Below are 72,089 nucleotides of genomic sequence, written 5' to 3'. Positions count from 1 at the left end.
TTTGCTACAATGTAAAATAGTGAGTGTACACCTTATATAATAGTGTAAATTTACTGTTCCCTCAAAATAACTCAACACACAGTCATTAATGTCTAAACCGCTGGCAACAAAAGTGAGTACACCCCTAAGTGAAAATGTCCAAACTGGGACCAAAGTATCAATATTTAGGGTGGCCGTCATTATTTTCCAGCACTTCCTTAACCCTTTTGGGCATGGAGTTCACCAGAGCTTCACAGGTTGCCACTGGAGTCGTCTTCCACTCCTACAGTACATGACGACATCACGGAGCTGGTGGATGTTAGAGACCTTGCACTCCTCCACCTTCCGTTTGAAGATGCCCCACAGATGCTCAATAGTGTTTAGGTCTGGAGACATGCTTGGCCATTCCATCACCTTTAGCCTCAGCTTCTTTAGCAAGGCAGCGGTCGTCTTGGAGGTGTGTTTGGGGTTGTTATCATGTTGGAATACTGTCCTGCGGCCCAGTCATGCTTGGCCAGTCCATCGCCTTTACCCTCAGCTTCTTTAGCAAGGCAGCGGTCATCTTGGAGGTGTGTTTGGGGTCGTGTTGGAATACTGCCCTGCGGCCCAGTCTCCAAATGGAGGGGATCGTGCTCTGCTTCAGTATGTCACAGCACATAAACATAAGAAACTGCACTCACAAACCATATATCTAAGAATATTATGAAATTGGAATAGAGCTAGAGCACCTGACACATGAAGGAAGGCAGCAGAAGGACTGAGCAGACTTTCTGATTGAAGGATCAAGATACCTACCACTCCTTTTTCAATTCCTACGAAACACCAGACTGTGTTTATTGCTGAGTCAGAAAAGAAAGGTTTCAGGTCCAGATCACTGAGATTTTCCTACAATCTAAATCAGATTTGAATGTTCTACTGCTGGTCGAGGATAAACACCTTCAGTCTCTAGGAGTACCTGGCCTGATCGGCCATGAGAGGCGCTGGGAGGATAAAAAGCCCTGGCTGGGTACTAGCCACAGGCTCTAACGCTTGTGCAGCTGGTAAGCTTGCACTCTATGTGGTGGTGGATTCACATTGTCCCATAAAGTCACAGGAGACAGTCACCGTATTGTGTTGTTACAATCACTCACTTATTTGGAGGATTTTTGAGGACTGTTTATTTTACACATCATTCAATATAAAATATTTTTTGTTGTTTTATTTTTCATTTTTTTGTTTTGGACTGTTTTTGTCATATTTTTTCACTTTTTTGGTTTTCATTATTTCAGATATATGGTTTGTGGGTGCAGCTCCTTATGTTTATTTATTGTATTTGTGTGTATTTCACTTTGAGTTGCAGCTTCTGTGGTAAGTTAACAGCGCAGTTTTTTTTTTCTTTATATTTTTATTTTATTTATGTCACAGTAAATGTTGGCATTCATGGTTCCATCAATGAACTGTAGCTCCCCAGTGTCGGCAGCTCTCATGCAGCCCCAGACCATGACACTCCCACCACCATGCTTGACTGTGTATGCAAGACACACTTGTCTTTGTACTCCTCACCTGGTTGCTGCCACACACGCTTGATACCATTTGAACCAAATAAGTTTATCTTGGTCTCATCAGACCACAGGACATGGTTCCAGTAATAAATGTCCTTAGTCTGCTTGTCTTCAGCAAACTGTTTGCGGGCTTTCTTGTGCATTATCTTTAGAAGAGGCTTCCTTCTGGGACGACAGCCATGCAGACCAATTTGATGCAGTGTGTGGCGTAAGGTCTGAGCACTGACAGGCTGACCCCCTCACCCCTTCAACCTTTGCAGCAATGCTGGCAGCACTCATACGTCTATTTCCCAAAGACAACCTCTTCTTAGAGCCTAGGCCAGTGATGGCGAACCTTGGCACCTCAGATGTTTTGGAACTACATTTCCCATGATGCTCAACTACACTGCAGAGTGCATGAGCATCATGGGAAATGTAGTTCCAAAACATCTGGGGTGCCAAGGTTCACCATCACTGGCCTAGGCCATCTTTATGTAGAGCAACAATTCTTTTTTTCAGATCCTCAGAGTTCTTTGCCATGAGGTGCCATGTTGAACTTCCAGTGACCAGTATGAGAAAGTGAGAGCAATAACACCGAATTTAACAAACCTGCTCCCCATTCACACCTGAGACCTTGTAACACTAACGAGTCACATGACATCGGGGAGGGAAAATGGCTAATTGGGCCCAATTTGGACATTTTCACTTTGGGGTGTACTCACTTTTGTTGCCAGTAGTTTAGACATTAATGGCTGTGTGTTGAGTTATTTTGAGGGGACAGAAAATTTACACTGTAATGCTGCGTACAGATGATCGGACATTCCGACAATAAAATCCTGGATTTATTTCCGACGGATGTTGGCTCAAACTTGTCTTGCATACACACGGTCACACAAATGTTGTCAGAAATTACAATCGCCAAGAATGCAGTGACATACAACACATACGACGAGCCGAGAAAAATTAAGTTCAATAGCCAGTGCGGCTCTTCTGCTTGATTCCGAACATGCGTGGAATTTTGTGCTTCAGAATTGTGTACACACGGTTGGAATTTACGACAACGGATTTTGATGTTGGAAAATTTGAGATCCAGCTCTCAAATTTTTGTTGTCGGAAATTCCGACCATGTGTACAAATATATATATATATATATATATATATATATATATATATATATATACACACACACACACATATACATACATATATATATATATATATATATATATATATATATATATATATATATATATATATATATACATACATATATACATACATACATACACACACAGTGAGGGAAAAAAGTATTTGATCCCCTGCTGATTTTGTACATTTTCCCACTGACAAAGAAATGATCAGTCTATAATTTTAATGGTAGGTTTATTTTAACAATGAGAGACAGAATAACGACAAAAAAATCCAGAAAAACACATTTCAAAAAAGTTATAAATTGGTTTGTATTTTAATGAGTGAAATAAGTATTTGACTCCTTCGCAAAACATGACTTAGTACTTGGTGACAAAAAAAAGAAAGAGAAAACCTGCGCTATCAAGCAAAAAATTATTAATATAACTGCAGCTGCAACAAAACCACAAATATCAATGAGGTGAAAAATTACATACAAAGAAAAAATTGTGTGGTTGCATTAGATATTTAAATCTATATTACTACATGATTATCATAAGTAGATAAACAAATAAATAAAAAAAAAATAAAAAACACCATCAAAGTTAATCGTGAGTGATTTAGAAAGTCGCTATGCTACAGAGCAAACAGCAACATGTAAGTCAAATACTAATATTGACCATTGCATACATATAAACCAACAATAAAGTTATAAACTGGTGTGCAAAAAAGAAAAAACAAAAAAAACAAAGGTTATTCCACCCAAGTGCAAAGTCATAAGTGAAAAAGTTCAAAATTGCATCCTGAGTCGCAGGAAAAACGCATATCCAAAGTTCATAAATTGTATTCCTTAGTGTGTATAAAGGAATAAGGGGACGTGAAGGGACCTCCAACCACCAGTGGATCCGAAGGTTGATAATAGATGTATCCTTACCAGACACGTTGGACCTCCTTTATAGCAAGGTCTTAGAAGCATGCAGATTTAGCCCTCTGCAGGGACAGTAGATGTCAGCTCACCACATAGCTGGAGATGGTTCCGACTCTTCCGCATTGATGTAAACACTCCCTCGTTTGGACTCGTAGGTAAAGAAGGGGAGAAAGAAAAAACTCCAATGCTATAGTATGTAAAAAAAGGGGAATTTTATTGCCTCAGACAACTAGGCATCTTTAAAACATCTAAAACATAAAAACATAAAAGCCGGCAAAATATAAAAACAACAGAGACGCCCGTGCTAGGTTACATGGGGCTCTATGGCGATCTGGCGTACACTGCGTAGCCACGCCCTACATGTTTCGTGATAGGTCACGTCTTCAAAGGGTGACAAAAACCCTTGTTGGCAATCACAGAGGTCAGATGTTTCTTGTAGTTGGCCACCAGGTTTGCACATATCTCAGGAGGGATTTTTTTTCCCACTCCTCTTTGCAGATCCTCTCCAAGTCATTAAGTTTTTTAGGCTGACGTTTGGTAACTCGAACCTTCAGCTCCCTCCACATATTTTCTATGGGATTAAGGTCTGGAGACTGGCTAGGCCACTCCAGGACCCTAATGTGCTTCTTCTTGAGCCACTCCTTTGTTGCCTTGGCTGTTGGTTTTGGGTCATTGTCATGCTGGAATACCCATCCCTGGCCCATTTTCAATGCCCTGGCTGAGGGAAGGAGGTTCTCAACCAAGATTTGACAGTGCATGGCACCGTCCATCGTCTCTTTAAAGCAGGGAAGTTTTACTGTCCCCTTAGCAGAAAAACACTTCCAAAGCATAATGTTTCCACATCCATGTTTGACAGTGGGGATGGTATTCCTGGGGTCATAGGCAGCAGTTGATGCCAAAAAGCTTCACTTTGGTCTCACATGACCACAACACTGTCACACAGTTCTCCTCTGAATCATTCAGATGTTCATTAGCAAACTTCAGATGTGCTTTCTTGAGCAGGGGGACCTTGCGGGCGCTGCAGGATTTCAGTCCCTCACGACATAGTGTGTTGCCAATTTTCTTGGTGACTATGGTCCCAGCTGCCTTGAGATCATTGACAAGATTCTCCCATGTAGTTCTGGGCTGATTCCTCACCGTTCTCATGATCATTGGAACTCCATGAGGTGAGATCTTGCATGGAGCCCCAGACCGAGGGAGATTGACAGCTATTTTGTGTTTCTTCCATTTGCGAATATTCGCACCAACTGTTGTCACCCTCTCACCAAGCTGCTATCTTTTAGCCCATTCCAACCCATTCACACAGGGACGACTTGTCGCCTGACAAGTCGTCCCTGTGTGAATGGGCTCTTAAGGGAGTGCTTCTAATCTCAGCTCGTTACCTGTATAAAAGACACCTGGGAGCCAGAAATCTTGCTGATTGATAGGGAATCATATACTTATTTCACTCATTAAAATGCAAATCAATTTATAACTTTTTTTAAATTAGTTTTTCTGGATATTTTTGCTGTTGTTCTGTCTCTCACTGTTAAAATAAAGCTTCCATTAAAATTATAGACTGATCACTTTTTTGTCAGTGGGCATACAAAATCAGCAGGGGATCAAATACTTTTTTCCCTCACTGTATATATATGTGTGTGTGAAATATTGGAGGCAAAGATATAGGAAAGATATAGGAAAAAGTTAGGGCATTATGGATTTTAGTTGAGGGAGGATTAGAAGTCTGAATAGAGGTGCAGAGAGACAAGGTCGACGTTGTATTATTGCATATTACTGAATTGTTCCTTGGGTGGTGTATTAAAGATTGTCACTGACGTGGGGAGAGAGGGTATTAAACTGTAGGTTATAACGGGAGCGGGTTTTTATGGAGTAGAAAAGGTGGCAGTTACATTTTTGACCCCAAGGGCAAGCTAGATATACTTATTTATAGTAAGACACGTAAAGTGTCTAGCAAGCTACACAGGTTATTTGTTGTTCAACCTGCTCATTGTTTCAAGGTGCTATGGCAATGGAAATTGCTATTTGCTTCTTTTGTTTTCAGCACACTAATGCTATACATAACACCAGCCAAATATGCGGGCAGATCTTTATTGTGTCTGTTTTTTTCTTTTAATTATTACAGTTTTGACTTTAACAATTAGCTTCACAAATTTTATTGTTAAGGCCTCATGCACACTGGTTTTGCCACGTTTTGCAGTTTTTTTGCATTTGTGTTTTTTTTAGCAAAATTATACTCCCACAAAAGCTTATGGCACAAATACGCTCATGAGCGCTGAAATGCCACATTTTTCAGAGTTTACAGCTGAAAAACTCCTCTTCAAACCCACTAGTTCTGGGGTTTATTTCCAGCCAGAAAACGCTCCTGCTAAAAACTGCTGATAGCAGCCTGTGTGTATGGACACAGAGGATAACATGCTGGGGAGTTTACCGGCTGCACAAAAAAAAACGCCTAAAAACAGCAGTTCCAAAAACAGCAGCTGTAAAAACGTCCAGTGTGCATGAGACTTAAAATGTTTTGTGCACTGTAGTACCAGTACACTGCTTTGCCTGATCAGTATCTCTAGAATCTGCTGTACTACTTGCAGAAATCCATGGAAGCCCTGTGGATTTGAAGGTAGACCACATAAGCCATTGCATAGAGTGGCAGGTGCCAGGTGCACACTGCCTCCCTGGAGCCCAAAGCATTGTTGCTGCCCTCTTGGCCTCCAGAGAGACATTGTTAGTTGCTATCACAGCATTTAGAGTTTGCCTTCTCTGCTTCAGCACTGGCAAACCTACAAGCACACAGTTTGCAGAGAAGACTTCCAACTGCAGTTCAGTTCCAGCAATGAATGCTAAAGCTAGGGCTGGCCACGCATTATACAATTTTCCTTTAGATTTACCAAAACCATATAATATGAGGTCAAACCTAAATACTTTCAATTTGTATGCAATTAGGCAGGCCCTTGCACTACATAGTTGAAGGTAAATCTAAGGGAATGGCATAAGAAAATTGTATAATGTATGGCCAGCTTAAGTCATTGAATGGTGTCATGAGGCCTTGGCCTCCAGATGCTGCATTCTTTGTGAGGGACATTATTGTCTCAGTCAGTGTCGGGGTAGAAGTAACAGAACCCAAGAGGTCCATAACGTAGCCTAGGTGGCTACAGATATAGAGGACATGATTGTAACAGGACTGTTTCTGTTAGTTCATACATACATATGTATGTTAAATAAAGCAAATCCGATAAAACTTTCATAATGTGCATGGCAATACACAGCCCGACATATAGTGCCTTGAAAAAGTATTCATACCCCTTGAAATTTTCCAAATTTTGTCATGTTGCAGCCAGAACTTATTTTATTGGGATTTTATGTGATAGACCAACACAAAGTGGCACATAATTGTGAAGTGGATAGGAAATGATAAATGGTTTTCAAAATCTTTTACAAATAAATATTGGAAAAGTGTGGATTGCATTTGTATATAGAAACCCTTTACTCCGATACCCCTAACAAAAATCTAGTGGAGGCAATTGCCTTCAGTAGTCACCTAATTAGTAAATAGAGTCCACTTGTGTGTAATTTAGACATTTGTTAGAGAACCTTAGTGAACAAACAGCATTATTAAGGCCAAGGAACACACCAGACAGGTCAGGGATACATTTGTAGAGAAGTTTAAAGCAGGGTTAGGTTATAAAAAATATCCCAAGCTTTGGACATCTCACAGAGCATTGTTCAATCCATCATCCAAAAATGGAAAGAGTATGGACAACTGCACACCTACAAAGACATGGCTGTCCACCTAAACTGACAGGCCGGGCAAGGAGAGCATTATTCAGAGAAGCAGAAAGGAGGCCCATAGTAACTCTGGAGGAGCTGCAGAGATCCACAGCTCAGGTGGGAGAATCTGTCCACAGGACAACTATTAGTTGTGCACTCCACAAATCTGGCCTTTATGGAAGAGTGGCAAGAAGAAAGACATTGTTGGAAAAAAAGTCCCATTTGCAGTTTGGGAGAAGCCATGTGGGGTACACAGCAAAGAAGGTGCTCTGGTCGGATGAGACCAAAATTGAACTTTTTGGCCTAAATGCAAAACGCTGTGTGGCAGGAAAAAACTAACACTGCACATCACCCTGAACACACTATCCCCACCGTGAAACATGGTGGTGGCAGCATCATGTTGTGGGGATGCTTTTCTTCAGCAGGGACAGGGAAGCTGGTTAGAGTTGATGGGAAGATGGATGGAGCCAAATACAGGGCAATCTTAAAAGAAAACCTGCTAGAGTCTGCAAAAGACTTGAGACTGTTACGGAGGTTTACCTTCCAGCAGAACAATAACCCGTAAACATACAGCCAGAGATCCAATGAAATGGTTTAGATCAAAGCACATTTATGTGTTAGAATGGCCCAGTCAAAGTCCAGACCTAAATCCAATGGAGAATCTGTGGCAAGATAGACATCCTCCATCCAATCTTACAGAACTTGAGCTATTTTGCAAAGAAGAATGTGCAAAAATATCACTTTCTAGATGTGCAAAGCTGATAGAGACATCCCCAAAAAGACTTACAGCTTTAATTGCAGCAAAAGGTGGTTCTAAAAAGTATTGATTCGGGGGGGGCTAAATACAAATGCACGCCACACTTTTCAGATATTTATTTGTAAAAAAAATGTATCAATTCACTTCCACTTCTCAATTATGGGCCATTTTGTGTTGGTCTATCACATAAAATCCCCCCAAAAATACATTTATGTTTTTGGTTGTAAAATGACAAAATGTGGACAATTTCAAGGGGTATGAATACTTTTTCAAGGAACTTTGAAACCTTAAGGCCCCTTTCACACTGGGGCGGTGGGGGCGTCAGCGGTACAACAGCGCTATTTTTAGCGCTGCTGTACCGTCGTTCTTGCAGCGGTATTCGGCCGCTAGCGGTGCGGTTTTAACCCCCGCTGGCGGCCGAAAAAGGGTTAAAATCCCTCGTACAGTGCGGCTATAGCCGCGGTTTTGCCGTGGTATAGCCGCGCTGTCCCATTGATTTCAATGGGCAGGAGCGGTGAATACACCGCTCCTAAAAAGCGGTTTGCAGGACTTTTTTCACTGTCCTGCCTGCGCACCGCTTCAGTGTGAAAGCCCTCGGGCTTTCACACTGAACAAACAGCGGAGGCTGTTTAGGGGCGGTTTGCAGGCGGTATTTTTAGCGCAATACCGCCTGCAAACCGCCCCAGTGTGAAAGGGGTCTAAAGGAAATTACATGAATTAAAGTGATCAGGCAGGTCAAGACTGTTGCCCTGAATGGCATAAAGTATAACATCAGCCTTTCATAGGGTAATGCCAGTGTTTCATCTGATCATTCTGTAGATAGAAGATAGTAACCATAGCATGCAAATAGCAGCTGATGGACAAGTAAGAGTTATAACTTAAGTACCACCAACAGACGTCCAGCTGCTTGTAGGTGTCATTGCAGGTTTTTTATATGTGACTTACAACTGTGAGTTTCAATAATGGGACTCGAGAGTGATTTGCAGCTGTGAGTGTCAAACAAGTATGGTGAGGTCTTTATGGGGTTTCTCTGCCTATAAATAACATCACAGCATGAATGTAAGAGGAGTGCATTATGCATAAACTGCAGAAAAAAAAATAACAAACTACTATTTTTAGAACTAAAGATTCAGCTGTTTCTTTTCCGGACAAAAAATTCCTTTCTGGTAGAATGCCTCAAAACCTTTCACTACTTCCTGTTGCTGGCATTTATAGCCACTGTTTCTTGGGCCTTATTCCTTAGCCCATGTCATGAGACAGAAGGGTAGTATAGGAGCAGTTTGTGGTACACAAGTGGGCTTCCAGGTAGCCAGCTGTCACACTGAGGCTAGGTTCACATCACTGCGGGTAGGGAATGTAAACTTGTGCGTGGTCCCAACCTGCAGAGAAACGTGGTGCACTTTAGCAGACTAGCAGATGCACGGAGTTGCCATTAATTCTGGAACGTATTAACAGTCACACCTCACTATAAAACACTACTTACCATGACACTGTATGTGTCAAACTCTTCAAAACCTTATTGCCTTACTCAACATAGAGACAAATATCACAAAGTGTAGAATGTTTAAACCCTGTCATCAGAAGATTAATTTTACCAAAATCTTTCCATAAGTTTACATGTGTATTTAATCTATTTTTTGCGTGTTATTTATCTGTAAAAGTTGACCTTGTGTAAGACATCCAAAAGCCCTGAGACTGCTGCTGGGCACAACCAACTTGGATGTGATATCGGCAGCGCCAGCAGACTTTAGTATCCCCTTCACTAATCCCCATAAAAGATGATATAGCACCCTGGTGTTTAAGCAGGGTTGCTAGTAAAGTTAAGTTAGTTTGCCAGGTGGTTATTTTCCTGGATAATTGTTAGAGATCAATTGATTCCCCTCCAAATCTGGAAATGCTGCACCTTTTCTCTTCTGTCACTAGGTGGCACTGTGGCTGGTGACATTAGAATGACAAGGGGCTTTGCAAGGTCAGAGTTTGAATGGATGGGGTGTCTCAGCCAATTGGCAGGGGTTTCTTTAGTCCCTTAGCCTACTGGGAGAACCTATTTATTTGGTTGGAGTCAGGTGATCGGGGTTCTGTGCCACCTGGACGGCTGTCTAGGTGGACATGTGTTATGCTGCTGCTAGGCCGGAAACCTGAGGCCTATCCCGGGGACACCTGGCTGCTAGGCTGCCTGAGGCATATCCAGGAGCAGAAGCAGCGTAGGGCTGGAACTGCAGGATTGGAGTCCAACCAAGTTAAGAAGGTTCTGCCGAACGGGGAATCAGTTGTGGTCGGAAGTAGAAGGGAAGCTGTTGCCACTAAGAACCATCCATTTTCCTACCTGAGACTACAGTGAGTAAGCTTGAGCAAAGTACCAGAGCAGTCTTCTCGCCAACCAGGGACAGTGAAGAAGTGGGAAAGCTTCTGCAAGTGCCAAGCCAGGGACCCAGCAGGATAGCAGGGGTGGCGCTTGAGGAATATACAGCAGGATAGCGGGGGTGGCGCTTGAGGAATATACAGCAGGATAGCGGGGGTGACGCTTGAGGAATATACAGCAGGATAGCTGTGGAAGAGCTCAGAGGATCCAGTGATGACTGGAATCTAGAAGTCTAGTGAGAGACTGGGAGCTCCGTGAGTGAAGATCTACAGTGAGATAAGAAACGGACTGTTCTGCGTTACCAAGAGTTATGTACAACTACCTTCTATTGACTGTTGCAAGATTAGTTTCCATAGGAGACAGCGGTCCTACCTCTACAGAAGTGTTATCCGGCTGGAAGCCTTCCACTGTATAGCTGTCTACCTATAGAAGTCTCGGAGTCTGCCAATTTGCATTGCATCTACTCAAGGGTGTCCTGGCCCTAACCCTTTCTCCCCCAGTTCTTGTTAAGAGACAATAAATCTCTTTTGTTTGCATTTAAAAAGTGACTGGCGCCCAGCAATTCTTCTTGCATCTCACCCACCATGCCCACTCTACAAAGAAGGATGTCAGCTCTCCCTGACTCTGGAGTTCACTATTAGGCCTCTAGGGGTCAGGCCCTTGCTACAATTATGTATGATGGTGATATGGATGGGGGGATGGGGGGGGAGAGGAGTTGGGCCAGCACAGACAGTTATTAGACACTCCCAGAAGTAGAGACTGGTATGACATGCATGGAGGGAGGGGGCTGTGCTAGGAAATTGACTCTTCCCAAATTATTTAACATTCTCCCAAGTTCAAAGGCACATTGCAAGTGAATAACAGGTCTTTTATGAAAAGGAAAAACATTGCAAGCAAGTATTTGAGGGCCTAAATACAGAATATTCTAATGACATATTGTAACTACTGCTCTGTATAGTACTATCATCTCCTGTGACGCTGTGCAAAACAGAGATTATTAAGCACTTTCCGACCAGCCACCGTTGTTATACGGCGGCAGGTCGGATCTCCTGCGCAAATTACCTTAGCTGTATGGCAGCTCGTGCAGGGGCGATAGTGGGTGGGCTTGCACCCGCTGCAGGTCGGGCGGCCTCTATGTCTGCCGGTGACCCGCAATCGCCTATTACAGAGGCAGAACGGGTAACTGCCTTTGTAAACAAGGCGATTCGCCATTCTGACAGGTGACATGACAGAGCTCTACTGTTCCCAGTGATCTCTGTCATTTCCCTGGCAGCCCACCCCCCCTTCAGTTAGAACACACATGAGGGAACACAGTTAACCCCTTGAGCGCCCCCTAGTGTTAACCCCTTCTCTGCCAGTGACATTTACACAGTAATCAGCGATAATTTATAGCACTGATCGCTGTATAAATACCAATGGTCCCAAAAAAAGTGTCAAAAGTGTCCGATCTGTCCGCCGCAATGTCACAGTCCTGCTAAAAATTACAGAGCGCCACCATTACTAGTAAAAAAAAATTAAAATAATAAAAATTCTATAAATCTATCCCCTATTTTGTAGACGCTATAACTTTTGCACAAACCAATCAATATCCACCTATTGCGATTTTTTTTTTACCAAAAATATGTAGAATATATCGGCCTAAACGGATGAATAAATTTTGTTTTATATATTTTTTGGGGATATTTATTATAGCAAAAAGTAAAAAAAGTTTTTTTTTTCAAAATTGTCGCTTTGTTCACAGCGCAAAAAAAATAAAAACCTGTAGAGGTGTTCAAATACCACCAAAAGAAAGCTCTATTTGTGAGAAAAAAAGGACATCAATTTTGTTTGGGAACAATGTCGCATGCCCGCACAATTGTCAGTTAAAGCAACGCAGTGCTCTATCACAAAAAATGGCCTGGTCATTAAGTAGGCAAATCCTTCCGGGGCTGAAGTGGTTAATCCAGTTATTTATTCATAACAGTGATTACATTTCTTTTTTTTAATGTGCAACTGAACTAGCGTATGCTGCTGAATCTGTCTTGATATAAGCCTCATGTACATAGGTGTGGCTAGACCCCAGCACAAAGGGCATGTGCCACAGGTCTTCTGCCCAGCGTCCCAGGTCTAACAAGACATAACAGAGCAAAATACTAACTGCCAACTAGAATAACTTGCTATGTTCTATGCAGGCAGAGAAATATCCAATCTGTATGGTTATGGCCCATGGAGCAGGGAGCTGGAAGAAAGCTGTGTGGGGCCTCTGCAGCTTTTCTAAGGTAAGTAAATAGTAAAGCTCTTACTGACCACTAGGGATACGCGAATGTGTCTGGATTTCTCAAACCCATCGTTAAAGGGGTTGTAAAGGTAAAATTTTTTTTTTTTAAAATAACAAACATGTTATACTTACCTTCACTGTGAAGCTCGTTCTGCACAGAGTGGCCCCGAACCTGGTCTTCTGGGGTCCCTCGGCGGCTGTTTCAGCTCCTCCCCGCAAGCATTAACCACCTTAATGCGAGCTCCCTCGCATGGTGGTTAGTGCTTGCGGGCGCGCTCCCGTGATACAGCCGGCGGCTATAGCCGCTTACTGTATCAATCGGCCCAGCCCCCCAGCGCGCCGCATCATTGGATGTGATTGACAGCAGCGCGAGCCAATGGCTGCGCTGCTTCCAATCCATCCACTGTAGCCAATCAGCGGCCAGGGTGAGCGGAGGAATAGATGTCGGGAACGCGAAGCTGACTTTCGAGGCGTCAGGTAAGTAAAACGGGGGGGCTGGGGGCGGCGGTATTGTCAGAAGTGAAAATGCATTAATGCATTAAGGTGAAAAAATTTTTACCTTTACAACCCCTTTTAAGTCAGAAAAATATCAACTCAAATCTGAAACCGAATAGAAGTACAAAGGGGTGAATCTTGATACTCGTTTCTGGCCATTTTCAATGCTAATAGGCAAGGGATGGACAATCATAGGACATTGGGGAGTTGGGCACTGGCATAGGTGACATGTACCAATGTATTATGCAACTCTGAGTGTGACAGTGAAAAACCACCATATTTTGGCATCACAAATTTTACATCACTGCACTGCTTAAATACAGTAGCAGCATCCTAATCAGATTCATTACAACTTGGAAAAAAAGGCTTTTTTATGTAGTTTTGGATCCGATTTTTTTTTTTTTATCCAGTAGTAATTGACCTGTATTGACTGGTGGAAGTGCCAGCCATAACAGATGTAAAAGCTACAAAAAAAAAAAAGCTAAAATCCTTCAACTTCATATAAATTGACCAGTTGCTTGTCAGTTTAATAGTATAGCTTGTGTGCCTCTTTTTTTTTTTTTTACAGTACTACACTGTATTGCCCTAAAAGTTTAATAAAATGTAAAAAATATTTCAAACCTACAACTCCATATTCCCTTAATGCCCTCTTAACCCCATATTCCGAAATATTACAAAAAAGTAAAAATATGGCTTTCAGGTATGTGTTTGGTAGAAATACGCTAGAGTGAGGAAATTATGTGAGCACTTGAATAGGCAAAAAATTGAAAGAGCCCCGGCAGTGTCAAATATAAAATAAAGTACATCTCTCAAGTGGTAGCAGGTGATTCATTGAGACCCTAACACACCTCTCTTCTGACTTTAAGGCTGGGTTCACACTAGAACACACAACGGCTCACAGCAGGAGTCTGGTACGTCTCCATTCACCATTTCAGCCTGAATTTTGGGCTGAATTCGGACCTGAAGTGGACCAAAAGACGCACAATGCTCCTATGCAATTCGCAATGGAGCCACTGCAGAGATGTGTAAAGCAGCTGGTCACAATCTCCTGCTATGCGAATCCCTGCATCCAATTTGCATAAGTGTGAACCCAGCCTTAATGTTCCCACTTCATACTTTTTTCGGGATCTGCAGTTCTCCCATGCCTTTTCCAGCCAATTTCCACAGACCTCCCTCATAGTGACACAATTGGCCCATGAATGAGTGCTCAGGACTGTATGTACGTAGAAGCCCACCTCCCACTTATATGCCCATTTACTCTCAATATCCCTACCTACCCTAGATGATCTTAGGACCAAGTGGCAGTGTGACATCCAACACTTAAATGATGACTGGGATGCTATTTGGGACTTCCCCTTCCACACATTAGTCTCCCTGCAAAACAGGCTTATACAATTTAAGATAGGGCCTACTTTACTCCCCCTAGACTACATAAAATGAATCGTTCTCATTCCCCAGAGTGCCGGAGATGTGGTCTATCCCCAAAATATTTCTCCCATATTTTCTGAACTTGCCCTGTCTGCAGCTATGGAGATCTGCTTATTGGGCTTGGTGGGAGAACCTGATGGACACTTGTTCGGGCTCCCCCTCTTCTCCAGAGGCTCTAATAGGCTTCAAAATTGGGTGGCCTTGGGTAGCAGAGAATGCCACCAGAGCCCACCCAGGTGTGTTAAAACAGCCAATGATCATTCGCTGTTGAAAAACTGATCCTCAATCTGGCCAATCAGAAGTGGGTGCGAGACCCGTTTTTTGATTGGCCAAAAAAAGAATACTTGCATAGGAGGTAAAGAATGGAAGCCACTGCTGTGATGACCCATGGAAAGCAGGAGATCGAGAGGCCGTCGCTACACTGAGCGGGGGAAGCCGCCGGTGATGTAAGTAAGTGCTAACGACCGACCAACCCACCTGGGGGGGGGGGGGGAGCAGCATAGCGTTTTGCGCCCCCCCGAAAAAAAAAAATTCCATCAGCCGTCACTGCTATGGATCACTGATAGGTAAATATCACACCATATTCCGTGGTGTATAGAACAAAGCCCCGGGGACACTGCTTGTACACATTGGCTCCAATGTCACAGGATCACGTGCCCGGCACAGTGATATCACAGTAGACAGTGGAGATAAAACGGTCACTTTTTGGAATCCTTGTCCAATGTCCAGATGTGTTCTATTTTGAGAACTGATCTCTACAAATAACTGCTGGACCTGCGCGTGCCCCAGTAACGCCTATACGCCAAGCCAACAATTGTCACCAGAGGTGTCGTGGGCGCCTGGGATCCATCCGGGTAAACACACTGCAGTAGCCCCCCATACAATCATCACGCGCCTGTTGTTTATACCCCATCCGCGCGCACCCGCAGCCCCTCCTCCACGCCGCGTGCTACCCGAGCTCGCGCCTGTTGTTCAGAACCCAAACAACAGCCCAGACTCCCGCCTCCTCCTTCCCATTGGTCGCGGCGTACAACTGTCACAGACAGCAGCCAATGGTCAACGCGCCCCTATAGAGCATGTGCTGTGCTCCTAAACCATGCCTTCCCTCGCAGTCTCCTCCCCAACCGCAACCAAAACATCCTTTGTCTCGAGGCAGCCTAAGCTCGCTATTGGTGGAGGATCACAGATGATGAACGCTCATTGGTCGTGACGCACGAGCTTTCGGTTCTTGATAGGTTCTTGCTGCTGTAGTGTTCTGTGCTGTCGGTTGATTGGTTCCTAACTTTGCGATGGGTGACGGTAAGCACACCGTGATTGGCCAGCACGGGCAATGTTTTTACGTAGGCTCCCCCTCTGCTTCTAAACCGCCGTTGATCGTTCTCCAGTCAGAAACAAAACAAAAGCGGCGGGAGGAGGTGGGTGAGGAGGCGGTGGTGGTGGTGGTGGGTAGTGAAGGCCGCCCGGAGAATGAACTACACGGACACTGAAGAAGATAGAAGAGAGGAGGAGGGACGGGCCAGTGCCGAGTAAGGCGAAGGGGAAGCAGAAGGTATAGGAAATAGGGGAGACTATTGTGTCTGGACATGAGGGGGTCCAGCTATGTCTATGGAGCCTGCACACCACACTCACTAACACTGCAAGGGGAAGGCAGTACATAGGCTGAGCCTGTTATCCAGCAGTGCCAGTCAGTCCTTCCTTCCATACTCCTCACACTACTGCTGTCCCTGGGAGCCTGTGTGCTGCACTCCATGGACGAGGCTGGGGGGGATTTACTAAAACTGGAGCAGCTGTGTCTGGTAACCAATCAGCTTCTAGCTTCAGCTTGTTCAGTTCAGCTTTGAAAATGAAAGATAGAAGCTGATTGGCTGCCATGCACAGCTGGCTCCAGATTCTGTGTGCTCCAGTCCTTGTGCTGTATTCTGTCATCATCTCCCAGCACTGGACAGTCTCTCCATCTATGGCACTGTGACTGGCTGCTTGTAGTGTGAGCTGCTGATTTACATCATATTTTTTTTTCTACCTTTCCTCTTTGTTTAAGAAGAAACCATGTTCCTGGTCTGGAGGCTTTGATAGAACAACCTCTTTGCTTTCTAATTGACTATAGTATTAGATCCCCTATGGCTGCTGCTATTGACACAATACACGTCTCCTAATCTGCTGTGCTTTGTATCCACATCATGAACCCAAGTCTCCTGTTTTTTCTTTGTTACTTTTCTTCAGTTAGGCCTAAAACTCACATAAGCCATGTCATAGCCTTCCCTCGTGTTGGAGATTCTTTGTTTTCCTCTGCTGTAAGTATTTACTGTTCTCCTTGACTGGTAAAACTCAGGTAATGACAGGATGGAGCTGGCAGGATGTTTGTTACAAAAGGCAAGGTGTCTATCTTCCCTGCTGATTGGTAACACGCATAATAAGGTATTATCAGTAGTAAACACGGTGACAAACCAGCAGCTCATCCGTCTGTCCGATAGAGCAGCGGCACTGAAAAGGTTAAGCGATCTGTAGGTTCACTTGCATGTAACTGGAGTAATGCTTTGTTTACGTCACAGCCTGATTGGAGCTCTGTGTTTGTCAGCCATAGGGGACGTCGTCACTCGCTTGATTAACAATGTGTTTTTTGCCTGCAGATCATATTCTAGGAGTCTGTTTTTTTTTTGTTTTTGTTTTTTTTTTTTGTTTTTTTTTTTTGTTTTTTTTTTTTTTTCTCAGTAGGTAGCCAGCTGATTTCCTGTGACGCTACCAAGAAGAGATCCTCTGTCCAGTTCACTGGTCTAAAAGGGATTAAAGTGATATGATTAACCTCCTGCACTGCCAAGTAGTCTTAAATAGTTTGTGGTAAGGGCTGGAAGGTGTTAGCACAGCAGTGTTATTGTTTGCAGAGCTGTGCTCAGGATCCTTGTGTAGTATTGTGTCTGGATTACCCTGAGAATTTTATATACACACACACAATGTCCATATTCTAACCAGATCAGGGTTTTTATTTTACTGTTTGGATTGTATTCAGCCAAACAAAGCTAACCTTCCCATCTGCGTGTTCTTTCCACACTTCCTGTTTCTGCTGCTGGCCGTGTATATAGTTATTTGTCAGTCCCTTCCCTCCATACGCTTTGTTTCTTTTTTTTTTTCATCTCGCCTTTTTGGACAGAGCCTGTGCGCGCAATTCTTTTTAGGGTTGTGTGAATGTCGACTGTCCATGTATCATAGGATAATTACCCCCGAGCTGTCAGCGAGATTTGCCTCCCTGGCTGAACAGTTTCTATTTTTAGACTGAAGCCAACAGCGAGATTCTGAAACCAGTCGCTTTTGTCGACCGCGTGCCTCGATTGTTGTGTGTGCGCTCTCTGGCGTAGGAAAACAAAGGTCTCCATGGACTTTGTTCCAGAAATTCTGGCAAAATATATGGGGGACTGCTGTCGGGGAAACTCCATTGTGTTTATGTTCTGTTTTCTCTAACACTGCATGCTTGTTCCTGTAATCTTATGTAAACAAACTTGCAGTGGGTCATTTTTTTTTTTGCACTGTCCTATACTCAAGGACCTTCAAGTGTTTTCTGTTTATAATCCGTAGGTCAGTGAGTTAAAACAAAGGCTAAGGGCCCTTGCACATGGGCATCATAATTTAGTGATGTTTACGAAGGAACTTGTGATGCCCGTGTGCAAGGGGCAAAAAACAGTGTGTAAAGACATGAGTAATGTTGAGTAAAGGTGTGTAAGCGTATGGATGAGTAAAATTCTCTTTTTCATTGCCAGTATTGTAATATAGTCACTTATACTTGTGTAAACATTAAGCTCTCGTTCACACCAATGCGATTTGACAGTTCAAAATCACATGTCGAGTCGCACCTTATTTTCGGCAATGGAACCATTGAAATAGTTGCAACTCAAGTCGCAGCGACTTTGAAAAAGGTTCCTGTTCTACTTTTCTGCGATTTCATTATGACTTCATTATGACTTGTATTGACTTCTGTTAAATTATTATTATACAGGATTTATTTAGCGCCAACAGTTTATGCAGCACTTTACAATAAAAGGGGGATAGTACAATTTACATTACAGTTCAATACAGAAGGAATAGGAGGGCCCTGCTCATTGAGCTTACAATCTAAATGAAGTTGCTAGCTGCAGTGAAACTGCAGATCCAAATCGCACTGATCTTCGGCTTTAAAATCACGCTGAAGTAGTGATTTTAAAGCCATACTGGTGTGAACCAGGGCTAAATTTTTATTTATTTATTTATTTCAGGTACTTATATAGCGCCGTCAATTTACGCAGCGCTTTACATATATATATTATACATTCACATCAGTCCCTATACCCTCAAGGAGCTTACAATCTAAGGTCCCTAACTCACATTCATACCTATACTATTTAGACAGGATCCAATTAACCTACCAGCATGTCTAAATGAGTAAACACGTGAGTTAAAGTGATTGTAAAGCCTAAACATTTTTTACCTTGATGTATTCCTTACATTAAGGTAAAAAATGTTTAATTGTCAGCATCCCCCCCCACACTTACCTGAGCCCTTATTCTATCCAGCGTCATGCACACTTCCGCAGCTCTTCTCTCCCCTCACTTCCGGGTCTCGCTGGGGCATCGGGAGCCATTGGCGCTTAGTGCTGTCAATCAAAGCCAGTGACGAAGGAGCGGGAGGTAGGCCGAGTCCCACTGTCTGTGTCAATGGATGCAGCAGCAGGGCTCCGGAGTGAGCACGCACGTTTGCGCTAATGGGAAGCGGCTTCTTGTGTAATTTTTTTTTTTTTTAATTGCCTAGACAATCACTTTAATTACTGGATTCAAATGTAAATTTTTCCATATTTGTTTTACTGCTCTATACTCAATGCTGTATTACTGATCTTTACTCAGCTGTGTGCATGGCTCCGTAGACAACAATACATCTCATTTCAAATCAGTCAAAAACTCAGCATTTTTTACTCCTGTGTGCAACAGGCCTAACAGGTAATGTTACATAGTAGTTGAGGCTATCGATGCTCCCCACCGCCTGTGGAAGGGAATTCCACATCCTTGCTGCTCTTACAGTAAAGAACCCTCTACGCAGTTTAAGGTTAAACCTCCTTTTCTTCCAATTTTAATGAGTAACCACGTGTCTTATTGTAAGCCTAGGTTCACATATGTGCGATCTCAGACATCACGCGTGATTCACACCCGCACCGCAGAGTGCAATGTCTTTCAGTGTGAGTTCAGCCATACAGTTGTATGGCTGAACTCGCATTGGATTCGCATGAAAATAGTGCAGGAACTTTTTTCTTTTCCCCTCCACTAGAATTGGATCGCATGGGTGTTTTCTCCCATGCGATCTGATTCATGTGCGAGTTCACAGTTCGCACTGCGATCTGTGAACCAATCTGGGGGTGTCATTAACAATGTAGTGACACCCGCAGCCCTTCACAGAGGGCAGTGTGAACTGCCTGTGGGAGAGATGCGATGTGGGAACCTGCGCTGGAATCGTCCTGGTTCCTGCATCGCACGTATGTGAGCCTAGGCTAAATCTTCCCAGCCATGTGCTTATTCCTTTGTTTGAAGAGTAGACTATAAGCAAATTGTGTTTGTCAGCTCACATTCTTCCATCTGAAATTTTATAAGAGGGCTTTGGCTGTGTATACTGTGTAAACAAGTACTTTGTGAGCTATGTACATACGTTTCATATGTATATATACACAGAGAATTACCTTGGTTTGTTTGGTATCTGTTGAATGTCAACAGTCCTGAAGGGCAAACTTGCTGAGAAGACAACATACATGAAAGCATGTAGAGTGGTCACATCTTCCTGTTGTTATGTCAACTGATGGACTGCAGGCTACTTCTCACATACACAGAAAAGCATTTTGTGTTTTGTGTAACTGTTCATTGGCATAGTACGTTTATTCTTCTTTGCCGTTTGATGAGGGGGTTAAGCGTACAGTCGTAGCGTCTAGACTGTTGTACAGCTGTGTGGTTCTATTGTGTCTCCGCTCAAAGAGTACTGTGCTATCTTCTGGCCACCTACTTGTGCTGTGTTTGTTTGAAGGAGCCTTCAGATGGTTGACGTCACATTGGGAAGGGGGGGGGTTACCTTGGTACCAGGCACACGTCTCTCCAATCTGCTCATGCTCATCTCTGTCTTGGCTCTGTTTCTGTATCAAAGTGGTTTTGGTCATATTATCCAGAGGTTTTTGATGCGTGTTTCCTGCATGTGTAACCTTGGAAACCTCTACTGAATAGTGTTATTTATACAGCTGAACTCATTCATGTATACTGCCATAAAGAGAACTGAATGCACTTGTTCTTTTCACATATCGGCGTTCTCTGATTTCCAGGAAGTTTTAATAGATTTGCATATGGAACTTCCAGGCTAGGAGAGTTCTGCTTCTCAACGTGCTATTCCTTTCTTTCTTGCTGTACCCTGAATTTTCCCTATTTCCAGTTCTGAGCCGAGGGTACTGTATCGCTAAAATAGAAGATGTTGACCATGGTCAGTAAACCTTGCACTACAGTGTTATATGAGGAGCCCACACAGTGTGGATGTGCTTGCCATGTGGTCTAGAACCTTACTTGTTCTTCACTTTTACTGTATCCAAGGTTCAAGTCAGATGATCTTCTAATAGGGTGACACAAAGTAGATGAAAACTGGAAATTCTTTTGTCCTGTGTACAAATGCACAGAATGGGGCTGATTTACTAAAACTAGAGCGTGCAAAATCTGGTGCAGCTGTGCACGGTAACTGATCAGCTTCTAACGTCAGTTTATTCAATTAAGCTTTGACCAAAAAAAAACTGGATTCTATACAGAGCTGCACCAGATTTTGCACATTCCAGTTTTAGTAAATCGACCCTAATTTTCTAATATCTCAGTCCTTTACTGTGTATGGCCAGCTTCAGAAATTGGGATGTATTACAAGTCCATTTTGTAGCTAAAGGTAGTAGTGTGCCATTTCAACATTGGTCCCCTTTGTGGACTTTATTGCCAGGCAAAGTTGCAGTATTTTTTTTTTTCCCCTTTCCTTTTTTCCAAAAAATGTTATTGAAACTTTTTTTTTTTTTTTTTTTCAATTGTAGTGTGTGTTTTTTTTTTTTTTTTTTTTTTTTCCCTGTTGTGGCCATTCAGTGGAGCTCTTGTGGATCAGTAGAATTCTCTCTTTTTCATAAATATGTTCACTTGAATTGCTGTGCGCATAGTTGTCTATGGAGGAGGAGTAGGGGGTTGATAGCAGTTGTACAGGAAAATGCAAACTGGCCTATCATATTTTTTTTTTTTAGCGGAGAATATTTTGCCAGAGAATGTGAGAATTTGTGAAAATATATGTGTCACTGGCGCAAAAACTATCCTATCAAAAATGGTGTAAGTGATATTTATAGCTGCTGCATCCAAAAAATTTTTCAGAGAAAAAATTAAATTAAAAGTGCTATGTGAGTGGATGCGCTGCTCCCATCTGTGCTCTCTATATTGCCTGTGTATGTGCTATCTCAATAGCCTAATTTGGTTCACCATCCACCTAACAGGTTATATCTCATTTATACAATAATCATATGTTTGTATAATTCATCACATGTGAACAACAACTTAATCCAAATACTTTAAATCATATAAAAAGTCCAGTGACATATGTCGCATCATGATAGACTCTTCTTCATATGTGTTGCGAATCATCCGTTATAATTGCCGTGGGCGGCGTGCTCTTGTGTGTGGTATCAGATTAAAAGTGACTTAGTGCTTCACCACCACCTGTGAGATTTGCCACTCACCAGATTAATCTTTAAAACTGCACCTTTGGTTCATTAACAGGGATAACCACTCCACTCAAAGGAAACTTTTCTCCAATATCTATACCAGGTCCTCAATGTTCCTCATGCAAACGGATAAAAAACCATCATCGCGCAATAACGTTTAAAACCTTTATTCCATACATAAAGAACACTTTGCACTCACATTTCCAAGTGCCATTAGGCCGGCACCGAGCTTTTCCCGCAGTTAAGGACGGGTGGGCACTGCAGCCCGGTTCGTCTAGTGTGTGCTAGATGGTCTCCGTTGCCGCTTACGTTTTCCCCTGTTTGCGTTCGCGTCCTCTCCAAACCCCGTTCGTTCCCGGTCACGTGGGTACGATAATCTCCCAGCAGCCTCTACGCGTTTCGCAATCAAATTTGCGTCATCAGGAAGCTTCCTGATGACGCAAATTTGATTGCGAAACGCGTAGAGGCTGCTGGGAGATTATCGTACCCACGTGACCGGGAACGAACGGGGTTTGGAGAGGACGCGAACGCAAACAGGGGAAAACGTAAGCGGCAACGGAGACCATCTAGCACACACTAGACGAACCGGGCTGCAGTGCCCACCCGTCCTTAACTGCGGGAAAAGCTCGGTGCCGGCCTAATGGCACTTGGAAATGTGAGTGCAAAGTGTTCTTTATGTATGGAATAAAGGTTTTAAACGTTATTGCGCGATGATGGTTTTTTTATCCGTTTGCATGAGGAACATTGAGGACCTGGTATAGATATTGGAGAAAAGTTTCCTTTGAGTGGAGTGGTTATCCCTGTTAATGAACCAAAGGTGCAGTTTTAAAGATTAATCTGGTGAGTGGCAAATCTCACAGGTGGTGGTGAAGCACTAAGTCACTTTTAATCTGATACCACACACAAGAGCACGCCGCCCACGGCAATTATAACGGATGATTCGCAACACATATGAAGAAGAGTCTATCATGATGTGACATATGTCACTGGACTTTTTATATGATTTAAAGTATTTGGATTAAGTTGTTGTTCACATGTGATGAATTATACAAACATATGATTATTGTATAAATGAGATATAACCTGTTAGGTGGATGGTGAACCAAATTAGGCTATTGAGATAGCACATACACAGGCAATATAGAGAGCACAGATGGGAGCAGCGCATCCACTCACATAGCACTTTTAAGAGAATGTGAGAAGTTGCAAAAGTTTCTGAAAAAAAAAAAACTTCCATAACCAGCTAGAAGCTAGATCAGCATCTATAGACACCTTAAAGTGGCTGTAAAGGCAGAATTTAATTTATTTTTTAAATGCATTCAGATAAAAAAAAAAGTGTGTGTGCCTCCCCTAATACTTAACTGAGCCCCATCTCTATCCAGCTATGTAAATGAGTGCATCACTGTCCAGGACCTCCCTCCTGATTGGCTGAGACACAGCAATGGCGCCATTGCCTCCGGCTGCTGTCATTCAACGTCAGTTAGCCGATTAGGAGAAAGAGGGGATGGGGCTGAACTGTAGCTCCGTGTCTGAATGTATACACAGAGCAGCGGCTCAGGTGCCCCCATAGCTTGCTGTGGGGGCGCTCAACAGGAGGGAAGGGCCATGAGTGCTGGCAAGGGACCCTGGAGAAGAGGAGGATCTGGGCCACTCTGTGCAAAACCCCTGTACAGAGCAGGTATGCTTGACATGTTTGTTATTTTTAAACGGGGGGACAAGACTTTATTATCACTTTAACCACTTCAGCCCCGGAAGAATTGGCTGCTCAATGACCAGGCCATTTTTTTGCGATACGGCACTGCGCCACTTTAACTGAAAATTGCGCGGTCATGCGACGCTGTTCCCAAACAATTTTTTTTCCCCACAAATAGAGCTCTCTTTTGGTGGTATTTGATCATCTCTGTGGTTTTTATTGTTTGTGCTATAAACAAAAAAAAGAGCAACAATTTTGAAAAAAAAAAAAAAAAACAAACCTACACACAATATTTTGCACTTTTTGCTGTAAGAAACAGCCCCAATTTTTTTTTTTTTTTTTTTTTAAAAAGCTAATTTTTTCCTCATTTTAGCCCGATATGTATTCTTCCACATATTTTTGGTAATAAAAATTGCAAAGAGCTTATATTGATTGGTTTGCGGGATTGTGCCGACCTGCTGCAGTATAATGACAGTGGCTGGTCGGCAAATGGTTAAAAGAGAATACCTTTTTTTTTTTTTTTTTTATTATTGTTGTAACCAAGTAAAGTACAAGAGTACATACAAAATACAAAGACAAAAGTCATAACAAAGCAGAAACGTGATATAGCATGACATCAGATCAGGACATAAAAGAACACATCCAGATTAGGTCCCAAATCTCTATATTAGTGGGTAGCCATAACAACAACACAAGGGATATCCAGCCCTGAGAGAAGAAACATCCATTCTAGCTTAACGTCATGCAAAAGGAAAAATTACAACATAGAGCCAAACAGTGCTCAATATTCTCACAAACTACGTCCTAAGGAGGGCATGTCTGGAGCATCATAAAAAATGGAGATATGCGACAAAGGAAAAGAGAGAGAGAGAAAAGGAAGAACGAAGTAGAGTAGAGGGAGCCTGGAGGAAGGATCACTAGACACAATATATGTGAGGAGAGTCCTGAGTACATTAACCAACCCCAAATATCAATATAACCATAGCTGGCCCAGGGGCTCCAAACTCTTTCAAAATGTTTAAGTATCATTCATTTTGCTGGCTAAGTGTTCGTTGAGAACTTTTTTTTTTTTTTTTAAACCGCATGCCGACCAGACGCCGTCAATATACTGTGGCTGGTTGGCATGGCTACGCAAATTGGTGTGTACACCTACGCTGCAATTTCCGCCGGCAACCCGTGATCGCTCCTCGGAGAGCCAGAAGGGGGGGGGGGGGAATCTGTCAATGTAAACGGACAGATTCCTGTTCTGTCAGGGAAGTACAGGGAAATCTGCTTTTTCCTAGTGATCAGGAACAGCAATGTGTCTCTCTACTCCCCAGTGAGTACACTCCCCCACATTTAGAAACATCTCCCTAGGGAACACTTAACCCCTTGATCATCCCCTAGTGTTAACCTCTTCTTTCCCAGTGACATTTATACAATAATCTGTGGCTATTTTTTTTAGCTCTGATCGCTGTATAAATGTCAATGGTCCCAAAAAAGTGTCCGATCTGTCCACTGCAATCTCGCAGTTCTGCTAAAAATCACTGATCACTGCCATTACTAGTAAAGAAAAAAAATATATAATAAAAATGCCATCAATATATCCCCTATTTTATAGACACTTTTGTGCAAATCAATCAATATACACTTATTGCGACCTTCTTTTTTTTTTTTTTTTTTTAAATTATTTTTTTCTATCAAAAACATGTAGAAGAATACATATTGACCTAAACTGATGAGGACTTTTTTTTTATATATTTTTGGATATTTATTATAGGAAAAAGTAGAAAATGTTTTTTGTTTTTTCAAAACTGTCCTTTTTTTGTTTATAGCACAAAAAATAAACGCAGGTGATCAAATACCACCAAAAGAAAGCTCTATTTGTGGGGGGAAAAAAAGGACATAAATTTTGTTTGTGTACAACATTGCATGACTTCGTAAATGTCAGTTAATGCGATGCATAACCGTATTGCAAAAATATGGCCTGGTCATTAAGGGGGTAAATCCTTCCGGTCCTTAAGTTGTTAAAATCATTATTACCTAGATGGATTCAGGAACTAAGACTGAGAACTGAGTGATCAGACACCACTGATCGCTCAGTGAGCTGGTGACTGTCAGTCACTGCTGTCTGCTCAGTGGAGCGCTGGGCTGTGGAGGGGGCAGGATCAGCTCGCTGAGAGGCTGAGCCAGATGCTGGTCAAGGTGATATTTTCCCAGCCTGGACCGATTCTGTGATGTCAGCCGACAACGGGCTTCAGCCTGCTGTCTGCTGTGAAAAAGGGTCACAGGAGTGCAGAACAAACTGCACTCCTGTGAACCACAGAAGTAGTACAGCAAACAAGCTTTGGTTTTACTTCTCCTTTTAATAGACCAACAAGGAGAAAATAAGAGAAGTTAGTTGTTAGGGTTTACACACAATTAGTATGTTGAACTTTGGAAAGTTGTTTGTTGTGCAATAGTGTTGTGAGACACCTTTGTTAGTGTTTCTGAAGCAGCTTCAGAATACTGCAGAAATCTGCATGTTACACATTCCATGTTCAGTACACCGATATTTATTTCTGCATTGCATAGACAGAAGTGATTAGTAACAGTCGTATGCTGCGATTCCCATAACAAAAGTATTCATCAACACTAAGTTGCCAAATCAGCATGCTAGTATTTAAGCCGGGTTCTTTAACTGCACATTTTCATGCCATGTGCTTCTTTTAACAGTTCCACTTTTAATGCGATTATGATGAGATTTACAGAATTATTCATCAACAATACCTGATTACCAAAATAATCTCTAAATATTCAACCTTGGAGTGAAAAAGACTTGAGTTCATTGCAATGCGATCATTGATTCTGTCTGATACCCATTTCTCAAATTTGTGAGACCGGGCAACAGCCATGCAAATTCTGACCACTCGCATAACTGAAAATGGTACATTTTATTGTCTGACAACTGATAGCTACATATTCAATCTGCAACATTAGCTTTTGTTGGTTATCTGCTAAAGGCATGTGGTCGTGCTCGCTTTAGGCCTGCTGCTGGTAAACGGACGTTTAGAAGCAGTTGGGCATTTTTTTGCAACTGCTCCTGAACCTCTGTTATCTTATCAGTACATGTACACAGGGTCGTTTACAGTCATTTCTAGGCAGTCGAGTTAGAGGCTTTTTTTGGAACGCAAAAAAATGGGTTCAGAAGCTGAGTATAGAAGTATTTCAAGCGGTAACTTGCGTTTAGCCGCGTTTCGTTTACAGGCATTTCTCATTTTTGGCTATTTTGAAGAGAGAAAAAAAGTATATATATATTTTTTTTTTTTTTTTTTTTTTAATGCTTTTAAACGCGGCAAAACTGACATTTTAAACGTCGGTTAAGATCTGTCAAGTTTAATTGTTCAGGAGAGGTTGCAAAAATGTCCCGTGTACATGAAGCCTAACATGCACACTGATGTGTGGTATGTTTATGTGCCTATTCTTAGATACTAGACCCAGATATGGTTTTGCTCTGCTTGCAAGTTGCTGTTTGTTTAACATTCTGTTTGCTGTTGATAGTAAGGAGGATGCAGAGCCAATGAGTGCACTGTTATGCCCCGTACACACGGTCGAACTTTGTTCGGACATTCCGACAACAAAATCCTAGGATTTTTTCCGACGGATGTTGGCTCAAACTTGTCTTGCATACACACGGTCACACAAAGTTGTCGGAAAATCCGATCATTCTAAACGCGGTGACGTAAAACACGTACGTCGTCGGGACTATAAACGGGGCAGTGGCCAATAGCTTTCATCTCTTTATTTATTCTGAGCATGCGTGGCACTTTGTCCGTCGGATTTGTGTACACATGATCGGAATTTCCGACAACGGATTTTGTTGTCGGAAAATTTTATATCCTGCTCTCAAACTTTGTGTGTCGGAAAATCCGATGGAAAATGTCCGATGGAGCCCACACACGGTCGGAATTTCCGACAACACGCTCCGATCGGACATTTTCCATCGGAAAATCCGACCGTGTGTACGGGGCATTAGTGTTACTCTACAGTGGAACATGATGATTCTTTCATTCAGTGCTTCTGTAGATTCACTTTGTACCAATATGCATTAGAAAAATGTGATCATCCATTGCAAGGTGTTCTAACTCCTTGTTTCTGTATGTTTTAGGCTTTCAAAATATGCTTTTCTAATGAATTTCAAACCAATAATGTCAGGAACATTTTAGTTGCAAACCCTGATTCTTTTGGAAGCAGCTGTTATACACTTAGGGCCAGTTCACACCACATGCAGTCCAGTGCCTTTTTTTTTTTCTGCATCAAAAATGCATAGAAAGTAGGTTATATGGTTTTCAATGGCATAGTTCACACCAGTGCTTGCAGTTCCAATGCGTTCCAGTTCCAGAAAAAAAAGTAGAACATGCTGCATTTTCCTGCACTGGACTGTACTGGAACGCTGTAAAAAGCATCAAAAACTCACGGGAACGCACTGGAACATGTTCTTATTTAAGGTTAATGGAAAAAAAAGGGGGGGGGGATGCACTGGACCACATCGAAAACGCATCAAAAACACACTGGAATACCCATGTTCTTATTTAAGTTTAAGGAGGAAAAAAAGGGGGGGGAAATGCACTGGACTACATCAAAAACGCACTGGAACGCATCAAAAAAGCATCTGGAGCGCATACGGACTGCGTTTCTATGGTGTGAACTGGCCCTTAAAGTAGAACTTTAAATGTATAAATTCACTTGCTATGTGATGTACAGACCTCAGGAATTGAACAAAAAAAGAAAAAAACCCCTTTTACCTAATCTGACTTAAAGGGGTTGTAACCTATGCATTAAGGTGAAAAAAAACTTCTGACAGTGACAACCGCCCCCCCCCCCCGCCCCTCCCCCCCCCCCCCTCCCTTGTTTTACTCACCTGAGCTCGTTAATTTCCTCGGCAGAGACGCGTTCTTCCTCTCTGCCCAGGGTTCACGGCTCTTGATTGGATAGATTGATAGCAGCGCAGCCATTGGCTCAGCTCGCTGTCAATCAAATCCAATGACCCGGGGGTGGGGCCAAGTCCTGCGTTCTGCATCTATGGATGCAAATGCTGGACTCGGGAGCTCGCCTGCAAGGTAACCCCCGGGAGAGCGCTTCTCCTAGGGGGTTATACGAGTCAGGGAGGAGCTGATAGCGCCGCTGGAGGACCCCAGAAGAGGATCATCGGGACCACTCTGTGCAAAACTAACTGCACAGTGGAGGTAAGTATATGAAAAAAAAAAAAACAAGGGTTTACAATCACTTTAAGTCGGCTATAGACGGAGCAACTTTTTTTCCTGCAACAACGGGTTGCAGGAAAGAAAATTGCTCCGTCTATAAGCCCCATCAACACAGAAGCCGTCCCCACTGGGAGAACACAGTGATTATTGCTATCAGCTGTAATGGCCACTAGCAAATAATCGCATGTAAAATCTGACAGGCTCATTGTACCCAAGCTGATCGATCAATCAACTTGGGAACATTCAGCCTGCCCACATACATGGTTTGAATCTCGGCTGGTTCCTGCTGAACCGGCTAAGATTCTAACTATCTATGGCTAGCTTTAGCCAAATCTCACATGCTTCCCCCTCCCTGACTCTTCAGATCACAGTGGGAGTGTTTCAGCAACAAAAGCAGCGCTGTCAATCAAAAAAGCAGTGGGCAGGACTAGGTGTGGCAAAGTACTGATTGACAAGCTACAGGCTTGTCGATCAGCAGTGACAATGCTGGTAGTCACAGCCCCTTCAACATTTTCATATCCCATTGTAGTCCAAGCAGTCAGAGAGTGTCAACTCTGCTCTGAATTCAGGAGCAGTGCAGTATTGTTGACACCCTAGCATATGAATTGCAGTAGATAGACTTTACTGGCCCCCCAAAAATTTGTATATTGCAGCTTACCATTCTACAGATGTAATGGCTGCATTCGTTTTTATTTTTTTCAAGCAAGTATAGAAAATACCTGTGATCTTACCAAGAATGCAAAGTCCTTGTAGTTTCCTGGGAGGTGAAAAGAAATCACAAAGAACCTTACTTTCTTGTATTAAATGCAAATCTAATCAATCTTCCATGTAATAGAGATGAACAAAGGCAGATGTGTTTGAATTTCCCCCCATGGATACAGTGAAGAAATAAGCGTAGGTATAAAATGATGAGAATTGTGTTTATTGTGGGTTCACCAGATAAAATAAAGGTGAAAAGCCAAGAAAAAAAACCTAACATAGCCACCACATCTAAAGACTGGTAAGCTGCAATAAGTTATATTTTTGTTGGGTTTAGATACACGTTAAAGGATCTCTGTAGTTCTGGATTATAATACAATCCTTTTTATTTTATTTTTTTTGCATTATTTATTAATGACCTTTCTATTTGCCAGTATTACTTTGAGTATATGTCATTACTTTAGTGTATAAACTTTATTGATCACCACTAATTTTGTGTGCATTTCAACAGTGTTGCAGTACTGTCTGACTTATGGCTGTGGAGTTTTCTTTCCCACACACACTATTTTTATTTATTTTATTTTCTCCCCAGGTTGACTTTCTCCCCTGGCGTCAGTGTGGGAAGTGCCACACACTCCCCAAACCAACAACGGCTTTTGCTTGCATTTTCCAGTGTTTCTTCTGTCAGCGAGTGCAACAAAGTTGTAATTCTTCCAGTGCCAGCCCTGAGCTGAGTGAGGAGCCACCAACAGACATGGTGAAAATGACAAAATCCAAAACTTTCCAGGCTTACTTGCCAAACTGTCACAGAACTTACAGCTGTATTCATTGTAGAGCACACCTAGCCAATCATGATGAATTGATATCCAAGGTAGGTGACCTTCTCTTCTTTCTAAGCAGTAATAACCTGGGTTGTCTTTCTAAAATGAAGTTCTGCCCCCTCTTCTGCAAGTTGGATGTTATTACTGTTGATTTTATAGGCCTTCCACGTTGGACTTGTGCCCAGTGCTGGGGACGAGCGGAATTTGTAAAGACAACATAAATCTCACCCTGTGTGTCTATTAAAACTGGAGCGCTCAGAATCTGGTGCAGCTGTGCATGGTAGCCAATCGGCTTCTAACTTCAGCTTGTTCAGTTTAGCTTTGACAATAAAACCTGGAAGCTGATTGGTTTGTATGCAGAACTGCATCAGATCTTGCTCCATACAGTTTCAATAAATCATTCCCACAGAGTCAGGGTTTTGATCACGTTTTACTAGCCACATTTAAATGATGCCAGCTTTCATAGAGGCCTCAAACCTCTTTTTCACCAACCAATTATTATTACATGGTGTGCTAATAGCCAAAGGGTCTATGTTATCTGTTTTAATATGTAAAGATACTATTGAACTGTACTTTACACCAGTCAGGAGGTAATGTTCCTTTCTTGCTAGAGCTAACCTAGTCTTACTACCTTTTTCACTTCAACTCTTGAATTTAGTTAATTTCTTTTCTCCTCTGTAGATAAATGCCTAGGTGTTTAGTCATGTGATCAAAACTTATCCCAGCAAGACTGATGTTATAGTTATAAAGTAATACTTTAAACTGTCCTCCCATCTGCCCATACTACTATCCATATCTGCTAGATGGATTTGTGTATTATTTTTTTTTTCAACCTGACTAACTATGTAACTATGGAGGTGGGTATACCCTGCTTCTAAGTTATTCAGCTGTATGTGTAACTTTATCCCCCTGCTATTCAAGTCTGTTCAAAACAAAGGTTATTCGCAGCATAGCATGTGACATTTCTCTGCAGAAAAGTATCTTTATGCCCCTTTCACATATGCGGACCGTTCGTTTGATCAGTTCGGTCATCTGTTTTTTCTTTAAAAAAAAGTGAAGTTTACATCAGTTTTCATCCTTCTTCCTTTTTTTTTTTTTTTTTATTTTTTTTTTTTATTTTATATCTGCCAGCTAGAGTTCCTAACCAGGGCCATTTTTGTAATGCAAACATTTCGTCCATTTTTCGCTTGATCTGTCTCTTTAACGGATGAAAAATAGGGCTTTCATCCATTCATAAAAAGGACTGTTCATGGATGAAAACAGATGTAAATGGATGATCATCCATCTTTCCATAGGAATGCATTGATATCCGTTTTTCATCTGTCGACTGAGGGATGAAAAACGAACGAACGGTCCGTGTGAAAGGATCCTTTATGCTTTCCAACTGTAGTCTGCAAGTTGTAATTCACTCAATTTAGAATTTATAATATTTACCTGGCTAAAAATGTTTAGGCCGAACAATAGGGATATAAAAGTATTTACAGAACATTAGATTGCTGTTTATGGAAAAATTAAAACATTAAAGTGAAGTCCAACCTATTACTAACAAAGCTTAAATCTTCTCCTACCCTCCCTTTAAACACTATTATAGCTACCCTGTGAAAGGAAGTTGTGCATACTTGCCTGTCCTCGGAGCGATCTGGTCTGGTCACATGATTCAGTGTAGAGGAAGGACAGCCGACAGTGGCTGCCCCATAATAAGCCTATGGGTGATGTCCACGTCCAGGCTCTGCAGCCGTTGTAGGCGATCTCTTCTTCACTGAATACGGCTGCTGGATAGATTATGTAACCAGACTGGGTTGCTCTTAGAATAGGTAAGTGTAGACATCTTTCTTTTTACAGAGTAGATAGAATAAGATTTAGAATGGGGGTGGGAGCAGGTGTAAGCTTCGTTAGCAATAGGCTGAACCTCCACTTGTTTGTAGTGCAAGGTAGAAATTGAAACTCTGCTCAAATATTATATATATATATATATATATATATATATATATATATATATATATATATATATATATATATATATATATAACAGACACAGTATCTCACAAAAATGAGTACACCCCTCATATTATTTATTTATTTTTTGTAATATATTTTTTCACATGACACAGCTTGTATAACAGTGTAAATATGCTGTCCCCTCAAAATAACTCAACACAGAGCCATTAATGTCTAAACCGCTGGCAACAAAAGTGAGTACACCCCTAAGTGAAAATGTCCACTTTGGCCCAAAGTGGTGGAGACATTGCGCTCCTCCCCCTTCCATTTTGAGGATGCCCCATAGATGCTCAATAGGGTTTAGGTCTGGAGACATGCTTGGCCAGTCCATCACCTTTACCCTCAGCAAGGCAGTGGTCGTCTTGGAGGTGTATTTGGGGTCATTATGTTGGACTACTGCCCTGCGGCCCAGTCTCTGAAGGGAGGGGATCATGCTCTGCTTAAGTATGTCACAGTACATTTTGGCATTCATGGATCCCTCAATGAACTGTAGCTCCCCAGTGCCTGCAGCACTCATGCAGCCCCAGACCATGACACTCTCACCACCATGCTTGACTGTAGGCAAGACATACTTGTGTTTGTACTCCTCACCTGGTGCTGCCATACCCACTTGACACCATCTGAACCAAGTACAGGCAGTCCCCGACTTACGAACGACTCCTGCTTACGAACAGCCTCAATATCGGCTGCTTGTGCTTCACGCTGGTCCTGGATACCTCCGAGCAGCCACATTCCACACTGCAGTACTTTATGTACTGCATGGTCAGAAGAGCCCCAGATGCGCCCGGAAAATCCCACATCCCTCCACAGGTGGACGCTGGAACATCCCACATCCCTGCACAGGCGAAAGTTACCACTTACAAGCAGTGTTCAGACTTACAAACAGATTTCACTTACGAAGAGACCTACAGTCCTTAACGTGTTCGTAAATCGAGGACTTCCTGTAAGTTTATCTTGGTCTCACCAGACCACAGGACATGGATCCGGTAATTCATGTCCTTAGTCTGCTTGTCTTCAGCAAACTGTTTGCATGCTTTCTAGTGAATCCCTCTTTAGAAGAGGCATCCTTCTGGGACGACAGCCATGCAGACCAATTTGATGCAGTTTGCGGCGTATGGTCTGAACACTGACATGCTGACCCCCCCACCCCTTCAACCACTGTAGTAATGCTTGCAGCACTCATACGTCTCATTTGCCAAAGATGACCTCTATATGACGCTGAGCACGGGCACTAAACTTTTTTGGTCGACCATGGCGAGGCCTGTTCTGAGTGGAACCTGTCCTGTTAAACCTCTGTATGGTCTTGGCCGCCGTGCTGCAGCTCATCTTCAGGGTTTTGGCAATCTTCTTATAGCCTAGGCCATCTTTATGTAGAACAACGATTCTTTTTTTTTCAGATCCTCAGAGAGTTCTTTGCCATGAGGTGCAATGTTGAACTTTCAGTGACCACTATGAGAGAGTGAGAGCGATAAAATATGTTTAAAAAAAACAACAAAAACAAACACACACACACTATCTAACAAAAATGAGTACACCCCTCACATTTTTGTAAATATTTTATTATATCTTTTCATGTGACAACACTGAAGAAATGACACTTTACTACAATGTAAAGTAGTGAGTGTACAGCTTGCTGTCCCCTCAAAATAACTCACACAGCCATTAATGTCTAAACCGCTGGCAACAAAAGTGAGTACAATGTGAGCCCAGTGAAAATGTCCAAATTGGGCCCAGTTAGCCATTTTTCCCTCCCTGGTGTCATGTAACTCGTTAATGTTACAAGGTCTCAGGTGTGAATGGGGAGCAGGTGTATTAAATTTGGTGTTGTCTTTTCCCATGCAGCTCAGTCTCTCAGTTCATGATACGTTGACATGTTTTTCAGGGTTAGTAGGACTAATTCAGATAAATGCTGCCTTGCCTTCCCATTCATATAGAAGGTTATTCTGCTGTTTCAGCAGTTTTTAATGAGACAATGACACTTGACCAGTAAGAATTATGTTTGTGCCTAGTGGATTAAGCTTCCTTTACGCTGCTAGTCATAGAAGAAAATATTTAACTGAATTACAACCAGTAATAGAAGTTATGCTGTAATCCCTAAATAACCTAATTAACATCCAGTTGATCTCTCCTTCTTAATGTGATTCTGACTTTACTTGTGTCTGTGACTAAGAGGTTCATGTGCGGGTTTTTCATTTTATCCTTTTTTTTTTTTTTTTTTTTTTTTCTCCTCTGCAGTCATTTCAGGGAAGTCAGGGGAGAGCCTACCTCTTTAACTCTGTGTAAGTAGTTCATGACCTCTCAGTGGCAGTGTTTTAACTTTGTGTTGATTTGCTGATTGCAAGGGGGTTTACACTTTTTATAAAGACAGTTGGAAGCCCTGTAAAAGTGTAAGTTCAACACTTCAGAAAAAATGAAAAGTTGAACTAACGCCATACACCCTCCCCTAGCCCTCACTGTACTTCTGTTTGCGATGAGTTGTCAGTGCTCACGCATCCAGTGCTGTGGTCTGAGGATCTGAAATCCCCACTCTTCTCCCCCTTCTTTCTGCAGCACTTCTGGGATGAATCGGAGTGATGCTCTGTGTCGGAGCTGACTAATCAGAATCGCTCTGCTATGTCCCAGAAGCATTGCAGAAAGAGGGGGGAGAAGAGCAGGTATTTCAGATCCGCAGCCAGCTCATCGCCCACAGAGGTAAGTACAGCGGGGATCGGAGAAGTGAAAAGGTTGTACGATGTACATTTTTATTTATTATTTATTTATTCTTAAAAGGTGATCCAACCCTTTTAACCATTTTTAGGACTGCCTGCCATATTGAACTGTGGACAGGTGGCTCCTACAGGCACAGTTGCATACCTGTGCGTCGCAGCCTCGTTCTGGGTTTAGGGCACGCAAAGGAGAAGGAACAAATAGATTTTTAGTAAAAAGCAGCATATAGTACACACATTAACACTTGTTAGGCACACCTATAACCCCTTGAATACCCCGAGATGTTAACCCCTTCCCAGCCCATGTCATTACTACAGAGACCGTGTATAGTATTAGCACTGTATTAATGTCACTGGTGATGTTGGTGTTAGATTGCCCGCCGAACCATCACTGTCCCACTGTAAGTCACTGATCGTCGCCATTACTAGTATTAAAAAAAAAAAAAAAATCCAGTATATATACCATAGTTTCTAGACTACAACTTTCACACAAACCAATCAATATGCAATTATTGGTTATTATTATTATTATTAAATTTAATTCAAAAAAACCCAGTGGTGATCAAATACCACCAAAAGAAAGCTCTATTTGTGTGAAAAAAAAATTACATAAATTTGGGTACGACGTTGCATGACCGTGCTATTACCAGTATAAATTAGCGCAGTGCTAAATGACAAAAAAATGGCCTGGTCTTGAATGCGGTAAAACCTTCCAGGGTGCAAGTCGGATTCTTTTTTTGCCTTGTTTATATAAAATATGCAGCACAGAGCTATTCTCTTTAGCTCTACCTACAGGTGAGCTTTTATAATGTAACATTATCAGTGTAATATACTAAATCATGGACACACAAGGCTCAAACTGATGCCATCAACAGAAGGTCAAAGCCTATTGACACAGGCCCTTGCAAAGTCTTTTTGGTGAAAACGGTCACTTCAGATATTGTACCCATTAATATTAGATGGAGGGTGGGAATGGACCATTGCATTATTGAATAAGACTCTGATTCAGAATTCATGTTTGCTGGTAGAGCATGCACAGTCAAACTTTCTTTTTGCAAACTGTAACCAACAGATTTTACATAAGTATAATGTTAAAAAAAAAAAACAAAACCTAACCATTATGTGATTGAAGCCTGAGCAATGTTTTTGCTCAGGCTTGTGGAGTATGTGGATTAACTTTTTATGCCTTTTAGAGAAAATGTAAATACTAAATGTACTTTCCATACATTCTGTACACCGTTCTGCATAACAGGAATTTGGACATTTTACCATCTGTCAAATCAGAAAACTCCCTTTCAAGCATGGAGTTTGTATTAAAATCCTGGATCACACCAAGCTAGAGCTATTTTAGTTTGGAGTGCAAAGCTCTTCTCACTCAGGTCACATCCTTATTTATAACCTTGTGAGTAGCTGTCCAGAGTGTGGGCTATAAATAGGTTCCCTTGGAAAGAATGCTGCAGCGAAGTTTTAGCTGTGCTGCTTCAGAGCACCTGGTGCAGAGCACATCTGCTATGATTGTATCTGTCTGTACATTCTAAAACCTGGAATTTCTGGAGAGCTTTGGGTCCACTGGGTGTGTGTCCTTCGCTGGCTAAAGTGGAAAGAATCTGAAACACTTTTAGTATTTTCACTTTTACCAAGAGATTATGTTGGAATCTAGCTAAGTGGTGTCGCTGTGCCCTCATTCCACGTGGATTACATGTATTAACCTTTATTTATTTATTTATTTTTTTTTAGGCCAGTTGTAGAGGAATGTTTTAGGTAAACGAGAAAAGAATAAAAAGACCTTCAACAGACTTTAGGGTTTTACTTTTGTCTTAAATTTCTTTTTATGCTTTCTGATGTACTTTTTTCTAGCATTCTAAAAGATTAGATATTAAGTATTTATTAGAAACTCCTTTTGTCCTGCAGGGTAAATGTCGGTTGTGGTCCTGCAGAAGAGAGGGTCCTTTTAACTGGTTTGCATGCCGTTGCTGATATATACTGTGAGAACTGTAAAACCACGCTTGGCTGGAAATACGTGAGTTTTTTTTTTTTTTTAAATATACCTTTTTCATATTTCATAGTAATTTAAGATTCCCTCATTTAAAGTAGAAGTCCAATCTAAACCTATCTTCTCTCACCCCTGTTTTCTAATATTCATTGAACTTTCCACCCCCATTCTAAGCACTTTACTAACTAGCTCGTAAAGGAAACTTGTATAGTTGCCTATTCTAAGGGCGGTTCGGTCATGTGATCTCCCCAGCAGTTGGCTTTATGGGAGAGAAGAGAGCAGCAACACTGGCTGCAGCGCCTGTGTGTTGACATCACCCATTGACTTGCTAAGGGGCATCTGTTGTCCACTATGCCTCCCCTCCCCTGAAGCCGACGCTGGGAGCCGATCACATGACTGGATTGGAGTACCCTTAGATTAAGCTAGTGTGCACATCTTTCCTTTACAGGGTAGTTAGTATAGGGCTTAGAATCGGGACGTTAGAAGGTTTAGACCTGACTTCTACTTTAAGGTAACACTATTGTAATTCTCACGCAGAGGGAGTGCAAGGGTACTGTAATCTATCAGGGCTTATTAGGTAAAACCTGCTTTAACTGCAGTGCCAGTATTTGGACCAGTATTAATTTTATTCTTGTTTTATATTAGCAGGACCATTACTGTGCTGCTATTGAGTTTTGGTCAGTGATATTTTTAATTTAAAGAGACGTACAGCCAAAGATCGTTGAGTTTGTTCTGCAGTCCTGTGACCCGTTCAGCAGGCTGAAGTCGGCTGTTGGTTGATGTCACACAGCGGGGGCAAGATCATGACAATAAAGTCATGATCCGCCCACATCCCTGGACTGGCACCTGGCTCGGCCTCTCAATGATCTGCTGAGAGCCTGAGCCAGCATCTCCAGTGAGCATGGGAGGGCAGAGCAGAGATCTAGTGTCTGACAGTCACCAGCTCATTGCTTACAGAGCACTGAAAACTGAGCATTCTGTGGTCTTTGATTGCTTGGCTCTCAGTCTTAGAGCTGGCGGGGGACAGATGCAGCATCTTCAGCCCTGGTTCACATTGATGCGCGATTGAAACCGTGCGCGTTCAACTGAACTCGCGCGATTTCATTCCCGCATGTCAGTCCGACATTTTCAGAGACCTCTGGGTGGTTTTCTGCACAGATGTCTATTGAAATTGCCGAAAGTAGTACAGAAACTACTTTTGGGAATTGGTGCGGCTCCGCAAAGCTGGCGTCGCACCGATTTGGACGGTTCCATTGGGGGCAATAGCCACCGATTTGGCATGCGATTTGACATGTTCAGTCGCATCAATGTGAACCAGGGCTCAAGGTCCAAGCAGTACTCCCTTTTAGAAAATTGCGGCAGGTGACTGAATTTGGGAAGTTGTATTAATAGTACATTTATAGTCGGTAATTAATTTTTATTGTACTTGTTAAAAAATTGTGGTGCCATTAAACCAAATTTTGTAAATGTACAGGAAATTTTAAAGTGTATTTAAACCTAAATATAAAAATGTAATGTATTACTCTGTAAAAGTCCCATAGACTTGTTGGCTGGGTTATTTCACTTTTTTTTTTTTCTGGCTTTTTCCACTTTATTTGCACCTAGTGATCCTGCCAGTAACACACTTCCTCTTTTAGGATAACCACTCTTGTTCACCGTACTGTGTCTATAGGTATATAACGTACATGGTAGTGGTTCTGTAGTCCTCAGACGTTGCGGGGGACAGTGTACTTTAGAACCCGGTAGCACAGGACAGTTGCAGCACAGAAAAAATTATAATCTGATGAGTTCTGGCAGAATCAACAGGTACCTTTTGCACATACCAAAGGGCCAGGTATATGAAGTTCATTGTTGGGGGTTGCATACCCCTTACGGAGCAAGATAGTATAGTTTTTTTTCTTTTTATTTATTTTTTTTAATTGAAAAAAAAAGTTATTTCTTCTGACCTGGCTTAAAAAGATGCAAAGTTAGCAAAACTAAATTCTTGTGTTCGGCCCCTTTCACACAACCAGTTAGGGCCTGTACACACGCTTTGATTTTCGGACGTCAATTGTGTTACGACGACCGATCGTCCGCAAATATTACCGTTAGTACGGTGCTTTCGCCAGCCGATTTTACGTTTTCGTCAGACAAAAGCTGGATGTGCAGACTATAAAATTTTTGTTGGATGTGAACTCAAGGTCTAATATTCGTTTCATTAGTACGGTTTTCGTACAAAAAAAAAATTGTAAAGGCAACACTATGTGTGCTCAGAAACGAAAGAATGCATACAAAATTATTCAACACGTTACGTCACTTCTGACGTCGTATTCTGTCAAACGAAAACTCTTGTATTGTTAGTAACCTCCTCACTTTCGACATGAGACTAGCATGCCACAAAAATCAGATGTTCTGTCGTCCGAAAATCAAAGCGTGTGTACGAGGCTTTAGCTGCATTCTCTGGATTCCAGACGCAGATTCTTGGAGCTGGAAAAACCAGGGCATGCAAATAGTGGTGGCCACACGCCAAGTGTTTTACCTACGGATGTCCGAGCAGGGATGCAACTGACTGTGGTACACATTGAAATTCATTCCATGTATACCAGCCTTAAAGTGGTTGTAAACCTCAGACCTGAAATATGAACAAAGCAGATCCTTTCTTCTATAGTGTGTACTTGTCTCGGTCCCAGAGCACTAAGTGTCATTTCTGTCCACTGCTTTGTTCTTCTGCTATCTGCATAAATCAATTTCTGATAGGATTTCTTGAAACCAAGAAGTAAAAAGGTGGCAGGGGAGGGAGCTCCAACACACAGCCTGTGATTGACAGCCCCAGCTCTGTTCCTGTGTATGTGCGCTGTGTGAAAGGGGTGTGTCCCTTCCATCCAACCAGGCTCAGAGCTCCCCTCACTGAGCTCTGCAGAGTGTAACTTCAGATCCTCACTGCCTGCTTCTCAGAGCTGAGTGATTCTGTGTAAATTCTGCACTTTCGATGGATGTAGAAAAGAGAGGGCCACAGATAAACGGGAACAACGTATGTAGGAGGATTTCACTTCATTGGGTATATATGAGGGTTTACAACCACTTTAAGTTTACAAATCAATCTCGGTGGAGTCCCATCATGCCCGAGGCCCAGTTTGTACATGCCTCCATTCCTGTCTAAGTTAAGATACGATAAAGCTTCTCCCCCTCCTGGCACTAAGCAATGCTATTGTTATTTAGCTGTCAAATGCCATAACTTTAGTAGGTAGCAGAGGCTCTGACCTTTTTGTCAGCTGAATGATAATGGGTGGGAACGTGCTGAGTGTTGAGGGGGTGTGGCTTGGACTGTAGGTCAAGGCCTTATGTACAGCCAGGACTTAGGATCCAAGGGGATACAACAGCCATCAATTTGAACAGAGACACAGGTACTTGCAGACAGAACAAATTGCTGTACTTTGGCACAGTTGCTACTTCGACAATGGCTTTGGCCAGGGTCACTTTAATTTAGGGCTCGCCATGTTCCAGGAGACAACTGACGCCTAAATTTGCCTATTTTCTTGTCAGTGTAGTAATTGCTGATCGGCTGTTGAAATTTTACCTTGGGTAATTGTTAGGCTATGTTATATACAAAAGTAATCCAGTCCCTCAAAATACATCTCTGCTAGGAAATATGTTTTTTAAAGTCTGGCACTGAATAGTTGGTACTTAAATAGAATATGTCAAGATTGAAATATAGGAGGTGACATTGCTGACTTGTTCTAAAGATGCAAGTTTCAGGGCCATCATCACTTACCCTGTGCTCTACTATTGACTGGAAACAAGCATGCAGTCAGTAAAGTGTGGCAGAAAGGAAAAAACGTGCTTCATGCAGTGAAGAAAAAAATAAAGCTGACAGCCTTGGAACTTGCACCTTTTTAAAAAGAAGTCTGCAAAAGCAGATCCCTTTTTTTTCCTATACTGACAAATTTACTTGGAAGTTCTTCTGCTATTTATTTGCTTACATCCAGTCTTCTTGCTTCCTCTAGGAGCATGCCTTTGAAAGCAGTCAAAAATACAAGGAAGGAAAGTTTATCATTGAACTGGCTCACATGATAAAAGACAATGGTTGGGAGTGAGCTCTCTTGCACAGCTCTCCTTTCAGGTTGTGTCAGTGTGAATCATACATTACAGGCAATGTAAAACTGAACTGTGGATTTTCATACCGAGCAACCGAATATATCACTGAACTTTATATATTAAGTAACCTCATGGACTGTTAGAGTAGCTGATGGGCACCTTGTGGCTGGACTTGAATTCCAACAGGTTCTAGAAGATTTCTGCTCCTGTTTTACCATCCTCCCTCCCTCCCTCCTTTTTTTCCCCCTCATGTGTGATCGGATGTTATGGTGATACTGCTGCCATACACTGGATGAGATGTCAACACTCACAAGTCCTTGACACCAGATTCACTTGTATTGGATTGCCATACGTTTTTGTGCATGCCTGTGTTCTGTTTTTCTCCAAAACCTTGGTATACCAGGTTCAGAACTGAAGAAACCAGTGTGCATCCAGGAAAGAAGTAAAAAAAAAAAAAATTACAGCCCATTAACTCGCAAAGTTGAACCATGGAACTTCTTGCAGTGTAATGTGTTCCATGTCCAAAAAAAAAGGAGGAGTTTACAGAACTGAAGGCATGGTAGACAGGATGTAATCACAGTGGTGTTTTCAGAGCCTTCCATGCATGTTCAAAACGTTATCCTCTGCGCTGCTGTAAGGGGTGTTTTTTTTTTTCCAAAAAGCAGACAAGTGGGTGGATGGCCCAATTCCAATGATTTCCATTTTGGTTTACATCTTTTTAAATAATACCAGGTTGCTAAGATTGTTCAGCCTTGTTGGGGGGGTCCCAATTATGTTTCCTCCATAGAAAGATGCATTATTTTTTTTCTAATTGGATCCAAAAAAACCTGTGTTAAGAAATTATTTCAACTTCTCTTCTAGAGTGGCCTAACAACTTGGCCAAATGGCAAACCCTGCTTGGGAGCTAGGAAGTTTGCTTAATCAGTTGTGTAACCAGTGCCACATACATCTAAAGTGTGTTGTTATGGCTGGTTCCATAAACCATTGTAGGCTTCATGCACTGGACAAAGAGGGCATTTGAAATGTCATGAAACATGCTCCCACCTCTTTTTTGCACACTCTTATTATAGGGAATCTTTCTGGGGAAAAGTTCCTTCCTGTTTGTAAAGTACTATATCCCGTGTTGTGTTTTTTTGTTTGTTTTTTTTTTTTTTCTAAGAATGTTTAATTTAACTCTTTGGGGTGTGGGTGGTTTGCTGGTTAAATCATTTCCAAAGTTTGTTGGGTTTTATTGTATTTTTTAAGAAAAGTAATGAAAGTATACAATACATGTTACCTTAATGACTTGTTACATGTGCACATCTGCAGCTGCTGTGAAAGTAGGAAGGAAATTGTATAAACTGGGCATAGCCTTTCACCTTTCTCCCTCCATGCGGATTACTGCTTCTTTACCCATAATGCAATCCGCATTCATTTCTTGTGCCCTAGTAACATATGGGTGTCCCCTGCACAGTTATTGGTGTTCGGCTTTTGTGATTGATGTGGTTTTTTTCAATCCTAGCCAAGGTGGGCCATAGTAGGACAGATGTTATTAGATTATATGAAAAATCTGCTCTTCTTTGTTGCCAATGCCAAATCCATATTGATTATTTTTTTTTTTTTTTACAGAGCATGCCTGGGGAAACCATCTTTAAACTCCTACAAAGATCTTCTACTATTTTAGGAGGTCTTTGACTCTAATTTCAGTTAGTATTATGATATAGGTTTATTGACACTATTTTTTTTTTTTTCTGGCCCCTACATGCCTGATTATTGGTATTGGTGCTGAGTTTGGTCACATCTCAAGCAAACTTCTGCTGTAGATGGACAAGTTTATTAGGAATTTTAAGGAATTGCTGGGTGACAGCAAAGAAAACTAGTCTGACTTTTTTCAGGACCATTTTATTTTTCTATTTTACACTACCACTACTGTAAGCACTTTGACTTTAATGATACAATGGGAAGCCTTGCAATAGAAAAGATTCTATCACCTTTTACCTCCCTAGACATGTTCTATGTACTGCTATAAGCTTCTTCAGTGTAATAACTGACGCATTGCTGCTGCTTAATGCATTATTTAGTAGTAGGCTGGACTGCACTTTATGCTTATGGTAAACTTCAACAACTGCTTTAGTTAACATTGTAATAGAGTTCACAGCTGCCATCTATAGATAGATAGAGGAGAAAGACCTCTTTTCAGTGTCATTCTATTTTTTCTTAAAAAGAAAAAAAAAAGATTGTGGCTATATATGAATGACATGATTAAACAGTTGGAAATCTACTATTTCAGCAAACGTTCTCAACCAACTTTGCTGTATTTCTATAGGTTATTGAAATCCATTTACTAGGCCTTTCCGCTGCTAGTGAAGAAGTTCGTTATGTCTGACAATAGGTGCCTGCATCTAACAAGGCCATGTTTAAACCTTGACTCCTGAAAAGGGTTCATTTAGAAATTGCATGACTGCAACTAATATTTCATTATTATCTATTCTATTGGTGAGATTGGTAGGCTCGACCCTAGTTTTTGCTATGCACTTTGCTATATGTCCAATGAACTGTACTTTGACTTTTGCATACATTCATATAATCCTTGGCCTCTAAATTTATATTGGAATAAAGTTAAAGAAAAATACAAAGGTATCCAGCCACCATCAGAAGCCTGTTCTTTCCTTATGAAAAAAAAGCACCTACTTAAAAAATAACATATACATAAAGGCTCCCGGATGTGGCTAAGGTGAAATATAGGACAGTCTGGTTACTGATCCTGATTTGTTTTTGTTTGTTTTTCAGCAGTTTGCATAAAACTTGAAATATATATATATAAAAAAAGACAAAAAAGCATTTTCCATTAACCAATTTTGTACATAATATGGGTAATATTTAAAAGTTTTGTGTTTATGGTAAGGTTGCTGTTTCCCTTTTTTTTTTTTTTTTTTTTTTTTTTTATATCTCTCCATACTTTTTTATGATTGTTATAGCTACTTAACACATTTCTGTTTGTGGCCGTGTGTATATCGTTTTTATAAGCCGTTCAAACAAAAAAAAAAAAACAACTATTATGGAAGCAATGTTTTCTAACACCCCCCCCCCCCCTTTTTTTTTTTTTTTTTTTTTTTTTTTTTTTTTTTGTCCCCTCGCTCATACATTTTAAGTTTCAGGTATTCCAGTGCTTAAACTGTCCCTATACTCTGGCAGATAGAAGACAGCTACACAAGAATGGCCTTAATGGAACTACATTATTGGTGGGGCTCCTAGATGGTCAGGGTGCTCCGTTGTCAATATTATATGACCCCATGACAGTGGGAGTTCTGACATTGTACATTTGCTCAGTACTTGGTCTGACAAAAATAGAAAACGTTTTTCGCAGATTTTTTTTTTTTTTCTGGATCTTCATATACAACAAAACTTAAGTGATCACGTGGACTTACAATATAATTATTTATGGTGACAAAATGAAGTGGACTTTACTTGTTTCAAGCATAAACTTCTGTTTTGCATTACCATCGTTCTTTGTTCCCTGCAACTGCACATGGCAGGGACATGTTTTTTGCATTAGACAAACTGTTGTACACCTATTTTTCTGTATATATGGTTCTGTTCTACTCAGTATTGAACCTTCTGAGACTATAATAACTATGCTCTTTTTCACATGTAATCTAAGAGGGTGAACATAGCCTTGCAAATTCTATGTGTGAAGATGGCCTACCTCTCAGTCATTACATCCAAACAGAAGCAGCCTGTCCACCCTTTAAGGCATTTTGTTGTCAAAGTAACCGTGTGTAGAAAATGATTGGTTGCATCTCTTAAAGTTTGGTGTAATGTGTGAAAACATAGGAAGTATTCTCTGCTGGAGAGTTAGACCTGGCATTTTCTGCACGAGTGTGTGGAGGGTCAGTCTTTCCAAAAGTAATATTTTAATTACAAGAGAAGTCTAATGGGCTAAGTCATTAGCTGGTTTCTTATATCTCTTTGGAAATGCAGAAGATTACCCAGCTTGGTGTTGTGTTTCCTCCACCTTGGGGTGCTTCTACCTTTTTTTTTTTTTTTTTAACACAGAAGCAGACCAGAGTATATCCTCCTGGTGTTGAAGTCCCTTAGAGGTATAAGAAATGGTTTTGGTATTTTTTTTTTTTCTCTAGCATCTACCAAAATTTGAAATGTCACTTTAGGTCGGACTGACCTTTTTAAGGAAGAATGCCCCTCAAAACATAGTTTTGGTGCAGGGTGATTTGGGTACTTGTTTAGAGTTATACTTGGCTTTTGATCCTTGCTGTAAAGAGCCGCAGCTGTAAAGTTCGTGTAGCATCTCCTCCCATCTCTGATCATGCTGGTGTGCCATTTTACAGTGTGGGAACATTTCCCATTGAAGTTAATGAGACTGACACAGCAGCTGGGGGATATCTTGGAAACTTCTCAGCTGTGGTCAGCAGGTAACTAGAACTTTACAAAACACCCTCCGTTTAGAATACTGCTATGTGTGTTCTCATTTGTTATTTCATGGTTCAATAATGCCACTGACAAATGGTGAAATAGGCCACATTTTTATGATGCTGCAGAATGGCTATCATGTTTTTCAGCTATGCTTGTCACAAACAACGGAAAGGAGAAGTCAGAACTGAAATTATTGTTTCTGAGTAATAGTAAAAAGTCAATCGGCAGACAATTATGCTACCAGTGGTATAGAAAGGGTAGGATTCCTTTCCTTTTGTGTGTATGTGTTTTTATATATATATATATATATATATATATATATATATATATATATATATATATATATATATATATATATATATATATATATATATATATATAGTGAACTTTAACCCCTTCAGTGTTTAGAGTCTGCTGAGCAGAACTGTTGGAAGTTCACCCCTGAGATCATATATTAAGCTAGTTTTTCAGATAAGGCACTGTTATGAATGGGACTTGCTACCACACAATGTGATGCCTAGTGCTGACACCTCACATTTTTACTTTTTTTTTTTTTTTACACCATTTACACTCTATTTTTTTTTCTTTTCTGTTTTGATATGTCATAGCTTTGCTGTTCTGTCTTAGCTATATTGTACAACACTTGTGCGATTGTTTCACGTTGTTGTATTCAATTTGAGGTATCACAATAAAAGGCTTTAATCAGCACAGTGGTCTTTTTCTCCATTGATTTCTATTTGAAGTGTAGACATCGGTCATAAATGGTCCATTGGTCACAGGCCAGAAAAAAAATGTAAACAAATATATATTATATTATTAAAGTGTGTGTGTGTGTGTGTGTGTGTGTGTGTATGTATGTGTATATTATATATATACTTTGAACATGCATATATGCCAACATGTATTTATGTACTTTGCCCTGTTGACATCTGCACATTTTTAAGTGAGTTTACAGATCTGTTGGGCAGTTTCTAACAAGCCTGTTCCTTGGAGTTCATTAATGACATATATAAAATACACCTAAACTGTGCGACATGCTTGCAATCCACTGCACCTAAAGCTTACATATGTGACATACTTCACTGCTGTCCTAGGGTGACTATGCACACTCATTCTACTGTGTTTTTTGGAGAAGCAGTGTTGTCACACTATGACAGGACTACAGAACCCCTCCTTGCTGTGGTCCAAAATGAATGTGAATTCGCCACTAACGACTAGAAAATCGAACAAAAGCTCTTACAGTTAAAATTAAACAGCCTGCTTGGACAATGAAATCAAATCGGTTGCACTTGGAGCAGAAATAAGTGAGCTCTATTAGCTCTAGGAGGTAAAAATGTAATGGAGTTCGGGTTTATACAGTCATGGAACCCATTGTGTTGCAATGAGATTAATCTATAGATAGTGGGACTTCCTCTTTGTTACCAGAGGCTGAAGATGTTGCAACTGCAGCATTACAATGATGTGGAAAGTGAGGAACGATGAGTGTGAGGCTGCCAACTTGTCTCATTGAGATGGTGCAAAGTCACGTGTTTCCTCGTACATGTGGTGCCCAAATGGCTGATATGTTTACTATGGCTGATGGAGGTGCTAGAGCAGTTGCATTAGAAAAGGGCCACACTGCAGAGCTGTGGACCAGCCATGGACATAGCAGTGTCCTGTAACTGTGGGGCAGTTTCAGATAATTAGGATGGCTGCTCTCTCCAGTTTTTTTTTGCAAGCTGCCCATGCCCCTGGACCAAATCCTCCATCATTGTTCTTCCTTAGAACTTTCCTCTTTTCCAATTGGTGGCACCCACGGCTGGTCCACTACCTCATCATCCGTCCACTGCAGGAAACTCCAGCTGCTGGAATATCTCTGCCGCTTGCTCCCTGACTGATGTCCACTACCTCTATGGTCATGGAGTTATCTTCATCTTCTTTTAATCTGCAATATCTGAAAGGAAGAATGCTTGCTCATGACCATGACTATCCTCCTGCAGCAAATCAATGATCATGTAATCAAATAATTCTGCTAATTGCTCATTGTCAGTTTGCAGGGCTATGACAGGATTAGCAGAAGAGGATTAAGAGAAAGAAAAAGAAGAGGGCACATTAGCAGAAGTTGGAGTGGCAGACATGCCAGTTTTTTTTTTTCCCTGCAGAACCTCTGCCTTTCACTTCAGGCCTGCTTGAAATTTTTAATAAGAAAATTACTTTAATTGAATAACCGCTTTGCCAATAGGTGGAAAAAATGTGGTGCTTGCTAAACATGACATGCAGTAACCTGCTACCTTTGTGCTCAGCAACAAGTACAGTTGTGCTCATAAGTTTACATACCCTTGCAGACTATGATTCCTTGACCCTTTTTCAGAGAATATGAATGATAACACAAAAACTTTTCTTTCACTCGTGGTTAGTGTTTGGCTGAAGCCATTTATTATCAATCAACTGTGTTTACTATTTTTTACTATGTGTTTAACTGTGTTTACTATTTTTAAATCATAATGACAACAAACTAGCCAAATGACCATGATCAAAAGTTTACATACCCTGGTGATTTTGGCCTGATGACATGCACACAAGTTGACCCAAAGGGGTTTGAATGGCTCATTTGCTTGTAATTAGTGTGTGTGTGTATATAAAAGGTCAATGGTCTGGACTCCTGACAGACCCTTGCATCTTTCATCCAGTGCTGCACTGAGGTTTCTGGATTCTGACTCATGGGGAAAGCAAAAGAATTGTCAAAGGATCTGCGGGAAAAGGTATAAAACAGGAAAGGCATATAAAAAGATATCCAAGGAATTGAGAATGCTAATCAGCAGTGTTCAAACTCTAAATCAAGGAGGGCTCTCCACTGCACTGAGTGCTCCTCCATGTATTGGGCTTGCCCTGAACTTCTGTACCCGTTTCCAATGATATATCTTTCGCACTGGCATTTGTTGCGACAAGGCACAATAGAATTCAAAAAAATGTCTTCTAAGGGGTTCAGTCCAGCAAAATTCACCATAAATTTGGAACCGTAAACTTTGAACCACCTGGATTTACTAGAAATGTACTGTGCAGTTAATCTGAATTTCATCACTTCCAAGGAAGTAGTTTAATACTGCCATAGCAATGAGGTTTATTGAATAGGGAAGCTTGGTGCTCTACCCCTAGTCGCCCCCTAGAACTCCATTTGTGACTCTAGTAACATTTCAGGAGTTTTGGCAGATCAGAAAAAAATGTTATCACATCATTTATCTATACAAAATTATAATAGAAAACATGCTTTTAGGCACAAGTAGAAAACACAGCCTGCAAAAATGGACAAAGTGGTAATTGTGTAAATTGCCACTCTAAAGTGTGACTTGAGGTTGAAACATGGCATATAACATATGAAATAAACACGTGCATATGTGAGAGTCAAATCGGCCTGTATGTGACAATCCCATCAAGCAGAAATCTGGCTCATATTATTTGGCTGGAGTTCAACTGTGTATCTAATTTTTAAAATCAATGGTAACATCCATGGCAACCATATACTGCACAGTTCCACGTACAATAAAAATGGAAGAATCCACATAGTGTAAAACTGACTAAAAAGTTTTATTGCAAGATATGAATACTACTCGCATAGATAAAACCAATATCACCGGGGACTCGCCTGTGGCGCTTATCCAGATTTTGGGCTAATGATGAGAGATTGTTGGAACCCCTAACGGCCTCTATCTGCAATTTCTGGACAGACAATGCTGAATCAGCTGCCCCTTCTGTTGTATGGGACTCCTTTTAAAGCTTGGATACGTGGTGAGTATGGGCATAGTATCGCTCGGCTTAAGCGTGACTCTACTCGCTCCATAGATGAGCTGGAGGCATTGGCTCGTAGGTTGGAGACTGAATATGTTTCTGCTCCTGGGGAGGACCGGTATAGGGCGTGGAAAAAGGCTCTGGGTGACCTATCCACTCTTAGGATGGCCCAGACGGACAAGGCCTTGCTGTACTCTGCTCAGCGGGTGTTCGAACATGGTGGTAAAAATGGGAAGCTCCTTGTATGGCTGGCTAAAGGTAACATACCCTCTACCCCCATAGGTTCCATTAGAGACAATACTGGTCAGATCCTCACCGCCCCTGGTAATATTAATGACCGTTTTCGAAAATACTTTCAGGAGGTTTACTCCTCAAGAGATGTTGCAGCGGATTCATCCATGTCCTCATTTTTTGACTCCCTGTCTATCCCTGTTTTGTCTGAGGAAGCAAGGGAGGAGCTGGAGGCTGACGTCGCACTTGAGGAGATCCAAGTTGCCATGGGACACCTTAAGGGAGGGAAGGCCCCGGGTGCAGATGGGTTACCATCTGAATTTTACTCCAATTTTTCTGAATTATTGGCCCCTAAGCTGACTTCACTGCTCTCTAAATTTGCAACTCTGCCAGCCCTACCTGACTCAATGAATGAGGCGGTTATTGTACTGGTTCCTAAACCAGGAAAAGACCCTCTTGATTGCGCATCGTACCGGCCCATCTCGTTGCTTAATGTCGACGCCAAGATCTTTGCTAAGGTCTTGGCCACCCGACTATCTCATGTAATAGAAGATCTAGTGGGTATAGACCAGACAGGATTTATGCCAGGAAAGGGTACAGATATAAATATTAGGCGCCTATTCCTAAACTTAGCAACATTGCATGACAACACGGGGTCCAGAGTTATTGCCTCTTTAGATGCCGAGAAGGCTTTCGACTCTGTTGAATGGAAATTTTTATGGGAGACTTTACGTAGATTCGGATTTGGTCCCAAATTTATTCACGGAATACGATTGCTGTACCGCTCCCCCCGAGCACGGGTTCGCACTAACAATTGGGTCTCAGACTCCTTTGACTTGTTTCGCGGTACGAGGCAGGGATGCCCGCTCTCCCCCAGCCTGTTCGCCCTGGCGCTGGAGCCCCTGGCAATTGCCATTAGGAGTGCACCGGACGTTCAGGGCCTGCGGGTGGGTATGAGGGAAGAGCGCCTCTTCCTCTATGCCGATGACGCGTTATTGTACCTAAATGATGCTGGGCCCTCTCTTCAAGCTGCCTTGCGTATTTTTGACAGTTTTGGTGCACTCTCGGGAGTTAAAATAAATTGGACCAAATCAGTCCTATTTTTTATAGATGATGGAGTTAACTCTGGACCCCTCTCCTCCCCGTTACAAAGGGTTAGGGAATTTAAATATCTTGGTGTTGTGATCACTAGAAATCCCTCTGATTTTATTATAAAAAATCTGACCCCTGCCCTGAACACCCTACGTTCGAAATGTGCTGCCTGGGAGAGTCTTCCTCTGAATCTTCTGGGTCGCATTAGTCTCCTTAAAATGATAATATTGCCCAAATTTAACTATTTGTTTAGGAATTGTCCGGTTTGGGTCCCCGTCTCGTTCTTTAAGGACATTGACCGTATAGTGGGATCCTTTATTTGGTCGGGGGGGAACCCTAGGTTGGCACGCACTACGTTGTGTTTACCTGTAGATTTGGGCGGACTTGCTCTCCCAAATTTCCAGATATATTTTTGGGCAGCCATGTTGGTGACGGTGCACTGGTGGTTCCAGGGTTCTAGATCCAATGTGGCAACCTGTCTCGAGGCGAATATCCTGGGTTCACTGACGGACCTTCGGAACTTTCCCTATAGAGGACCCAGGGCATATTGTGGGGTCCCTGGGCCTACTAGGGCAACTTGGAGGGTATGGGAGGCGGCTAGGCGCAGATATTTGGGACCTGGCCAGTTGTCTCCGGCTCATCCCTTATGGGGAAACCCACGACTTAAACACTTTCGTATGATACCGGACCCACAGGTGTGGGCCAGATATGGTGTAACCACGTTGGAACACGTAATGTCTGGGGGACAACTGCTCTCCTTGCATGAGCTTACGGCTAAATTTGGGTTGCCCCGTTGGATGGGGTTCCGGTACATACAGCTGAGACATGCGGCCAGGGCTCAATTCCCGCAAACTCCCCTGTTACAGACGGATCCCATTGAAGATCTCCTATCTCCTGGAGACTTGACTAAACCCCTATCCTCTCTTTATAATGCGTTACTGGGAAGGGATTCCCCCAAGATAAATGAACTATGGGAAAGATGGCGGGCTGATATTCCGTCATTGGATAAAGAGGGATGGGAGGACTGTTTAGAGTATGGCCCGAAATTGGTGATAGCATCCAAGGACAAACTGATTCAAGTTAAATTTATACACAGGATCTACTATACCCCGCAGAGACTCCATCGCATATTCCCTGAGAGAGACCCCATGTGTCCTAAATGCAAAATTCATATAGGCACATTTATACATATGTTCTGGGAGTGCCCAGTTGTTGCACTATTTTGGACTAAGATAGTAGGTGAAATCAACTCCAGACCTCTATTCCGCTCTTACCGGCTATGGCGTTGCTGGGGATACATGATGATGAGCAGAGGCCATATCATCTTAAATTACTAATTTCCTTCCTTCTTTTCTATGCCAAAAAAGAAATACTCATGAAATGGATAGATTCTTCCCCTCCATCCTTTTCAGCCTGGGAGGCACAGATTGAGGCAGTAATCCCAATGTATAAAATGACACATATAAACCGTGGCTGTCCGTGGAAGTTTGAAAAAGTTTGGGCTCCGTGGATGGCCTCGTAGAGAAACACTTAGTTCATTACGATCATCTGCCCCAAGAGGGGAGGGTTTTGGAGGGTGGCGGGTGGACGGTACTTGTTGAGAATGGTACTATTATCCCTACGTATTACTTGCGGGCTTTGCATATTGTCTTCCTTATCCTAAAATGTGTAATATATATATGTTGTGTATTGTACTCTGTTAAATGGTATTCTGTAACTCTAATCTTGTACAACAATAAAGCACCACTGTTTTTGTTAAATAAAAAAAAAAAGATAAAACCAATATGAGCTTTGTATATATAACAATCCCTGAGATACATAGAAAAAAAGTTCCAAACAAAGCTTCACAAAATTACCATTGCAGATAGGCGTAGCGATTGTCAAGTGTGTTAGCTCTGTCCAACGCGTTTCATCATATGTGACATCGGGGGCATAAACGCCATGGACCCCATAATTACTGGTCTCCAAATTGCACACTTACTGTATTTTAAAATGTCTAATGAATCAATCCAAGCCTCGTCTTAAAAATAAAGATGGCTTGAGCTTTGAAATGAACAAACCGCCAAAGCCGAGCCGCGACTGCAGTAAAAAGGCCGGGCCCAACGTGGGAGGATGTATAAGGCTGTTATATGATGCAGCCAAAACTGAAAAACCACCTGCATAGCCATGAGGGCACATAATTTGTAGTATTAAAAGGGCTAATTAGGCCCAAAAAAGGTAAAAGCAAGGAAAGAACCTGCAAAACCGACACAAAAAAAACAAACAAAAAAAAACGTCTAAAATGTATGGTTTATGCACCAACAAAAGCACTATAGGGCATAATGATCATGAATGATGATTATAAAAAATGAATTAAATATGATAAATCAAAACATTATCCAAAAAAGGAGAAAAAAATTGTATAACTCTTATCGAGTAGATACAAAATGTCTCCACACAAATAAAAACAGTCAATAATACAATAATGCCTCGTTTCCACTGAGCGGTTCAGTACGGTACGCTATTTTGAGTGTTTCCATTATGAAAGCGGCCCATACAACCGAACCGCACCATTCTGGGTCCTGTTTCAGATGTGGGACCATAGAAAATGGTACGGTTTGGTTAGGGCAGAGCTACGATACATTCCACTGATTGGCGGACGTGTGACACCATGCTAGCCATTTTTTCTAAACCCACGTATGGTCCCTGGCGGTCCCACTTGCAGTGGAAACGCTCACCTTAATAGGCCGGACCATTCTAGGCCTTCCAAACTGTACTGGACCGATCCACTCATTGGAAATGAAGCAATAAATGTATAGGGAAAATGAATATTTAAAGATATGCAACATGGGCCCATACCTATAAGACTGTTGGCTCTATATAGTTCCTGTATTATAATAATAATAACTAGAAAAGCTACAATTTCTGGGGAAATTGTGAAAAGTGTTCTTGCCTCTACAACTGGAGTGGGCGGAGTAACTGGGTGGGGTGGAATGGCTTGAGTAACTGTGAAAAGTGTTAAAAAGCTTAATATTTTAAAAAGTATATATAGTAGTACAAAAGTTCCATCATTAGCTGAAAGAGCTGAACATTTTTTTCAAAAGTAATTTTTTTTTTTCAAAAATGAATTTTTTTTGTTCAAAAATGATTTTTTTTCTTCAAAAATGATTTTTTTTTCTTCAAAAATGATTTTTTTTTTTCAAAAATAATTTTTTTTTTTCAAAAATATTTTTTTTTTTTTTCAAAAATATTTTTTTTTTTTTCATGGGGCGGTCATAATGTTTCAGCTGATCATGGGGTTGTCAGCTTTTGTCACCTCCCGCTCTAGTTTTGAACATTTCACCATTCATTCCTATGGGACCAATTTCACCTCAAAAACGACGATATTTCGTGAACCATTCGGCGAAACGTTCCACAAAGTAATAGCACACCAATTAAATGACATTGAGGCCGGATTCACACTGGTATTTTTCAGCTTTTCACAAAGTTCCACAAGGTAATAGGACACCAATTAAATGACATTGAACATTTCGCAATTCATTCCTATGGGACCAATATTGCCGCAAAAAACTACGATATTTCGTGGACCATTCGGCAAAATATTCCACAAAGTAATAACACACCAATCGGGAACAATCCGCTCGTTTCGGTATATTACTTGTCTCTGTAGTGTAAAAACTGTGGGAGGAGTCTACAAGCATTATCAAGTCTAGCAGATGAAGTCACATGCATTTGGGGTGTCTCAGCATCTTGTGTTTACAACCACTGTTTCCTAGCAACGCTCATGCCCTGTTTATGCTTCCCAAATACTACTTCATCAAAACTGCCCCATCAGAATTACCCCATCAAAACTGCCCCATCAGAATTGCCCTATCAAAACTGCCCCATCATATTCCTCTATTATAAATCAGTACATGGTGTGTCTGTCCCCTCCCCCGGGCTCTGTAATCAGAGCTGAGATGCTCCAGCCACCTCCCCCCTGTGTATAACAGAAGCTTTGGTAACCATGGCAACAAAACAAACACTAACAGTACACTCTGATTAATGGCTAAAATTTCCTGAAATGACCTCTAAACAAATGGCCGTATTTTAAAAACTATACATCCTACAGCGAAGATCTTTATATTGTGAGAATCACAAGACCCAGACCTAGATTTTGATACATAGTATGTCTCTGAAATATTAAAATTGAAGGCACGGTCGCAGTTTAGAAATTGCCCTTCAAATTTGAAGGGGCTAGAGTGTAGTTTCAATGAATGTCAATGGACGGCGTGAGTTGCAAACAAATGGTCATATTGTGAAAACTATCAGGACTATGGCTTAGCCGTGGACATGTTTAGTGGCAGCAGGGATAGCTGAACGTTTTGATATAAGATTTGTGTAGGTGGGCTTGAAAATGAGGGAGTGGCGGCAGTTTAGAAATCATGTTCTGATTTTCCAGCTTTTGCCATCTCCCACTCTAGTTTCCCCATTCATTCCTATGGGACCAATTTCGCCGCAAAAACGACGATATTTCGTGAACCATTCGGCGAAACGTTCCACAAAGTAATAGCACACCATTCAGGAACAATCCGCACGTTTCGGTATATTACTTGTCTATGTAGTGTAAGAACTGTGGGAGGAGTTAGGGTGGTAAATTTGGCTATAATAATAAGAATAATATATATGTGAGATAACAGTAAGTGGTCTTGCTATGCAAGAACACTTAATAATATGACAGTCTAGAACCAGAATGGGTTAATGCGTTATTTATAAACGCATTAATATCCCATTCAATATTTATACCATATGGACTATAGGACTTTAACTCATAGATTCAATAGGTTTTCAGTTGGGAAACCCCCCTCTTTAGTGATCTTCCCCTCCCAAGGTGCTTCATATTTATTGTTTTCTACAATTAGGGTTCCTCTGGGATCCCTATTGTGACAGCATGCATAATATTTCGGAACACTGTGCCCCTTCATACCCTTCCGTATATTTTTGATGTGGTTGTTGACGTGTACAGAGAAGGAGCGAATGGTCCTCCCCACATATTGCTTACCACAAGGGCAGCAAATGGGGTAAATAACATATTTAGAGGCACAGGTAATGAAGGTTTTGATGGGGTAGGTTCTAGAAGTAAAGGAACTAATTTGTATACCCTTAAATTTATTAATTTGGCAAACTGAATATTTTTTACACAGGTAATACCCAGTAAGATCACGAAAAAAGGATGACTTGTTAAGGAGGATCTAAGACATTAGGGACCACTTTCAATTGCAAAAATGGGACCCCTCTATAAATAACATTTGGTTTGTTAGGCAGAAGGGGGCCTAGAACTTTATTATTTTTAAGGACTGCCCAATGTTTATTCATTATGTTTCTGATTTGCTTATGTTGTGTGGAATATGATGTAACATGATGTACCATTTATCTATGTTCATTAAGAAAAAAAATTGCCTGACAGGTATGACATACTAGATGTGCATTTTGAGCAAAAAAATATGTCAGATCTGGCTGCTTATTTTCAAAGTATCCTATCCTGGTTCCACAGCCAACATTAAAAGAAGGCTGCACACTTATGACATCACACAATTGATGGTTTAACACTGCCATGCTGGCTTTCTGGTAGTCCCCCTCTGTGGCCCCGTAGGTTGGTAATGGAGGGAGGAGAGCTGAGCTAGGCAGCACTGAGACTGAAGTGTCCGTATGTATGCATTTCTTTCCCCAAATTCATGTAACTGTTTCCAGTGGGGTGGGCTCCTGATCATCTGACCACTGTCAGAGCCAATCACAGCAATCACATGATCGGGACGCCACATCCAGGTGTTAGTACCAACTTAAAGGGCAGCAGGGAGGTGGCCTCTGATTAAAAAGAAAAACAAAACGTGCAGCAGCCCATAACTATAAGTGCATCTGCAAGTACAATTTTATTTTTTTCTCTGTAAAGTCTCAGAAATACCTGTTGAGCCTGCCAGTAAAGTCTACCTAATGTGCCTTCCTGGGATGGGGTGCAATAATGCTGCACTTCTGAATTCAGAGCAGAGTTGCCACTCCCATGTAAGCTATGTCTGTTTGCACTACGGTGGGATGAAAAAATGTTGCAGGGGATATGGCTGTCTGGATTGTCAGTGTTAATATGTATCTTGTCCATCAGCTTCTGGCCACACCTGTTCCTGGCCATACCTAATCCTGGCCACTGCTTTCTGGACTGACAGCACTGCTTCTGTTGTTGAAACCCTCCCACTGTAAGCTGCAGTTTCTAGGAGAGGGAGCATGTAAAAAAAACATGAAGAAGGATTTGGTTCAGTCAAGGAAGGTTTTTTTATTTTACTTTATGAGGCTTGCACATCACATAACCTGATTACCTACTTGTTTAGGCTGTCATACAGGACACTTTAATTGTACTTTAACATTGCTGACATGTGTAAGGCCATCCTAACAGTTTTTTCCATTCTTTCTTTAAATATTAACAGCAATAAAAAAAATAGTGTCGCGTACCTGATGGTAGAGGCTGATGTGCAGAGGAAGGCCTCTCGCAGCTCCAGGTCGGGGACCACTGAGACAGTGGCTGCAAGAGCATGGCAAGGTACCAGTGCCTATAGAGTGTCCAGTAAACCGCACAGATGAACAGTAGTTGCTTCGCCAGGAACAGATCAGATGGTCAATACAGCGGATGGCAGCAGACCCAGGACTTGGCAGACAACAGGCTGGCAGATGCTTGGCTGGCAGGTGACTGGTCACAGGTGCAAAGTAGACTGGTAACACGTGGCAGGCGAATGACCAGCAAGTACCAGGTAAGTAGCACGTGGAGCCGAGCAGACAGATAAACACGATGCATAGTCAGACATGCCAGGTCAGCAACAGTCAGGTACAGGCATGGACAGCAGGAAGGAGAATGGTCAGGATATAGGCAGAGGTCATCAACACTGGAGCAGGCAGATGAGCAAGAGACAGAGCAGAATCCAAAGCCAGGCTGAGGTCAGGGCAGGTAGCGTTCATGTGTGCTCAGGACAAGCCGGGTCAATCACAGGAGTCAAGTACAGGAACGGGCACAGGAAGAGCTGCAGATTAAACAGCAACTGACTAGTACAGTTGTATCAGTGGCAAATGCATGTGCATCTGTGTGCGCCTCACAGCCTCATTTGCAACATGGCCAGCATTTCCCTGACATATAGGTTCAAGTACAAAGTAAACATTAGGTATTCTATTTTCCTAACATAATTCTGTAGACAGTTTCCCAATATTGTTGAGCTTATTAACTGCAATCTGTTGGTCCCTTGTTGCCTATTTACTTTTAAGTTTGAGGTAGATATGAACGTGCCAGCAGTTGAACAACATGCTGCAATGGGCCAGATCCTGTCTTTAAACATCTTTAGGGTCCGTGTAGCATATTGTACATGCATTTAGGCACGTTTACATTTAAAATACTGGAGAAACGTGCACTTAAAAATGCTTGATGCACCTACAAACCAAAGCTCCTCTCCAAACACACTTGTGATGGTTTTATTTTTTCAGCCTTTAAACACTCCTCTACAAGTACGTCTGTAAATGCCCAAAAGTGTATGGACACATAGACTAACCACAGAGTTAGACCAGCTTTTGTGTGTGGTATTTTCCCATTGAGCCTGTTTTAGCAAACTGGAATGGCTTTGTGTTTAGCTCACTGTTACCTAGCTAATAGCAACACAAAATAGATCAGTGTCAGATGCAATTCACTTGTCAGATTTAGGGGCCAATTCACTAAAGATTACTGCATGCAATATGCAGGTCACGTGACCCTTTTTTTTTTTTTTTTTTTCAGAAATATCACATGAGATAATAAAAAGAGTCAATTCATCAAAGCAAAATATCGAATGTGAGGTAAATACTGCACATTTGTTAAACCACTTACCGACCGGCTCCTGTACATATATGTCGACACTTTAAAGGTGGATATCTCGATAACGGCAGCAGCTGCTGCCACAACCGAGGTATCCACTTTTACAGGAGCCAGTCATGTTTCCGATAATGGTGGTCTCTGCGGTGGGTTCGCTGTGAGATCACCGTTATCAGCGGCGGGAGAGGTGCCACCCCCTCCCGCCGCTGTCCCGCGCCCTCCACAGCTTACCGGAGCCGTCGATGGGGATCTGTCAATTCCTCGGTATGGAGACAAATGAGGATGGCCCCCAACCATCTCCATACCATAGGAGGGCGGAAGCGACGTCATAACGTCAGCTCCGCCCATTTGCCTTAAAGGTAATTTTTTTTTTTTTTTTTTTTTTGCATTTAAGTCCAAATATGAGATCTGAGGACTTTTTGACCCCAGATCTCATATTTAAGAGGGCCTGTCATGCTTTTTTCTATTACAAGGGATGTTTACATTCCTTGCAATAGGAATAAAAGTGATCCATTTTTTTTTTTTAAAGTGCCCTGTCCCGACCAGCTCGCGTGCAGAAGCGAACGCAAACGCATACGTGAGTAGCGCCCGCATATGAAAACGGTGGTCAAACCACACATGTGAGGTATCACCGCGACCGGTAGTGCAAGAGCAATAATTCTAGCCCTAGACCTCCTCTGTAACGCAAAACATGCAACCTGTAGAATTTTTAAATGTCGCCTATGGAGATTTTTAAGGGTAAAAGTCTGACGCCATTCCATGAGCGGGCGCAATTTTGAAGCGTGACATGTTGGGTATAAATTTACTTGGCATAACATTATATTTCACAATATAAAAAAAAATGGGCTAACTTTACTGTTGTCTTATTTTTTTAATTCAAAAAAGTTAATTTTTTCCAAAAAAAAGTGCGCTTATAAGACCGCTGCGCAAATATGGTGCCAAAAAAAAGGAATGCATTGACCGCCATTTTATTCTCTAAGTAATTTTCTAGCATAAAAAAACTGTTTTAAACATGTAAACACCTAAAATCCAAAATGAGGCTGGTGCTTAAGTGGTTAAAAATGTAAATACAGGAACAAAAAAAAAAAAAGAGATAAAACATTAAAGCGGAGCTCCAGTCCCCGTAATCATTTTTTTTAAAAATACTCCCCCCCGTGATTGTTAGAACTTTAACTTTAAGATTTGAATAATCTTACCTGATCTCGGAAGCAAGCAGGGGCCATCAAGGTTGTGGGTATCTGAAGCCCACTTGTGTTTTATTTCCAAGATTCGGTGCAGCTGGCTACCCAGCATGCACCTCCTGTATAGACACTGCAGGGCGCAGTTTCTTCATGACAGGTTGCTATAGCAATGGTGGCATTGGTGGAAGTTCCCAACCTGTCAATCAAAGGACAACCCTGAAGGCAAGTGAAGTCGGGTAAACGAACATGTCCCCACACCCAAAAAATGTAATTTTAAACATGGCAAAAATTATATTTTGTACACTGGGGCAATTTGTTATAGATTAGATTTAGCTAGTACTATAGATAGATAATAGATTTAGCTAGTAAAATGGCATCTAACTTTCCGGTCTGGAAATAACGTGAGATTTCAGTAATAGGCGATTCCCATGGACTCCTGGGATAAATTACGCCGATATCCAAGGCGTATTATGACGACATCGCCTAGGCGGCCGGACTGGAAGTGCCGCATACAGAGCTCTAAATAAGGTATTTAGACATTCAAAAATATATATATTATCCATTTAGAATTGCACTGGAGATAGCGATGTAGATGAAAGTAAATTGTAAAAGTGCGTGGAACTCCACTTTAAAGCCAATACACTAAAGAACACACAAATTTGTTATTTATCACCTGCCAGGAGGCAGTCGGTATTTTAGTACAAAATGACAATGAGGGGAACGCTGCACTGGCCAATAAATGAAAAGTATACAACGTATTAGTAAGGAAATGTTTTCCCTAAGCTCAGGAATGAAAAATAAATTGTAACGGGGGCGCATGCGCGCGTGCGAAGGAGATGGCCGCCTGAGACCTCTGCGCTGCTGGAACGAACAATCCGGCCTGGAACTGCCAGGCCTTCTCGCCAGCCCTCACAGGCCTCCCAGCGATCTTTGCCTGGATCGCAGGCGTTGCGGGATCTCCAGGCCCAACGGTTCCACAAGTCCAATAATGGCTGAAATCGCTTCTACAACACCTCCTTGAGAATTCTAACTTGTTTCTTTGCAACCCAGACCCTTGCTACGACCGACGAACTTGGCCTGCCCGCAACCACCTGCTCCCGGCTAAAACGTGATACCTTGAAAGGAATCCCCTGCTTTTCCTGTACTATTTATTAAGCCTGGCTCTCTGGTTTAGGTCGTGCATCCCGCCATGGACTGCCCCATTTGTGAGATGGTAGTCAGGGATGTTGATCCCCTCCTCCAGGCCATATACTGAAGCACGGATTTTGTAAGGCCTCTACACCCCTCGCCACATGGCTGTTTTCTAGACGACAGGAATTGGTTCGCTGAACTATTCCCCCCCCCCCCCCCCCCCAATTTTATTTATTTTTTATTTCCCTTTTTTTCCCCTTTACCATTGTTTCCGGGACTAGTATATCATCAGGGGGTAATATACCCCTGCAAGACATATCCTTTACTGGTTGGGCGGGGCGGTTGTGGTCTCTGTCCCTACCCACGGGTCCCTCATCCACACCTGGTGGCTTGGGGGGCCCGTGGGTGGGAATTGGCCGGGTGGGTCTGTTTGGCCGCCCGGTGACGGCGTGCCTTTGACCGTTGTCATCTGAGGTCTGGAAGTTTCAGGCGATTAAGCCTTTTTGTTTTGTTAGAATCATTTTTTATATTCTTCTTGGTTGTTTTCTCTCCTTTGCTCTTACACATTGATAACAGAATGGCTTAATTTGGTTCTTGAAGATTGTATTATTACCAGATTTTTTTTTTTTTTTCTCTGTGCTAATACAATGTTTAACTTGCAATTACTTTTTATGTAAACCGGCCGGTGGTTCCAGCGGACCACTGCTCCCCCCATGAGTAGGTACTTGGCTAAGACGACGGTCTTGGCCAACGACCCACACCACTGTGGACTTCAGAGTCCACACGATGATGCAAATAGGTTTTCATTGCATACTCTACCCCAAACTCATATTGAAAAATTTAAACCACATGCCTTCCTCTTCTCTCTTTGTCTTTCGCTACCTTCTTTCTCCATTGCTCTCCTACTCTTCCCTCTTGGTCCCCGGGGCGCGCGACTGGAACATTTCATAGCAACACACCCTTGATCCCATGACCCTCCACTGGTTGTCCCTGAATGTTCAGGGCATGAACTCTCCCCAAAAAAGGGTCAAGATATTTAAATACCTCAAACAACAAAAGATAGACATTGCGTGCCTACAGGAAACGCATTTCTCTTCCTCATCCTGCCCTAAATATTTCGCGGCAGATTACCCCCAGGTCTATTTGGCCAATAGCCCTACCAAACAAAGAGGAGTCCTGATTGCCATACGCAAATCCATTCCCCGGGACCCTTCTTGACACACATCTGCTCCCTCTTGAAATCACACCAGAAGGGTACCCTCCTTCTAGCAGGTGTTTCTAATGTGTCATTGAATCCCTCTATTGACAACTACCCATCAGATCATAAGCCCCCCTCCCCTGCCGCCAAAACATTTAAACACTCCCTACAATCTCATGACCTGGTAGACGTGGAGGGAATTGCACCCTCTGGGTAGGGACTATACTCATTATTCACATCCCCATCACTCTCACTCTAGAATAGATCACATGTTTGTACTAAGAAAACACCTTTCACTGGTAGACTCATGCTCTGTGCTTGCCGTCCCATGGACAGATCATGATCCTATTGTGACAGTGCTCCACTCTTTTTTAAGTAAACCCCAGCATTCCCGCTGGATCATGAATGATTCTCTCCTCTCCTTCAAAGAAATTCTTAAAGATATCCACGACACTTCTGAGGAATATTTCAAACTTAATGTAGGGTCGGTCTCATCCCCAGTCACACTTTGGGAAGCTTATAAAGCGGTCCTCCGGGGCCACGTCATTAGGATTGCATCCTGACATAAACGGGAACGGGCACAAACCCGCCGCGCGTTAGAACACCAATTGGAGACCTTATCAGAGACCTTCAAACAATCTCCCACCTCGGACAACCGCAGGCTCCTAGACAAAGTCCGAACAGATCTAGATCTTTGCCTGACGGATGAAGCAGAGCGCACCCTACGCTGGGCCAGACAAAAATGGTATGCCAAGGCCAACAAACCCAATGCAATGTTGTCTAATAGATTACGCACTTTCACCCCGAAATTCACTCCTATTACTCTGCGCACCCGACACAATACGGGAAACCCACAACGAGTTCTAGATGAATTCAGATACCGTCTCACGAAACTTTACTCAACTCCCGACCATTCCTCCCCCCAACCCCCCAATGATTTTCTGACAAATCTTTCCTTACCCTCTCTATCTGAGGCCCACAAATCACTCAAGTCCTTCATTGTATTAAGGAATTGAAAGTAGGTAAAAGACCGGGCCCTGATGGTTTCTCAGCTCTTTATTATCGGAAACTAGCTGATGTTATCGCTCCCCACCTCACCACTATGTATAACTCAGTTAAAGATGGTCGTCCTTTCACACCAAGCCTATTAACTGCCAACATAGTAATGATCCCCAACCCTGATCAACATAGACATGAAAATCTTGACAAAAATCCTGGCTAATCGCCTTAACTCCTTTCTCCCACGACTAATAAAAAAAGATCAGGTGGGCTTTGTCCCAAGGAGACAGGCCGGTGACGCTATCCAACGTCTCCTACAAATACAACACATTGTACACAATAGATCTCTGGAGACAATGTTTTTGTCTCTGGACATTACTAAAGCCTTCGATACCCTGTCCTGGCCCTATCTTATACAGGTATTAAACCACTATGGGTTTGGTGCGTCCTTTATGAGCTGGATTTTAGCTATTTATGACGCCCCCCAGGCTAAAGTGAAATATTATGGATTTGAGTCACCTACCTTCCCTATTCAAAGAGGGACTCGTCAGGGCTGCCCCCTCTCCCCACTTCTATTTATTTTGGCACTGGAACCTCTGGCTGAGGCTATCCGATCTCACCCGGATATAGAGGGGGTAGAAATTGCGAGCTCCCCTCACAAACTGTCCCTGTTTGCGGATGATATTCTGCTCACTATTACCAAGCCTAGAATCACATTACCTAACCTGCTGTCCCTCTTAAATACCTTTGCCTCGATTTCAGGCCTAGCTCTCAACCCCTCTAAGTCTAAAGCAATGTTGATTAATTTAGCGCCCCTTGAGCTAGAACATTTAAAATCTACTTTTTCCTTTCAATGGTTGACCTCCCTACCCTATCTGGGGATTAAACTCACCCCGAGTTACTCAGGCCTTTACCAGGCCAATTTTCCCTTGCTTTTTGGGAAATTGGCAGCTATGCTTAATTCTTGGTCTGCCCTCCCATTGTCCTGGTTCGGAAGGATCGCAACTATTCGTATGACCTATCTTCCAAAACTGCTCTATTATTTCAGGGTTCTACCGGTCCACGTTCCACCCCATATTATACGCATTCAGCAACGTAAAATTATGCAATTTATTTGGGGTTCTACGAGACCCAGAATCAATAAACGGGTGTTGTATGCCCGCAGGATCAATGGCGGCCTCTCGGTCCCCAATCTGCAAGCTTACTACATGGCGGCAGCTATCGCCCCGCTATCACATCTCCATGAGAAACAGCAGATGCCATTATGGGCCGTCATTGATCTTGTGGACTCCCACCTGATACCACTGGCCTCTCTTCCCTGGCTCCCCAAGGCCCACCGCCCAACCAACATAGGTCCATGTTTGGCTCACTCACTTAAGTTGTGGGACTCGACTAAATACTCAGCGAGCCTGATCTCCCCGCATCTCCCTCTGCTCCACCTTCTTCACTGCCCGCTATTTCCACCTGGTCGAGATAACTCGAGGCAATTCGCGTGGTGGTCCGAGAACGGTTTTGTAGATATCCATTCCATGTTTACCCCTACCAAGATTATCTCATTCGCGGCATTACGATCCTCCCATAACATCCCTCTTAGGGAACACTACAGCTACATGCAGATCCGACACTTTCTACAACAACTCATTAAATCTCACCCAACCCCCCATACATTGACCCCTTTCGAAAGTTTATGTAGATCACGACCCCAATCCTTGGGTTTGATCTCTTTAATATATGCAGCCATAATAGGCTTCAAGAAACCACCCCTGAGACCATATCATCTCCAGTGGGAGGCAGAGTTGGGGGAAAAAACTGCACCCAGAGGATTGGCAGGTCATGACTGCTACTCTATCCAAATGCTCCAGGAATGTACTATTCCTAGAAAATGCTTACAAAATACTGTATCGGTGGTATTACACTCCAGCTAGACTTGCGAGCTTTATTCCATCCTACTCCCCCTTATGCTTCCGTGGGTGTGCCCAGGAGGGAACAATGGCACATATATGGTGGAAATGCCCCAAGGTATGCAGATTGTGGATCAGAATATATGCACTCCTTCGTAACCTTTTTAATACAAATATAAGGAGGGACCCCTATGAAGCTCTCCTAGGGAAACCAATTACAGAGCTACTAAGACCAGAACGCCAATTGGCGTCGCATATTTTTACTGCAACTAAATTGACCATAGCAAAAGCTTGGAAAACCCCAGTTCTCAGCTTCGAAGCAGTAAAAAACCATGTAAATGATATTATGATTAACGAAAAGTTGACAGCTGTGCTATCAGGCACACATGATAAATTCCTTCGGACATGGCAGCCCTGGGTGTCTCACATCCACCCTTCTAGATTTGATCCTGCGCTGCTCTCACTCTGAGATGCCTCCGTTCCCCCGCCCCGGGGACACCCCCCCCCCACCCTTCACCCCCCTTTTTTTTTTTTTCCTCTTCTGCACCATTCTCTCTCCTCTTTTCTTGGCCTTTCCTCCTAAATCTTTCTTCTCATCTTCTTCCTCGCGACTCCTTTGATCTACAGCCCAACCTCTGTCAGGTTGGACACATGATGTGCGATCGCTTTAAGGACATGAAAAAGTGTTACCCAGCTACATATGGTCTCTTTCACATTATGTTGTTAAACATTCAAAGTTAACCCATTCTGTAATGGGCATTATAAACCTAAATACACTTTGCTAAAATCTAGCAGGTTAGCATATCCATAAAGTCTGCAGACCATATGCAATCTCTCCTAAACATCAGGACCATGTAAGATTTGCCATGTCTAGTACTGTTATATTTGTTATATATCTGCAATTTTTTAATGTAGGTGTGTTTACGTGGTGTGTTCACCACTGTTTTTTTTTTTTTTGTATTCTTATTGATGATCTCCAAGTTCAATAAAAACCTTTGTACAAGAAAATAAATTGTAACATTTCACCAGAGAAACATCATTCTGTGTTTTCACAGTTTCATAGTATTTCTGTGTGCATTTATTTCTTCCTCTGGTGCAGTGTTAGCATGTAAAAAAAAAATTGAAAAAACACCAATAATAATGCAAAATTTAAGTTATAAATATCGCAAAACATAAATTGACGCATTCCATAAATAACGTGTTTTTTAGTGAATTGACTGTTTGAGATAAATACCGCATGAGTTATTTTAACCACTTTCCAACCAGCCGCCAGGTTGGCACAGCTGCACGAGCCAGCGTACAGCTACGACATCATTGTGAAGTAACCAAGAGATGATATGCTGAACGTTAACGGGCTCTGTGCCTTTTCACACACTAGCTTGTTGGCAAGCAGCCCCCCATGCACAGCCGTAATAGTGCCGCACTTTTATGGCTCCTACACCCTATGCACTTCTCAGAGAAGAAGTCGCCCCACTAGGTTTTTGTGAATTTTTTCTTGCCCCCCCTTATTTGACCGTTTTTTCCTTTTGATTTTTTTTATGGGTATCTATTTTTTTAAATCAAGCTGTCTGCCTCCAATGGGTTCTCAACATTGGATGTCTTCTGTTGATACCTGGTTATGGGATGATATGTTCGTGCCAAGTTGAGGTGGCAATGGACTGGGTGGGATGGGAAATGTTTTTATGCCAAACTGTTTTCAATGATTTACATATGCAAAAGGTACTACTTCGTTAATGACCTGTACTTACAGTGGGGACGGAAAGTATTCAGACCCCCTTAAATTTTTCACTCTTTGTTATATTGCAGCCATTTGCTAAGAAAATTTAAGTTCATTTTTCTTCCTCATTAATGTACGCACAGCACCCCATATTGACAGAAAAACACAGAATTGTTTTTGCAGAAAAACTGAAATATCACATGATCCTAAGGATTCGGACCCTTTGCTCAGTATTTAGTAGAAGCACCCTTTTGATCTAATACAGCCATGAGTCTTTTTGGGAAAGATGCAACAAGTTTTTCACACCTGGATTTGGGGATCCTCTGCCATTCCTCCTTGCAGATCCTCTCCAGTTCTGTCAGGTTAGGATGGTAAACGTTGGTGGACAGCCATTTTTAGGTCTCTCCAGAGATGCTCAATTGGGTTTAAATCAGGGCTCTGGCTGCGTCATTCAAGAACAGTCACGGAGTTGTGAAGATACTCCTTCATTATTTTAGCTGTGTGCTTAGGGTCATTGTCTCGTTGGAAGGTAAACCTTCGGCCCAGTCTGAGGTCCTGAGCACTCTGGAGAAGGTTTTCGTCCAGGATATCCCTGTACTTGGCCTCATTCATCTTTCCCTCGATTGCAACCAGTCGTCCTGTCCCTGCAGCTGAAAAACACCCCCACAGCATGATGCTGCCACCACCATGCTTCACTGTTGGGACTGTATTGGACAGGTGATGAGCAGTGCCTAGTTTTCTCCACACATAACGTTTAGAATTAAGGCCAAAAAGTTCTATCTTGGTCTCATCAGACCAGAGAATCTTATTTCTCACCACCTTGGAGTTCTTCAGGTGTTTTTTTTTTTAGCAAACACCATGCGGGCTTTCATGTGTCTTGCACTGAGGAGAGGCTTCCGTCTGGCCACTCTGCCATAAAGCCCCGACTGGTGGAGGGCTGCAGTGATGGTTGACTCTCTACAACTCTCTCCCATCTCCCGACTGAATCTCTGGAGCTCAGCCACAGGGATCTTTGGGTTCTTCTTTACCTCTCTCACCAAGGCTCTTATCCCCCGATAGCTCAGTTTGGCTGGACGGCCAGCTCTAGGAAGGGTTCTGGTCCTCCCAAACGTCTTCCGTTTAAGGATTATGGAGGCCACTGTGCTCTTAGGAACCTTAAGTGCAGCAGAAATTTTTTTGTAACCTTGGCCAGATCTGTGCCTTGCCACAATTCTGTCCCTGAGCTCCTCAGGCAGTTCCTTTTGACCTCATGATTCTCATTTGCTCAGACATGCACTGTGAGCTGTAAGATCTTATATAGACAGGTGTGTGGCTTTCCTAATCAAGTCCAATCAGTATACTTAAACACAGCTGGACTCAAATGAAGGTGTAGAACCATCTCAAGGATGATCAGAAGAAATGGACAGCACCTGAGTTAAATATATGAGTGTCACAGCAAAGGATCTGAATACTTAGGACCATGTGATATTTCAGTTTTTCTTTTTTAATAAATCTGCAAAAATGTCAACAATTCTGTGTTTTTCTGTCAATATGGGGTGCTGTGTGTACATTAATGAGGAAAAAAATAACTTAAATGAATTTAGCAAATGGCTGCAATATAACAAAGAGTGAGAAATTTAAAGGGGTCTGAATACTTTCCATCCCCACTGTACATTACCTGTCGCTTTACATTGTTTACTACGCTATCTGACATGCCTAGATCTGCTCTGCCTGTCCACATACAACTGTATCCTAAGACGCAAACCCTCCATCCACCATGAACTCCCTGAAATTCCTCACGTGGAACGTTAGGGGCTTGCGCAATCAGATCAAACGCACAGCCACATTAACGTTCCTCAAATCCCAGCGTGCTGATGTCATCACGCTGGTTGAAACCCATGTCATAGGCCACCTCATAGGCGTGCGCACAGGGTGTGCCTGGGCACACCTTAATCACTCCCCCGTGTGGTGCATATTTCCAATGTTTAGACCCCTGATATTTCACCAAATAAAATAAATCTCTTTTTCTCCTAAAAAATTGCAAAAAAACAAGTAAAATAAGATTGTAACTGCCCTACTGACACCACCAATATCTGCCCTTATGACACCATTCACTGCTCTACTGACACCTTTCGTATGAATACACATGCACACACAAGCATATGTGTTTGAGCTTTGAGGTGCACACCCTAATGCAATAGGCTGTGCACACCTATGGGTCACCTGTAATCCTCTCTAAAAAAAGCCATGGGTCGGATGGGCTTACCATGCAACCCACACCTCGTACTCCAGGGGGGGTATCTGTCCTAGTTGCCAAAAGGGTCCCATTTGAGTTAGTTCTACTCCAGACTGACCAGCAGGGCAGATATGTATTTTTGCATGCCACTATAAATGGATCACCCATCTTATTACTGACTTGCTATGTGTCCCGCCCCCCACATACAACTCAAATGTGGTTAAGGAGGGCCTCGCTTTTATGTCGCAATATCCTGTAGTGTCGGTGTGGATGGGGGACTTTAACATGACCCTAGTCCGCGCATTGGACTGAATGAACACATTAGACCCTACTCTGAATCCCCCACACATACCAGACTGCATTGCATGCTCACTGACTTCGCCCTAGTAGACACTTGGAGACACAAGCACCCGGCTACCAAAGCCTTTTCGTGTTTTTCAGCCAGTCACAATACGATGTTGCCCATTGACTTTATCTTACTCTCATTGACCCTGATACCAAAACTAGGGCATGTAGGATTCGCACCTAGAATTCTATCGGATCATGCCCCTTACTGGATTACGATCCAGCTACTGAAGGCCTCCCCCGCTCCAACTTGAAGGCTAAATCCATTTTGGCTGACAGCCCTGAAAGATCAGGATGACATATCTGCAGAACTGCAATACTACTTTACAGCCAATGGGGATTCAGCCTCATACGAGATGGTGTGGGAGATGTTCAAACTGCATGCCTGCTCACTGCTATCCACTCACATAAACAGGCTAAAAAGGTCATCCAAAATTGTTGTCCAACAAGCTACAGAACACCTACAGGTATTGGAGGAGGCGTTCCATAGGAGCCCCTTGCCAAGCACCGCTAATAACCTTAAAATACAGACACACCAAGTCTTACAATTACACATTGAAAAAGCTAAGCAATGCATCTTTTTCTGTAAACAAAAGGTGTTTGAATATGGAGAAAGATCTGGCAACCTGCTTGCGTACCTGGCCCACTTAGACTCGCACCCCCCCAGTGGTAGTATCATTGGCCGATCCAGGTGGGAATGATATAACTGACCCACAACTGGTGGCGGAGGAATTTAGGAAATTCTACCGCACGCTGTATACCTCCCAGGTCACTCTTGGAATCCCCTATTTCCAAGGAAGACATCTCCACGGCTATCTCATGCCTGGCTGCATCTAAGGCCCCAGGATCAGATGGCCTGCCATTCGAATTTTATGCCACCTATTCCGAAACCCTAACCCCCAAACTCCATGACCTATACAAATTCATATTCGACTCAGGAGTCCTGCCCCCCTCTATGCAAGAGGCCCAAATTACAGTAATCCCAAAGCTTGGAAAAGACCCTAGATACCCAGAATCCTATTGCCCAATTTAATTACTACAGGTGGACATTAAAATTCTAGCTAAGATCCTAGCCTCCCGCCTGAACCAGGTCATCCTATCACTGATCCATTCCGACCAAACAGATTTCATGCCCGGGAAAAACACCACCATGAATATTCGACGCCTCTTCATGGACATACATGGATCCCATGATGAAATTGGTACGAGGGTCGTGGGGGCCTTGGATGCCGCCAAGGCCTTTGATTCCATAGAATGGAACTACCTGTGGGAGTGCCTATCGGGATTCGGATTTGGCCCCAACTTTATTTGATGGGTGCAACTCCTGTACCAATCTCCGAGAGCACGGGTATTTGTTAACGGATGGCTATCCAAACAATTCCCTCGAGAGAGGGGGACTCGACAGGGTTGCCCCCTTCCCCCCTTACTCTATGCGCTGGCAGTCGAGCCATTACAATCTGTGCGGACGTTAATATCCAAGGCCTAAAGATAGGGAACTTAGAAGAAAAGATAGGAATGTATGCTGACGACACAATCCTCTACCTAGCAGACTCAGGACCCTCCCTTGTTACAGCTCTACACTCCATAGAATGTATTGGTAGCCACCCGGTTCTAAGAATTAATTGGTCCAAATCCCAAATCTTACCCATTGACCACTTCCCCCATCCGTCCACGCCCCCCCCCCTCCCTAGAGTATCCCTAATTAAGTACCTTGGAGTGAAGGTTGCCAGACCACTCACAGGCTACATATCTTTGGACATTGAACCCCTATATAACCTGATCAAAACCAAGACACAGACATGGGTCAGACTACCCCTGGGTGTTATGGGGCGCATCAGTCTAGTTAAAATGAAACTCCTCCCCAAGATACTTTACCTGATGTGGCATGCTCCCCTATACTTACCGCAAAAAATCTCAAAACCGTCAAATCCATTCTCAACTCGTTCATATGGGGCCACAGTAGACATAAACTATCTTGGATAGTAATAAAGAACCCAGTGACACTTGGTGCAGCTTTCCCAGATTTTCAAGATTTACTACCTTGCCTCCCAACTGTCCCACTTTTATTACTTTGACAAAAACCAGATACCAATCTTTGCTTTCTGTGAGTTTAGACAACCCAGCCCATACTCCACTCCAGACAGTACTTAGAGACCCATCAACGAGACGACCCCCCAAGACCACACGACACACCACCGACGTATATGTAAGACCGCATTACGGAAACTTAAAGCCCCACAGATCCACTCCCACACCCCCCCGTGCTTTAACATGCAACTACCAGAATCATTGTCCATTCCAGACCCTGCTGTATAGATAAAAATGGGATACTGTACATATACCAGATTATGACCCCTACCGGAATCAAAACGTTCCAAACATTAAAGGATTAATTCACCCTCCCTAATCGCCTCCCATTTAGGTATCTCCAACTCCGCCATGCCATACAAACCCAGTTCACTGGCTCCAAACCCTCCTTAAACACCCCTTCTATAGTGGAAACAGTACTAGGTACAGAGC

At 42.3% G+C, this 72,089-nt stretch overlaps 1 protein-coding gene across 1 annotated transcript; it reads left to right on the top strand.

Moving 5' to 3' along the window:
• The first annotated feature begins 15,990 nt into the window (after nt 1-15,990).
• Nucleotides 15,991-46,665, top strand: YPEL1 (yippee like 1). Its single transcript, XM_073629013.1, has 5 exons — nt 15,991-16,165; nt 30,549-30,827; nt 35,011-35,054; nt 37,392-37,500; nt 41,457-46,665. The coding sequence occupies exons 2-5, from the start codon at nt 30,711-30,713 to the stop codon at nt 41,544-41,546; spliced, it is 360 nt and encodes a 119-aa protein (XP_073485114.1). The 5' UTR covers nt 15,991-16,165; nt 30,549-30,710; the 3' UTR covers nt 41,547-46,665.
• The last annotated feature ends 25,424 nt before the right edge of the window (nt 46,666-72,089 follow it).

This window comes from Aquarana catesbeiana, linkage group LG01 (genome assembly GCF_042186555.1).
Source record: "Aquarana catesbeiana isolate 2022-GZ linkage group LG01, ASM4218655v1, whole genome shotgun sequence".
NCBI classification, from domain to species: Eukaryota; Metazoa; Chordata; class Amphibia; order Anura; family Ranidae; genus Aquarana; species Aquarana catesbeiana.
The sequence above is the reverse complement of the archived record's forward strand: the minus strand, read 5'-3'. Positions and strand labels throughout refer to the sequence as shown.

Excerpts from the sequence above, each read along its gene's own strand:
- YPEL1 (XM_073629013.1), top strand. The coding sequence starts at position 30,711 with ATGGTGAAAATGACAAAATCCAAAACTTTCCAGGCTTACTTGCCAAAC. Across the intron at positions 30,828-35,010 it reads ATGATGAATTGATATCCAAG|TCATTTCAGGGAAGTCAGGG; the intron begins GTAGGTGACCTT and ends TCTCCTCTGCAG. Across the intron at positions 37,501-41,456 it reads CCACGCTTGGCTGGAAATAC|GAGCATGCCTTTGAAAGCAG; the intron begins GTGAGTTTTTTT and ends TGCTTCCTCTAG.